General features: G+C 56.4%; 1 protein-coding gene and 1 long non-coding RNA gene across 2 annotated transcripts in view; one reads left to right on the top strand and one right to left on the bottom strand.

The window, feature by feature from the left end:
- LOC117975259 (uncharacterized) overlaps positions 1–2,056 on the top strand; it is a 2,787-nt gene extending 731 nt beyond the window's left edge. The window contains exons 2-3 of the long non-coding RNA XR_004665522.3: positions 197–795; positions 1,229–2,056. This is a non-coding gene — a long non-coding RNA (uncharacterized LOC117975259). The remainder of the gene's footprint in view (positions 1–196; positions 796–1,228) is intronic.
- A 40,795-nt stretch (positions 2,057–42,851) lies between these two features.
- Positions 42,852–68,481, bottom strand: MMP17 (matrix metallopeptidase 17). Its single transcript, XM_034934863.3, has 10 exons — positions 68,220–68,481; positions 57,794–57,926; positions 57,380–57,509; positions 55,387–55,670; positions 54,443–54,619; positions 52,183–52,267; positions 51,079–51,161; positions 50,830–50,982; positions 45,732–45,989; positions 42,852–43,773 (listed from the first exon to the last, which is right to left on the bottom strand). Exons 1-10 carry the CDS (start codon positions 68,376–68,378, stop codon positions 43,421–43,423), a joined length of 1,815 nt encoding a protein of 604 aa, XP_034790754.1. The 5' UTR covers positions 68,379–68,481; the 3' UTR covers positions 42,852–43,420.
- Between the last annotated feature and the right edge of the window lie 811 nt (positions 68,482–69,292).

Genomic DNA, 69,292 nt, shown 5'->3' with positions numbered 1-69,292 from the left:
TACTGTCTGTCGTTTTAAGAAAGCGGTAGGATTGGGATGTGTGTGTGTGTGTGAAACGCCTGTAATGTGTACATGGTCGTTCCTAACTATAATGACAGCTAACTCATCACTTAGGCCAAGCAGCGCACTTTCCAGCGATTAGTGCATCCATTCAATGATTCCACGAGGCACTTGCTGTTATGTCTCTATTTTACAGATGAGGAAATCAAGGCGGAGAAAAGTTGGAGAATGTGTCCAAAGTCACACCGCCGGCAGCCAAAAGAGCCCGGGGGCTCACTCACAGAAGACACAGCCAACAGCGATTGCTCTGGGAGAGAGGACCGGGGAAAAGTTAGTGCTGTTCACCGTACACATTGCGCGCTAGTTGGAATGGCTTTCACCACGTGCAAGCACTGCTTTTGCAAATGCATGATTCTAAACAATGCTCACCAACCCAGCCTTCAGTACAGTCCTAAAGTAACAGCCCAGAAACACACACTTCAGCCAGGACCCTCCATGCTGCCTCCCAGAGCAGCCCAGCAGCTGGACAGCCTGATGTCCTGGGCTGGATCAGCAAGTCCTGGATGCCTTTTACCTGCACCCAGCTCATCCTCCAGGCCGCAGGACACACAGACTCCGGACCCTGGACTGGGGGCCAGAAGCCACCGAGCTGGAAGGGACAAGAGGTCTCCTGGCCCACCATGTTTGTTTTCCCAATAAAGAGGTTCCACAGTGCCCCGTAGTCAGCCATAGCATTCACTCACATCCTGGAGTGCCTGCTGCACACCAGCCTGCCCAGAGAGCACACGCTGCGAGGTAAGTGCTGCAGTTGACACAGTGAGAACAAGACCCGCCTGCAGGAGCTCCCAGCGCTTAGGGGTGGGGGACAAGAAGAGCAAAGATTGCACCACCCGTGGCAAAATTGCAAGAGAAAAATGAGTGAACAGGTGGCTACGTGCTGAGGTGATCAGGGCAGACCGTGAGGGCCGAGATTGCTAGAGATGGCAAAGCCTGTACTCCTGGAAAGTACTCAGGGAACCCCAGCCCAGCCCACCCTGGCCTGGAAAGCCAAGCTAACGGGGTCTTCACCCCAAACTCAAAGAAATACCCAGGAAGAGTTTAGAAGAGGGTGGGATGGCAAGATGGGATTTGCATTTGGAAACCGTTACTAGGCCCACTGAGGAAGGACATGTTTCTTTTTTGTTTTGTGCGGTCTTATTAATTTTTTTATTCTTTTTATAACTTTTAGGTTCAGTGGTGTGTGGACAGGTTTGTTATACAGGTAAATTGTGTTTCACAGGGTTTGATGAATGGATTATTTCATCACCCAGGTAATAAGCAGAGTACCCGATAAGTAGTTTTTTGATCCTCTCTCCCTCCTCCCACCCTCCCACCCTCAAGTGGGACCTGGTGTCTCTTGTTCCCTTCTTTGTGTCCTATTTTCTTTTTTTTTTTTTTGAGACGGAGTCTTGCTCTTTCGCCCAGGCCGGGGTGCAGTGGCGCTATCTTGGCTCACTGCAAGCTCCGCCTCCCAGGTTCACACCTTTCTCCTGCCTCAGCCTCCCGAGTAGCTGGAACTACAGGCGCCCGCCACCACGCCCGGCTAATTTTTTGTATTTTTAGTAGAGATGAGGTTTCACCGTGTTAGCCAGGATGGTCTCGATCTCCTGACCTCATGATCTGCCCGCCTCGGCCTCCCAAAGTGCTGGGATTATAGGTGTGAGCCACAGCGCCCGGCCCGTATATTTTCAATGTTTACCTCCCACTTATAAGTGAGAACATGTAGTGTTTGGTTTTCTGTTCCTGTGTTAGTTCGCTTCGGATGATGGCCTCCAACTCCATCCATGTTGCTGCAGAGGACATGATCTCATTCTTTTTTATGGCTGTGTAGTATTTCATGGTGTATATGTACCACAGCTTCTTTTTTTTGAGACAGGGTCTCACTCTGTCACCCAGGCTGGAGTGCAGTGGCTCAATCGCCACTCACTGCAGCCTTGACTACCTGGGCTTAGGTGATCCTCCTGCCTCACCCTCCCAAGCAGCTGGGATTACAGGTGCATGCCACCACACCCTACTAATTTTTGTATTTTTTGTAGAGATGAGATCTCACTATGTTGCCCAGGCTAGTCTCAAACTCCTGGGCCCAAGTGATCCTCCCGCTTCGGCCTCCCAAAGTGTTAGGATTATAGACGTAAGCCATCGGCCCAGCGTGGTGGCTTACGCCTGTAATCTCAACACTTTGGGAGGCCGAGGCGGGCTGATCACCTGAGGTCAGGAGTTCGAGACCAGCCTTGGCCAACATGGAGAAACCTTGTCTCTACTAAAAATACAAAATTAGCCGGGTGTGGTGGTACATGCCTGTAATCCCAGCTACTCGGGAGGCTGAGGCAGGAGAATCGCTTGAACCCGGGAGGCGGAGGTTGCGGTGAGCCGAGATCGCACCATTGCACTCCAGTCTGGGAGACGAGTGAAACTCCATCTCAAAATAAATAAATAAATAAATAAATAAATAAATAAATAAATAAATAAAATTAAACAACAGACATAAGCCACCACACCCAGCCTCAGAATGTGTTTGTTTTTGTTTTTTTGTTTTTTTTTTTTTGAGGCGGAGTTTCGCTCTTTTCACCCAGGCTGGAGTGCCATGGCGCGATCTTGGCTCATTGCAACCTCCACCTCCTTGGTTCAAGTGATTCTCCTGCCTCAGCCTTCCAAGTAGCTGGAATTACAGGCACACGCCACCACACCTGGCTAATTTTTGTATTTTTAGTAGAGATGGGGTTTCACCATGTTGGTCAGGCTGGTCTTGAACTCCTGACCTCATGATCCACTTGTCTCAGCCTCCCAAAGTGCTGGGACTGCAGGCGTGAGCCACCACGCCCGGCCCATCTTAACCATTTTTAAGTGCACAGTTCAGTGACATTAAGTACAATCACGTTGTGGGCCGGCCGTAGTGGCAAACGCCTGTAATCCCAGCACTTTGGGATGCCGAGGCAGGAGAATTGCTTGAGCCCAGGAGTTGGAGACCAGCCTGGGCAACATGGTGAAACCCTGTCTCTATAAAAACATTGTTGAGGCCGGGCGTGGTGGCTCACGCCTCTAATCCCAACACTTTGGGAGGCCGAGACGGGCGGATCACGAGGTCAGGAGATGGAGACCATCCTGGCTAACACAGTGAAACCCTGTCTCTACTAAAAATACAAAAAATTAGCCGGGCGTGGTGGCGGACACCTGTAGTCCCAGCTACTCAGGAGGCTGAGGCAGGAGAATGGCGTGAACCCGGGAGGTGGAGCTTGCAGTGAGCCAAGATCGCGCCACTGCACTCCAGCCTGGGTGACAGTGAGACTCTGTCTCAAAAAAAAAAAAAAAAAAAATTGTTGTATAACCGTCACCACCATCCAGCTCCAGAACTCATTCAGCTTTCAAAACTGAAACTCTGTCCCCGTTAAAGACTCATTCCTCATTCCCCTCCTTCAGCCCCTGGCACCCACTCTTCTACTTTCTTTTTTGTTTGTTTTTTGTTTTTGTTTTTGTTTTTGTTTTTTGAGACGGAGTCTTGCTCTGTCACCCAGGCTGGAGTGCAGTGGCATGATCTTGGCTCACTGCAACCTCCGACTCCAGGGTTCAAGCAATTCTCCTGCCTCAGCCTCCCAAGTAGCTGGGATTACAGGTGTGTGCCATCACACCCGGCTAATTTTTGTATTTTTAGTAGAGATGGGGTTTCGCTATGTTGGCCAGGCTGGTCTCAAACTCCTGAGCTCAGGTGATCCGCCCGCCTTGGCCTCCCAAAGTGCTGGGATTACAGGCGTGAGCCATGGAGGCCGGCCCTCTCGTCTACTTTTGTCTCTGTGGGTTTGACTCCTTTAGAAACCTCATATAAGTAGAATCCTATAGTATTTGCGCTTTTGTGACTGGCTTCTTTCACTGAGTATGATGTTCTCCAGGTTCATCTATGTTGTAATGTTGGGGCTCAGTAATTGATACCCCAAAATAGGGCACCTTCACACGCTGAACTGAAGAAAGAAACGCTCAAGGTCTCTCCAGCCTCCCCCCACTTCTCCCAAAGTCAAAGCTTCTTTATCTGCCTAAGATCCAGACCCGCCAAGGAGAACAATTGTTTATTCCTTCCCCTCCCTGATAGAGCAAGAATGTGGCTACACCTGAACAGACCCTTTCCCTCAGAGAACCACCTACGAGTTAACCCTTTCCCTTCAGAGAGAACCATCTAGGAGTTACTCTCTCTTCCCAGACACATTCATTCTCCCGGTGTATCCCCTCAACAGAGCTGCCCTTCTCCCCACCTCCCATAACCTGCTTTGCTTCTGACCTCCCTGAGGGTGTGGGCAGTCGCTCTGTGATTCTCCCTGAATGCACATGTTCCATAAACATGCATTCTCCTTCTCACCTGCTTTTTGCGAGTTCATTTTTCCACAGTCCTTCCAGGGCTGAGCTGTGGCCTTTACGGTCCTGTGTGTCAGAACATTCTTCCTTTTCAAGGCAGGATGATACCCATTGTATGGATAGACCACATTCTCTTTCTCCTTTTTCTTTCCCTTTTTTCTTTTTCTTTCTTTCTTTTTTTTTTTTTTTTGAGACAGGATGTCACTCTGTAGCCCAGGCTGGAGTGCAGTGGCAGGAGCACAGCTCACTGCAACCTCCGCCTCCTGGGCTCAGGTGAACCTCCCACCTCTCAGCCTCCCAAGTACCTGGGACGCGCCTTCACACCCAGCTAATTTTTTCATATTTTGTTGAAACAAGGTCTCACTGTGTTGCCCAGGCTGGTCTCCAACTCCTGGGTTCAAGCAATCCACCTGCCTCAGCCTTCCAAAGTGCTAGGATTCCAGGCGTGAGCCTCCTTGAGCTGGACATTTTCTTTGTCCATTTACCCATGGATGGACGCATGGTTATTTCCACCTTTGACTACCGCGAATCACGCCGCTGCGAATGTGGGTACACAGATAACTGTTTGGGTCCCTACCTTCACTTCTTTGGAATATATACCCAGGAGTGGAATTGTTGGATTGTAGGGAATGTTATTTAATTTCTTCAGGAACCTCCACACCATTTTCCACAACGTCCACACCATGTTACCTTCCCAACAGCAGCACCCACGCGTTCCCTTTCTCCACAGCCAACACTTGTTCTTTTCCATTAGTTGCTTTCAACAGTACCCATGGGTGTGAACTGATATCTCACTGTGTGTGTGTTTTTTTTTTTTTGAGACAGAGCTGTGGTCTTGTCGCCAAGGCTGAAGCGCAGTGGCACAATCTCGGCTCACTGCAACCTCTGCCTCCCAGGTTCAAGTGATTCTCCTGCCTCAGCCTCCTGAGTAGCTGGGATTACAGGTGCACGCCATGCCCGGCTAAATTTTTTTTTTTCTTTTTTTTTTTTGAGACAGAGCTTTGCTCTTGTTGCACAGGCTGGAGTGCAATGAAGTGATCTCAGCTCATTGCAACCTCTGCCTCTCGGGTTCAAGCAATTCTCCTGCCTCAGCTTCCCGAGTAGCTGGTACTATAGGTATGCACCACCATGCCCCGCTAATTTTTGTATTTTTAGTAGAGACGGGGTTTCACCGTGTTGGCCACGATGGTCTCTATCTCTTGACCTTGCAATCTGCCTGCCTCGGCCTCCCAAAGTGCTGGGATTACAGGCATGAGCCACCACGTCTGGAGCTAATTTTTGTTTGGTTTTGGCTTTTTTTTTAGAGACTGAGTCTCGCTCTGTCACCCAGGCTGGAGTGCAGTGGCACAATCTCGGCTCACTGCAACCTCTGCCTCCTGGGTTCAAGCAATTCTCCTGCCTCAGCCTCCTGAGTACCTGGGATTACAGGCACAGGCCGCCACGCCCGGCGAATCTTTTTTGTATTTTAGTAGAGACGGGGTTTCACTGTGTTGCCTAGGCTGGTGTTGAACTCCTGAGCTCAAGCAGTCTGCCTACCTTGGCCTCTCAAAGTGCTGGGATTACAAGCGTGAGCCACCATGCCCAGCCTACATTTTTTATTTTTAGTAGAGATGGGGTTTCACAATGTTGGCCAGGCTGGTCTCAGTGATCCTCCTGACCTCAAGTGATCCACCCGCCTTGGCCTCCCAAAGTGCTGGGATTACAGGCATGAGCCACTGAACCCAGCCTGACTGTGGTTTTGATTTGCATTTCTCTAACCACTAGTGATGTTGAACATCTTTGTGAGGACTAAACTCTGATATTTTTTATCTTGCCCAAATTCTTATCTGAGGGGTCTAGAGAGTCATGCCCTACAAACCATAAATTCTCATCAGATGAGTTTTATTTAATCCTATATATTGTGACTTAATTTTTTTTTTTTTTGACAGAGTCTCTCTCCGTCACTCAGGCTGGAGTGGAGTGGCACAATCTCGGCTCACTGTAACCTCTGCCTCCCAGGTTCAAGTGATTCTCCTGCCTCAGCCTCCCAAGTAGCTGGGATTACAGGCACCTGCCACCACACCCAGCTAATTTTTGTATTGTTAGTAGAGACAGGGTTTCTCCATGTTGGTCAGGCTGATCTCAAACTCTCAACCTCAGGTGATCCACCCGCCTCAGCCTCCCAAAGGGCTGGGATTACAGGCATGAGCCACCACGCCCCACCCTATTTGTGTATTTTTAGTAGAGAGGGGGTTTCTCCATGTTGGCCAGGCTGGTCTCGAACTCCTGACCTCAGGTGATCTGCCACCTTGGCCTCCCAAAGTGCTGGGATTACAGGTGTGAGCCACTGCGCTGGTAGCCTTTTTTTTTTTTTTTTTTTTGAGACTGAGTCTCGCTCTGTCACCCAGGCTGCAGTGCAGTGGCGCGATCTCGGCTCACTGCAAGCTCCGCCTCCCAGGTTCACACCATTCTCCTGCCTCAGCCTCCTTAGTAGCTGGGACTACAGGTACCTGCCACCATGCCTGGCTAATTTTTTTTTTTTTGAGATGGAGTCTCGCTCTGTCACCCAGGCTGGAGTGCAGTGGCGCGATCTCAGCTCACTACAAGCTCCGCCTCCCGGGTTCACACCATTCTCCTCCTCAGCCTCCCGAGTAGCTGGGACTACAGGCGCCAGCCACCACACCTGGCTAATTTTTTGTATTTTTTAGTAGAGACAGGGTTTCACCATGTTAGCCAGGATGGTCTCGATCTCCTGACCTCGTGATCCACCCGCCTTGGCCTCCCAAAGTGCTGGGATTGCAGGCGTGAGCAACCGTGCCCGGCCTAGTTAGCCATATTTTGAAGGCTCTGCAAAGCCCTCCTTTGTGGGGGAAAATTTGCATCTGTGAAGAATCTCTATTAACATAGCTAGATCTTTTTCTTTCAGGCCCTCCCAATCCTAAAGAGATTAACTTAAAGTCTAGCATAGGAATTATTTGTCACTTATTGTCTCTCTAAGGGCAGCCATTGTAAGACCTCAAAGGAACTTTGGCTTCCACAATCTTTTCTCTTAACCTGAACATTTCCTTTCTATGGATCCCAGGTTTTTAGACAAACTCAACCAATTGTCAACCAGAAAATGTTTAAATTTACCTATAGCCTGGAGGCCTGCCCACCACCCCTTTGAGTTGTCCCGCCCTTCTGGACCAAACAATGTCTTTCTTTAATGTATTTGATTGATGTCTCCTGTCTCCCTAAAATGTATAAAACCAAGCTGCGCCCCGACCACCTTGGGCATGTGTTCCCGGGACCCCCTGAGGCTGTGTCACAGGTCAGGGTCACTCATGTTTGGCTCAGAATAAATCTCTTCAAATATTTTACAGATTTTGACTCTTTTTGTCAACATTTGCAGGTGCTTACTGGCCACTTGTGTATCTCCTTTGGAGAAATGCCTACTCAAGTGCTTTGCCCATTTTGTAATCTGGTGGCTTGATTTTTTGCTGTTGAGTTGTGGGAGTTGGTTATGTATTCTGAATGTTAACTGCCTGCTTTTGTAAATAAAGTTTTCCTGAAGCCGTGGCCTGCGTTTATTGGTTGTCTCTGCCTTCTTTAGTGCTACTGACATCGCCTTTGTAAAATTATGACTGAGACAGTGAAAGATCTAACTTAACCGACTCCATCTTCCTTCTAACCTCCAAGCTGTCTTTGTTCATTCCTGGGCGTAGGCTGAACTAACTTTGGGAGAAACTTAGCTTGTAGTTTACAGTTTAAACAAAGACGGTAACAGCCCTTTCCCAAAGCAAACCTCCTTCTTGCCTAGCATTAGCCACAGGATTAGAAATTACGGTTTAGGAGCCATGCAGCTGGAGGCTACAAGATTCTGACCCTCCCTAAACTGCTCCTAAGATCAGTGCTTGAGATATTTTGCAGACCCTGCACTTGATGGATCAGCTGGCACCACCCAGATGGATAAACAGGTTCGTCAGATCTTGTGGCCCCCACCCAGGAACTGACTCAGTGCAAGAGGAAAGACAGCTTTGACTTGCTATGATTTCATCTCTGACCAATCAGCATCCTGGCTCACTGGCTTCCCCCCACCAACCAAGTTATCCTTAAAAACTCTACTCCCTTGCAGGGTGCGGGTGGTTCACACCTGTAATCCCAGCACTGCGAGGCCGAAGCAGGTGTATCACGAGGTCAGGAGATCGAGACCATCCTGACTAACACGGTGAAACCCCCTCTCTACTAAAAATACAAAAAATTAGCTGGGCATGGTGGCACATACCTGTAATCCCAGCCACTAGGGAGGCTGAGGCAGGAGAATTGCTTGAACCTGGGAGGTGGGAGTTGCAGTGCTCTGAGATTGTGCCACTGAACTCCAGCCTGGCGACAGAGCTAGAGTCTGTCTCCAAAAAAAAAAAAAAAAAAAAAAAATCGACTTTATTGGGGGGTATAATCCACATACAATTAAAGGTTCACATTCTAAGAGTTCAGTTCAGTGAGTTTTGACAAACGTACAAACCCGTTTATCCACTCCCAATCAACACAGAGCATTTCTATCGCCCAAAAGTTATCTCCTGCTCTTTCCCATTCAAACCCCACCCCATGCCAAAAGTGATCTGATTTCAAGGCTATCAATGAGTTTGCATCTTCTAGAATCCCACAGAAGTGGACTCTGCAGCCGGGTCTCTTCGTTTGCATCTTGGTTTGGGCCCATGTGCGCTCATCTCTCTGGCTGTTTCCCGTGGCTGAGCGCGATCCATCCTTTCCCGTGGCTGAGTGGGGGGACCATCCTCTCCCTTGGCTGAGTGGGATACATCCTTTCCTGTGGCTGAGTGGGGGGCCATCCTTTCCCATGGCTGAGTGGGGGGGGGCATCCTCTCCCGTGGCTGAGTGGGATCCATCCTTTCCCGTGGCTGAGTGGGGGGCCATCCTTTCCCGTGGCTGAGTGGGATCCATCCTTTCCCGTGGCTGAGTGGGGGGGCCATCCTCTCCCTTGGCTGAGTGGGATCCATCCTTTCCTGTGGCTGAGTGGGGGGCCATCCTTTCCCGTGGCTGAGTGGGGGTCATCCTTTCTGTGGCTGAGTGGGGGTCATCCTTTCTGTGGCTGGAGGGCCATCCTTTCCCGTGGCAGAGTGAGGGGCCATCCTTTCCCGTGGCTGAGTGGGGGTCATCCTTTCTGTGGCTGAATGGAGGGCCTTCCTTTCCCATGGCTGAGTAGGGGGGGGCATCCTCTCCCGTGGCTGAATAGGGGGATCCATCCTTTCCTATGACTGAGTGGGGGTCATCCTTTCTGTGGCTGGAGGGCCATCCTTTCCCGTGGCAGAGTGAGGGGCCATCCTTTCCTGTGGCGGAGTGAGGGGACATCCTGTCCCATGGCTGAGCAGGATCCATCCTTCCCGTGGCTGAGTGGGGGTCCATCCTCTCCCGTGGGTGAGCGGGCGACCATCCTCTCCCGTGGCTGAGTGGGGGCCATCCTTTTCCATGGCTGAGTGAGGGCCATCCTTTCATGTGGCTGAGAGGGATCCATCCTTTCCTGTGGCTGAGCGGGATCCATTCTTTCCCGTGGCTGAGTGGAGGCCCATCCTTAGGTACCTCCAGTGAGCAGCCTACATCCTTGGAGGATGGAAAATTGATTTGCCTCTTCACAGACTTCTCTGGTTCTAGCTTTGGGCTATTTATGCGTGAAGCTGCTAAGAACATTTCCCAAATGTGATTTGTATAAATACCTAGGAGTAGGATTCCTAGTGTGAGGTCAGAGTCTGTCTAGCAGCATAAAAACAACCAAAAGGTTTTCTGAGCCTCAGGGCACATGGGTGGGGCCCAGAGAGCACCCAGGACCGAAGCTGCCCAGGACCTCCCTCGAGCGCCCCAGGCTGTCTGTCCCCACTCCCACTGCTAGGAGCCTGCTCCAGGGCCAAGGGTGAGGCCCACCCTGCCTGGTGGCTCCCTCATGCCCCTACAGCACCCCCAGGAGTGAGGGTGGGCTGCCAAGCTTCCCTTCCTCCATTTCCTTCTCTAACATGCCCACCCCTCCTGTTTTTTAAACAAAGAGCCTGGAGGCCCTAGGATCCAGCCTGGTGGCTCCGAGATCTACCTAAAGCGCCCTAGTGGAGGACAAAGATTTTTTCAGGAGATCAGAACTCTGACTTCTGCAGCTCTCTGGGGCTGGGCTGTGGAATGGAAGCAGCTTGGGACAGGAAGCGGGTGTGGCTCCTCCTAAAGGAGCTACACGTTGTTTTGTTCTGTTTTTTGACAGACTCCCTGTGTCACCAGGCTGGAGTGAGTTACATGATCTCGGCTCACTGCAGCCTTGACCTCCCAGACTCCAGCGATCCTCCCACCTCAGCCTCCTGAGCAGCTGGGACTACAGGCGCACACCACTCCAGCTATTTTTTTAAATTTTTGTGGAGATGGGGGTCTCACTATGTTGCCCAGGCTAGTCTGGAACTCCCAAACTCAATGAATCCTCCCGCCTCGGCCTCTTGAAGTGCTGGGATTACAGGCATGAGCCACCAGGCACAGCTAACTTAATCCTCTGAGAGGTCTTTTTTTTTTTTTTTGAGACGGAATCTCACTCTGTCACCCAGGCTGGAGTGTAGTGATGCGATCTCGGCTCACAGCAAGCCCCGCCTCCAGGGTTCACACCATTCTCCTGCTTCAGCCTCCCGAGTAGCTGGGACTAAGGCGCCGACCACCACGCCTGGCTAATTTTTTGTATTTTTAGTAGAGATGGTGTTTCACCGTGTTAGCCAGGATGGTCTCGATCTCCTGACCTCATGATCCGTCCGCCTCAGCCTCCCAAAGTGCTGGGATTATAGATGTGAGCTACCACAGCCGGCCCATCCTCTGAGAGGTCTTCTTATCGTCCCTCCCATTTTCCTGATGGGATAACAGAGGCACAGAGGATCTAGCCGAGGCTCCCTGTGGCACCTGGAGGGGACTCAGGCAAGTTCAAGCTCTCAGCTCTCTGACCTGCCCTAGGATTCAACCCACCCAGGTAGGGGAGAATCCGGGTGGCATCTCCAGGCTTTTGGCTCCTATCTGTAACCACTGTTTGGCAAAATGATCTGGAACATGTGAACAATGATGCGGCTCACACTTGGCTGTCACATGGGAGCCTCATTTACTAGGTCCACCCACGAATTGCTTAATGATCTAGGACAGGCTGGCGTGGTGGTTTACCCGTGTAATCCCAGCATGCTGGGAGGCTGAGGTGGGCAGATTGCTTGAGCCCAGGAATTTGAGACAAGCCTGGGCAACTTAGTAAGACCCCGTCGCTACTAAAAATTAAAAATTAGCCAGGCATGGTGGTGCACACCTGTAGTCCCAACTACTCAGGAGGCTGAGTGGGAGGATCACTTGAGCGTGGGAGGTCAAGGCTGCAGAGAGCCGAGACTGTGGCACTGCACTCCAGCTCAGGAGGCTGAGTGGGAGGATCACCTGAGCTTGGGAGGTCAAGGCTGCAGTGAGCTGTGACTGTGGCACTGCACTCCAGCTTTCATGACAAAGTGAGACCCTGTCTCACTCTGAAAAAAAAAAAAATCTAGGACAAGAGTCAGCAAACAACCGGGCACAATGGCTCACGCCTGTAATCCCAGAACTTTGAGAGGCTGAGGAGGGCAGATCATCTGAGGTCAGGAGTTCAAGAGCAGCCTGGCCAACACGGTGAAACCCTGCCTCTACTAAAAATACAAAAATTAGCTGGGTGTGGTGGTGGGCACCTGTAATCCCAGCTGCTCGGGAGGCCGAGGCAGGAGAATCTTTTGAACCTGAGAGGCAGAGGTTGCAGTGAGCACAGATTGCGGCATTGCACTCCAACCTGGGCAACAGAGCAAAAAAAAAAAAAAGAGTCAGTAAACGTTTTCAGTAAACCTTTCCTGCAAAGGTCCAGGTAGTATACATCTTCAGCTCTGCAGCCACACAGGCTCTATCGCAACTGCTTAACACTCTGCAACGGTAGTGTAACTGCCCAAGGGGTTCACCTTGCCCACTGCTGAAACAAAGCTGATTCGTGGAGACAGGGGAATTGCAATCGAGAAAGAATAATTGGGCTGGGCGCGGTGGCTCATGTCTGTAATCCCAGCACTTTGGGAGGCCGAGGTGGGTGGATCACCTGAGGTCAGGAGTTCAAGACCAGCTTAACTAACATGGCAAAACCCCACCTCTACTGAAAATACAAAAATTAGCCGGTCATGGCGGTGCACACCTGTAGTCCCAGCTACTTTGGAGGCTGAGGCAAGAGAATCACTTGAACCCAGGAGCCGGAGGTGGCAGTGAGCTGAGATCGCACCACTGCACTCCAATCTGGGTGACAGAGCAAGACTGTCTCCAAAAACAACAACAACAACAACAACAACAACACAACGAAAAAGAGTAATTCATGCAGAGCCGGCTGTGTGGGAGACCGGAGTTTTATTATCACTCAAATCAGTTTTCCCAAGCATTTGGGGAGTAGAGTTTTTGTTTTTTCTTGTTGTTTGTTTCACACACAATGTGGGTGAATCTTGAAAACGTGATTCTTGTGAAAGAAGACAGATGCAAAAAGACATATTGAGATAAAGGACTAGCTGGATTTCCTAGGCCGACTAAGAATCCCTAAGCCTAGCTGGGAAGGTGACTGCATCTACATTTAAACATGGGGCTTGCAACTTAGCTCACACCCACCCAGTCAGGTAGTAAAGAGAGCTCACTAAAATGCTAATTAGGCTAAAACAGGAGGTAAAGAAATAGCCAATCATCTAACACCTGAGAGCACAGGGGGAGGGACAATGATTGGGATATAAACCCAGGCATTTGAGCCGGCAACGGCAACCCCCTTTGGGTCCCCTCCCATTTTATGGGAGCTCTGTTTTCACTCTATTAGATCTTGCAACTGCACATTCTTCTGTTCTGTGTTTGTTACGGCTGGAGCTGAGCTTTCGCTTGCCGTCCACCAGTGCTGAATGCCGCCATCGCAGGCTTGCTGCTGACTTCCACCCGTCCAGGTCCGGCAGGGTGTTGGCTGTGCTCCTGATCCAGCGAGGCGCCTATTGCCACCCCCCATCGAGCTAAAGGCTCGCCATTATTCCTGCACGGCTAAGTGCCCAGGTTCATCCTAATCGAGCTAAACACTAGTCGCTGGGTTCCACAGTTCTCTTCCATGACCCACGGCTTCTAAGAGAGCTATAACACTCACAGCATGGCCCAAGATTCCATTCATTGGAATCAGTGAGGCCAAGAACCCCAGGTCAGAGAACAAGAGGCTTGCTGCCATCTTGAGAGTGGATGCCACAATCTTGGGAGGTCTAAGAACAAGGACCCCCCCCCCCAGTAACATTTTGGCGACCATGAAGGGACCTCCAAAATGGTGAGTAATATTGGACCACTTTCGCTTGCTATTCTGTCCTATGCTTCCTTAGAATTGGAGGAAAATACTGGGCACCAGTTGGCCGGTTAAAAACACTGGACTTAAGACTCAGGTGTGAGGCTGTCTGGGAAAGGGCTTTCTAACAACCCCCAACCCTTCTGGGTTGGGAGCGTGGTCTGCCTGGAACCAGCTTCCACTTTCTGGGGAAGCTGAAGGCCAATTAGAGGCAGAAAGCTGTCGTCCTGAACTCCCGTCATTAGCCGGTTGAGATTATGGTGTGGCCAGAAGTCTCTACTCAACAGTTGTCCATGCGTGCACCCCTACCTTTCCTTTTGACCCATACTTCCTGGGTCCTGAGCACGAATTTCTTGAAAGTGTAGCCGCAAAATTCTCCTTACTGCTGAATCTACTTCCTCTGATCCCTGCCTCCTAGATACTAATGCTTCAGACTTTCACTTCCTCTCCCAAGTATTAGAGCAGGTTGTATCTCCAAAGGGATCTAAGGAAGCTCTACGCTGCATCCTTAGGCCCCTAGGCTATGAACCCAGGGAGTCTTGTCCCTGGTGTTCCCCCCAATTTAGGCATACAGCTCTTGACATGGACAGTTAGGTGGGACCCGTTCCTACCACCCTTGCCAGGGCCTTAGAACTGATAACCCAGTATTTTAACAATTGGAATTGGGTCTACAACAACATAATAGATCAGGATATAAGTAAATTGAGTAAATAAAAGGAAGGTACATATTCCTACAGTGGCAAATGGGGGCAACGAGTGAACGTCCTTCCACTGTTTCCAAAAATCCATCTGCAAAGACAGAAAGGAGAACGTAAGAGAGAAAGAAGTAGTAAAGAAAAAACAGTGTACCCTATTTCTTTAAAAGCCAGGGTAAATTTAAAACTTAAATTGATAACTGAAGGTTTTCTCTGTGACCCTATAACACTCCAATACTACTTTGTTGTCATTGTAAATAAGGGTGTAGCCCGAAAGCACTGAGGCCACTGACAACCAGTGGCCTTCCTATCAAAAATCCTTAACCCAGTAACCCCTGGGGGGCCAAATGCATTCAATCTGTAGTGGCAACTGCTTTGCTAACAGAAGAAAGCAGAAAGTTAGCCTTTAGAGGAAACCCCATTGTGAGCACACCTCACCAGTTCAGAACTATCCTAAGTCAAAAAAGCAAAAAGGTAGCTTACTAACTCAAAAATCTTAACATATCGGGCTATTCTGTTAGAGAAAGATAATTTAATGTTAACCACTGAAAATTCCCTTAAGCCAGCAGACTTCCTAACAGGGGATTTAAATCTTATTTGCCATACTAAGGTCCGACCAGACCTAGGAGGAACTCCTTTCAGGACAGGACAATAGACGGTTCCTCCCAAGTGATTGAGAAAAAAACACAATGGGTATTCAGTAATTGAGGGAAACTCTCGTACAAGTAGAGTTAAGAAAATTGCCTAATAATGGGTCTGCTCAAACATGTGAGCTGTTTGCGCTCAGCCAAGCCTGAAAGTACTTACAGAATCAAAAAACTCTATCTCAATCCTGACTCAAAAGGTTACCCGCACCCTCTCTGAAATGAATTTGCATAAGAACTGTTGATTATGGGAGTGCATCTTGGTGGGGTAACTGGGTTATTATGAAATACTCAGGAACCCAGCCCAGCTCCAGAACTCACCCTTGGGCGTAAAGGCAATGTCGGGCACGCTATTAAAGGACCACTAGAATCAATAGCCCGGACCCCTTTCTTTGTGGTCAAGAAAGGTGGGAAAACAGGTGCAGGACCTGCTACGTCGGTGAGTGTAACTAATCCAATAAGCAGAGGTCCGTGGGTGGTTACGCACCCTGGAAAGGAATAAGCATTAGGAACATAGAGGACACTCTAGGACTAATGCTCATCGGAAAATAACTAGGGGTCCTGGCATCCCTATGTTCTTTTTCCAGATAGGAAACGTTCCCCTAAGGCAAAAACGCCCCTAAGATGTATTCTGGAGAATTCAGCCCAGCCAGAGTGTATGTGCCTTTTTCCCTCTCACACTTGAAGCAAATTAAAATAGACCTAGGTAAATTCTCAGATAACCCTGATGGCTATATTGATGTTTTATGAGGGTTAGGACAATCCTTTGATCTGACATGGAGAGATGCAATGTTACTGCTAGATCAGACACTAACCCAAATGAGAGAAGTGCTGCCATTACTGCAGCCCGAGAGCTTGGAGATCTCTGGTGTCTCAGTCAGGTCAATGATAGGATGACAACAGAGGAAAGAGAATGATTCCCCACAGGCCAGCAGGCAGTTCCCAGTGTAGACCCTCATTGGGACACAGAATGAGAACATGGAGATTGGTGCTGCAGACATTTGCTAACTTGTGTGCTAGAAGGACTAAGGAAAACTAGGAAGAAGCCTATGAATTATTCAATGATGTCCACTGTAACACAGGGAAGGGAAGAAAATCCTACTGTCTTTCTGGAGAGACTAAGGGAGGCATTGAGGAAGTATACCTCCCTGTCACCTGACTCTACTGAAGGCTAACTAATCTTAAAGAATAAATTTCTCACTCAGTCAGCTGCAGACATTAGAAAAAAACTTCAAAAGTCTGCCTTAGGCCTGGAGCAAAACTTAGAAACCCTATTGAACTTGGCAACCTCCATTTTTTATAATAGAGATCAGGAGGAGCAGGCGGAACGGGACAAACGAGATAAGAAAAAGGCCACCCCTTTAGTCATGGCCCTCAGGCAAGTGGATTGTGGAGGCTCTGGAATACGGAAAGGCTGGGTAAATCCAATGCCTAATAGGGCTTGCTTCCAGTGCGGTCTCCAAGGACACTTTAAAAAAGACTGTCCGAATAGAAATAAGCCGCCCGCTTGTCCACGCCCCTTATGTCAAGGGAATCACTGGAAGACCCACTGCCCCAGGGGACGAAGGTTCTCTAAGTCAGAAGCCACTAACCAGATGATCCAGCAGCAGGACAGGACTGAGGGTGCCCAGGGCAAGCACCAGCCCATGCCATCACCCTCACAGAGCCCCAGGTATGCTTGATCATTGACGGCCAGGAGGTTAACTGTCTCCTGGACACTGGCGCGGCCTTCTCAGTCTTACTCTCCTGTCCCGGACAACTGTCCTCCAGATCTGTCACTATCCGAGGCGTCCTAGGACAGCCAGTCACTAGATACTTCTCCCAGCCACTAAGTTGTGACTGGGGAGCTTTACTCTTTTCACATGCTTTTCTAATTATGCCTGAAAGCCCCACTCCCTTGTTAGGGAGAGACATTCTATCAAAAGCAGGGGCCATTTTACACTTGAACATAGGAGAAGGAACACACGTTTGTTGTCCCCTGCTTGAGGAAGGAATTAATCCTAAAGTCTAGGCAACAGAAGGACAATATAGATGAGCAAAAAATGCCCGTCCTGTTCAAGTTAAAGGATTCCGCCTCCTTTCCCTGCCAAAGGCAGTACCCCCTTAGACCTGAGGCCAACAAGGACTCCAAAAGATTGTTAAGGACCCAAAAGCCCAAGGCCTAGTAAAAGTATGCAATAGCCCCTGCAATACTCCAATTTTAGGAGTACAGAAACCCAACAGACAGTGGAGGTTAGTGCAAGATCTCAGGATTATCAATGAGGCCGCTGTCCCTCTATACCCAGCTGTACCTAACCCTTATACTCTGTTTTCCTAAATACCAGAAGAAGCAGAGTTGTTTACAGTCCTGGACCTTAAGGATGCCTTTTTCTGCATCCCTGTACATCCTGACTCTCAATTCTTGTTTGCCTTTGAAGATCCTTCAAACCCAACGTCTCAACTCACCTGGACTGTTTTACCCCAAGGGGTCAGGGATAGCCCCCATCTATTTGGACAGACATTAGCCCAACTTGAGCCAGTTCTCATACCTGGACACCGTTGTCCTTCGGTGCTTGGATGATTTACTTTTAGCCACCCTTTCAGAAACCTTGTGCCATCAAGCCACCCAAGCGCTTTTTTTTTTTTTTGAGACGGAGTCTTTCTCTGTCACCCAGGCTGGAGTGCAGTGGCGTGATCTCAGCTCACCGCAAGCACCGCCTCCCGAGTTCACGTCATTCTCCTGCCTCAGCCTCCCAAGTAGCTGGGACTATAGGCACCTGCCACCATGCCTGGCTAATTTTTTTGTATTTTTAGTAGAGACGGGGTTTCACCGTGTTAGCCAGGATGGTCTCAATCTCCTGATCTTGTGATCTGCCTGCCTCAGCCTCCCAAAGTGCTGGGATTACAGGCGTGAGCCACCGCGCCCGGCCCCACCCAAGCGCTCTTAAATTTCTTCACCGCCTGTGGCTACAAGGTTTCCAAACCAAAGACTCAGCTCTGCTCACAGCATGTTAAATACTTAGCGCTAAAATTATCCAAAGGCACCAGGGCCCTCCGTGAGAAACGTATGCAGCCTCTACTGGCTTATCCTCATCCCAAAACACCAAAGCAACTAAGAGGGTTCTTGGCATAACAGGCTTCCACCAAATATGGATTCCCAGGTACAGCGAAATAGCCAGGCCATTATATACACTAAATAAGAAAACTCAGAAAGCCAATACCCATTTAGTAAGATGGACGCCTGAAGCAGAAGCAGCTTTCTGGGCCCTAAAGAAGGCCCTAACCCAAGCCCCAGTGTTAAGCTTGCCAGTAAGCTTATATGTTTCTTTATATGTCACAGAAAAAACAGGAATAGCTCTAGGAGTCCTTACACAGATCCGAGGGACCAGCTTGCAACCCGTGGCATACCTGAGTAAGGAAATTGATGTAGTGGCAAAGGGTTGGCCTCATTGTTTACGGGTAGTGGCAGCAGTAGCAGTCTTAGTATCTGAAGCAGTTAAAATAATACAGGGAAGAGATCTTACTGTGTAGACATCTCATGATGTGAATGGCATACTCACTGCTAAAGGAGACTTATGGCTGTCAGACAACCATTTACTTAAATATCAGGCTCTATTACTTGAAGGGCCAGTGTACGACTGTGCACTTGTGCAACTCTTAACCCAGCCACATTTCTTCCAGACAATGAAGAAAAGATAGAACATAACTGTCAACAAGTAATTGCTCAAACTTGTGCCGCTCGAGGGGACCTTCTAGAGGTTCCCTTGACTGATCCCGACCTCAACTTGTATACAGATGGAAGTTCCTTTGTAGAAAAAGGACTTCAAAAAGCAGGGTATGCAGTGGTCAGTGATAATGGAATACTTAAAAGTAATCCCCTCACTCCAGGAACTAGCGCTCAGCTGGCAGAACTAATAGCCCTCACTCAGGCTCTAGAATTAGGAGAAGGAAAAAGGGTAAATATATATACAGACTCTTAAGTATGCTTACCCAGTCCTCCATGCCCACACAGCAATATGGAGAGAAAGGGAATTCCTAACTTCCGAGGGAATACCTATCAAACATCAGGAAGCCATTAGGAGATCATTATTGGCTGTACAGAAACCTAAAGAGGTAGCAGTCTTACACTGCTGGGGTCATCGGAAAGGAAAGGAAAGGGAAATAGAAGGGAACCACCACGCAGATATTGAAGCCAAAAGAGCCGCAAGGCGGGACCTTCCATTAGAAATGCTTGTAGAAGGACCCCTAGTATGGGGTAATCCCCTCCGGGAAACCAAGCCCTAGTACTCAGCAGGAGAAATACAATGGAGAACCTCAGGAGGACATAATTTCCTCCCCTCAGGATGGCTAGCCACCAAAGAAGGGAAAATACTTTTGCCTGCAGCTAACCAATGGAAATTACTTAAAACCCTTCACCCCACCTTCCACTTAGGCATTGATAGCACCCATCAGATAGCCAAATCATTATTTACTGGACCAGGCCTTTTCAAACCTATCAAGCAGATAGTCAGGGCCTGTGAATTGTGCCAATGAAGTAATCCCCTACATTACAGGCCATACATTTTAATCCCTGTATCTTTAACCTCCTTGTTAAGTTTGTCTCTTCCAGAACTGAAGCTGTAAAACTACAAATCGTTCTTCAAATAGAGCCCCAGGTGCAGTCCATGACTAAGATCCACCACAGACCCCTGGATCGGCCTGCTAGCCCATGCTCCAATGTTGATGACATTGAAGGCACCCCTCCTGAGGAAATCTCAACTGCACAACCCCTACTATGCCCCAGTTCAGCAGGAAGCAGTTACAGTGGTCGTCGGCCAACCTCCCCAACAGCACTTGGGTTTTCCTGTTGAGAGGGGGGACTGAGAGATAGGACTAGCTGGATTTCCTAGGCTGACTAAGAACCCCTAAGCTTAGCTGGGAAGGTGACCGCATCCACCTTTAAACACGGGGCTTGCAACTTAGCTCACACCCACCCCATCAGGTAGTAAAGAGAGCTCACTAAAATGCTAATTAGGCTAAAATAGGAAGTAAAGAAATAGCCAATCATCTATCACCTGAGAGCACAGGGGGAGGGACAATGATCGGGATACAAACCCAGGCATTCGAGCCGGCAACGGCAACTCCCTTTGGGTCCGCTCCCATTTTACGGGAGCTCTGTTTTCACTCTATTAAATCTTGCAACTGCACACTCTTCTGCTCTGTGTTCGTTACAGCTCGAGCTGAGCTTTTGCTTGCCATCCACCACTGCTGTTTGCTGCCATCGCAGACCTGCCGCTGACTTCCACCCCTCTGGATCCGTCAGGGTGTCAGCTGTGCTCCTGATCCAGCGAGGCGCCCATTGCCGCCCCCGATCGGGCTAAAGGCTCGGCATCGTTCCCGCACGGCTAAGTGCCCGGTTCGTCCTAATCGAGCTGAACGCTAGTCACTGGGTTCCACGGTTCTCTTCCGTGACCCACGGCTTCTAAGAGAGCTGTAACACTCACCCCATGGCCCAAGATTCCATTCCTTGGAATCCGTGAGGCCAAGAACCCCAGGTCAGAGAACATGAGGCTTGCCACCCTCTTGGGAGCTCTAAGCACAAGGACCCCAACCCCGCCCCCCCCGTAGCAATATGACGTATGACACCACTTATATGAGATGCCCAAAACAGGCAAATCCACAGAGATAGGAAGTGAGGCCGGGTGTGGTGGCGCATGCCTGTGATCCCTGCACTTTGGGAGGCCAAGGCAGGAGGATCGCTTGAGCTCAGGGGTTTGAGCCTGCAGTGAGCCATGCCTGCACCACTGTGCTCCAGCTTGGGAAAAAAAGTGAGGCCCTGTCTAAAAAAGTAATAATGAAAATTAAAATAAAATAAAGTGGTTGTCAGGGCCTGGGGGGCGGCGCTTAAGGAGTGACTGCGAATGGGTGTGCAATATCCTTTTGGGTGGTGAAACGTTTCGGAGCTGGCGTAAGGAGGTGGTTGCACAGCACTGTGCACTGCGGCTGTGTTGTGCACTTCATAATGTTTGATTTTGTGTCATGTGAGTCTCACTGAAATAAAAAAGTACGTGAGGAGGGGGAAGAAGGGAAAGGGGAGGACAAGAGCACAAAGGGTGCATAGGAAGCTTTTGCTAAAGTCACTTTTCCTGAACACCATTGCCCGGTAGTGTGGGAGTCCCGCCAGCCTCTCCACCAGGCCCGGGTGAGGGTGGGACGGAGGGGGCTGGGAGCTGTGGCCAGTGTGGCCTGAAGACAGTGGGAGACAGGAACTGCTAGGGCCAGGGACCCAAGCTTTATCCAGCATCTTCCCAGCCCAGAGAGCTCCAGCCCTTGAACTTCAGCAGCTCCCAAATGAGGCCCGAGCTGGCCAGGAGCCTGCAGCCGGCCAGACTGGTTCCTGCAGAGGCCCTTAGAGTGCCCCAGGGACTTTGCAGCTTGCCTGTGACTCAGCCTGACACAAGCGGTAGCCGGCCCCATGATGGGACAGACAGGTCACCAGCCTCACAGCACGTCTGGAAGGCAGGCAGAGCTGCCACAGGCAGGAGAATCCCTGCAGGGCTGAGTCAGGGCCGGGGCAGGCTCCTGCTCCCCACGCCTCTGCTCTCCAACGTGGAATCCTCCAACATCCTCAATGCCCTGGTTCCACCAAGTAGGCGGGCAAACCTGCCCTCCCCGAATCCACCCATCTCTGTAAATGGTGCAGTTCTACCCAAGGCCCAACACCCAGGTGAGTCTCCTGAGCTCACGCCCTCCCTCCTCCCCAACATCCAGCCCAAATGCCCATCTCCTTCACCTCCCTTCCCCAGTCCTGCCCTCCTGTCTCCATCCCCCGATCACTGCGTCTGAGCCCCTGTCATCTCTGACCTGCACCAACCCCAGACCCCTAATGGGGGCAGCCCCTTCTTTCCTCCCCATCCCCTGCACCTGGCAGCCGCGGGGCCTTTGCACTGACAGGCTCTTTGCAACTGGAGAACACGCCCTCTCAAGGCTCTCCCTGATGCCCCCTAGTCAAGTGCTGACACCAGGGCTCCATGGACCAAGGTTGGCTGCAAGGTTGGCCACTGGGTGCCTGTGAACGTGCCTGGGGAGTCACCTCTTCCTTTTTGCTAACCTCCAGCAGAAATGTAGCATTTCCTTCACTGATCCTCCCCAGGCATCATCCAAAAAAGGATACCTTGGTAGCACAACCACTGGGTTTTTTTTTTCTTTTTTTTTGAGACGGAGTCTCACTCTGTTGCCCAGGCTGGAGTGCAGTGGTGCAATCTCTGCTCACTGCAACCTCTGCCTCCTGGGTTCACGCCATTCTCCTGCCTCAGCCTCCCGAGTAGCTGGGACTACAGGTGCCCACCACCACGCCCAGCTAATTTTTTGTATTTTAGTAGAGACAGGGTTTCACCATGTTGGCCAGGATGGTCTCGATCTCCTGACCTCGTGATCCGCCTGCCTCAGCCTCCCAAAGTGCTGGGATTACAGGCATGAGCCACCGCACCAGGCCTGTTTAGTTTTTTGATACAGGATTTTTTGTTGTAACAGAAGACTGGCAACAGCTTAATAAAAATTCATTTGGGGAAACTGACTAAATAAATTACGACGTACCCATTCATGGAGTACTACACAGCTATTAAAAAGGAGATAACGGCCGGACGTGCTGGCTCACGTCTGTAATTCCAATGCTTTGGGAGGCCGAGGTGGGCGGATCACGAGGTCAGGAGATCGAGACCATCCTGGCTAACACAGTGAAACCCCGTCTCTACTAAAAAACACAAAAAATTAGCCGGGCGTGGTGGCGGGCACCTGTAGTCCCAGCTACTCGGGAGGCCGAGGCAGGAGAATGGTGTGAACCCGGGAGGCGGAGCTTGCAGTGAGCCGAGATTGCACCACTGCACTCCAGACTGGGCAACAGAGCGAGACTCCATCTCAATAAAAAAAAAAAAAAAAAAAAAAAAAGGAGATAACTGTTTATATGCAGATCTGGAAAGAACTTCAATATACATTGTTAAGTTTTTTTTTTTTTTTTTTTTTTTTGAGACAGAGTCTCACTCTGTCGCCCAGGCTGGAGTGCAGTGGTGTGATCTCGGCTCACTGCAAGCTCCGCCTCCCGGGTTCACGCCATTCTCCTGCCTCGGCCTCCCGAGTAGCTGGGACTACAGGCGCCCGCCACCACGCCCGGCTAATTTTTTGTATTTTTAGTAGACACGGGGTTTCACCGTGTTAGGATGGTCTCGATCTCCTGACCTCGTGATCCACCCATCTCGGCCTCCCAAAGTGCTGGGATTACAGGCATGAGCCACCACGCCTGGCCACATTGTTGGATTTAAAAACCATGGCTGGGCCCAGCGGCTCACATCTGTAACTCCAGCACTTGGGAGGTCGAGACAGGAGGATTGTTTGAGCCCGGGGGTTCAAAATCATCCTGGACAACATAGGGAAACCCCATCTCTACAAATAATTTAAAAATTAGCCTGCTGTGGTGGTGCTTCTGTGGTCCCAGCTACTTGGGAGGCCGAGGCACGAGGATCGCCTGAGCCTGGGAGGTTGAGGTTGCAGTGAGCTGTGATCACACCACTGCATTCCAGTCTGGGTGACAGAGTAAGACCCTGTCAAAAAAAAAATCAATTTATGATGTTCATAGCAGTACTATTCATAATAGTAAAAAACTAGAAAAGAGGCAGGCATAGTGCTGGGCACCTGTAATCCCAGTGCTTTGAGAGGCTGAGGCAGGAGGATTGTTTGAGCCCAGGAGTTTGAGACCAGCCTGGGCAATGTAGTAAGAACCTGTCTCTGCACAAAATAGAGAACTAGCCTGGAATGGTGGGGTGCACCTGTAGTCCTAGCTACTCAGGAGGCTGAGATGGGAGGATCACTTGAGTCTGGGAGGTGGAGGCTGCAGTGAGCTGTGATCCTGCTGCTGCACTCCAGCCTGGGCAACAGACTGAGACCCTGTCTAAAAAAAAAAAAGGTGGAAAGATCCCAATCCTCAGTTATATTTTTCTGCAGTGGAGTATTATGCAGCAGTAAAAAAAATGCATGGGCCAGGTGGAGTGGCTCATGGCCGGGCATGGTGGCTCACGCCTGTAATACCAGCACTTTGGGAGGCGAGGAGGGTGGATCATTTGAGGTCAGGAGTACGAGACCAGCTTGACCAACATGGTGAAACCCTGTCTCTACTAAAAATACAAAAATTAGCCGGGCATGGTGGTGTGTGCCTGTAATCCCAGCTACTCAGGAGGCTGAGGCGGGAGAATTGCTTGAACCCGGGAGGCAGAAGTTGTAGTGAGCTGAGATCACGCCACTGCACTCCAGCCTGGTGACAGAGCGAGACTCCGTCTCTAAATAAATAAATAAATAAATAAATAAATGCATGAATAACAGCTTCCTGCAATCACAGGATGCTTCTGAGGTGACATCATGCTGAGTGGGAAAAAGTGAACCCAGGAGATGGCAGTGGGTGTGACATCCTTTTTACAAAGTTAAAAACAATTAAAAACTAAACATGACACCGTGATGCACCTGTGATGGATACGTGTGGCATGTCCCTAGGGCTAAACCTTCAACACAGGAAGGCAAGGGACGGCAGCACAAATCAAGGACAGTGGCCGCCTGGGGAGGGAGCACGGGTTTAGAAGGCGCAGAGGCAGAGGGCAGCCATGGTTAACATCGAGTGGGCTGCTGAACCCACGGATTTTCATTATGCTACAAATCAAACAAGTCCAGGCAGTGGGGCACGGTGGCTCATGCCTGGAATCTCAGCACTTTGGGAGGCTGAGGCGGGCGGATCACTTGAGGTCAAGAGTTTGAGACCAGCCTGGTCAACATGGTGAAATACTGACTCTACCAAAAATACAAAAATTAGCCGGGTGTGGTAGCCTGTAATCCCAGCTACTCGGGAGTCTGAGGCAGGAGAATCACTTGAACCCGGGAGGTGGAGGTTGCAGTGAGCCGAGATCGCGCCATTGCACCCCAGCCTGGGCGACAGAGCAAGACTTTGTCACACAGAAAAAAAAAAAAAAAGAAAAGCAGCCCAGGCTGATGCTGACAGTGCGCCCAGAACCAGGATTTACATCCATCCAAGGGATGCACCTGAAGTTTGGTTCCAGTGAATTGTTTTTTTCTAAGGAACAATTTGTATAACCATATGGAGACATTTTTGTTTTCTGATACACTGTAGCCTTGGAAAAGGAAGGTCACCGGTCACACATCTTATGGCTGTGTTGACGTGAAATATCTAGAATACCTACATCTATAGAGACAGAAAGATAAGTGGCTGCCAGGGCCTGCGGGGTGACAGTTACCAGGTTTCTTTCTTTCTTTTTTTTTTGAGACGGAGTCTCGCTCTGTTGCCCAGGCTGGAGTGCAGTGGTGCAATCTCGGCTCACTGCAAGCTCCACCTCCCGGATTCACGCCATTCTCCTGCCTCAGCCTCCCGAGTAGCTGGGACTACAGGCGCCCGCCCACCATGCCCAGATAATTTTTTGTATTTTTAGTAGAGACGGGGTTTCACCGTGTTAGCCAGGATGGTCTAGATCTCCTGACCTCGTGATCCGCCCGCCCCGGCCTCCCAAAGTGCTGGGATTACAGGTGTGAGCCACCGCGCCTGGCCGACAGTTACCAGGTTTCTTTTCCGGCGCATTTTGAACTAGATCGAGGTGGTGATCGTGAAACACACTGAATGCGCTCGGTGCCACGGAGTTGGATGCTTAAAATGGGTAATTTTATATTATGTGAATCTCACCTAAAAAAACAGAAGGATTTTGAGGAGGGGTGGGGGATTCTGACTGTGGGCTCTGAGATGGGAGACCTCACTCACTGCTGGGGGGCACAGAGAATGTGCACAGGAAAGGGAGGCTGGGGGGAGCTCACGCGTGGGCCTGGCAGAGCTGGGGTTCCCGGCAGTGGCCCTTGCCCACCTGCTGTGCCGCCCCTGCAGGGACCTGGGATGTGGTCCAGCCTTGGGGAAGGGGGCAGTGGCGGATCCCAGCCTTCTGAGGTGGGGGCGGGGGGACTCCTGCTCCGGGATCGGGCCAGGCTGTGTCTGGGCGGCCACACCCAGCGCACGTGCTCCTCACACCTGTGGGCATCCCGGGCCGGCTCCCCCTGTCTTTCCCACTGTGGGCCGTGAGGCCTGGGCTACTTCCCTTTGCCCTTCTCACACCGCTGCCCTCCTGGTAGATTGGGCCGTGGTACCAGCGTGCATCCAGCCTTCCCACCGCTGGCCTGTGGGTATCCTGCCCTTCCTGCAGGAGCCAGCCTGGCCTCAGCGCCCCGTGGAGGGTGCAGGCGTCCCGGGCTGCAGCTCTGAGCTTGGCCTGTGGCTGCTTGGCCCTGCTGTGGCCCTGCTGAGGGTCAGATGCCCGGGCCCTGGACCCGAATGGGAACCATTCTCAGCTGTACCCCAGTCCGTGCACATGGCCATGGGGCAGGGGACAGACCTGCATGGGGCTGAGTGGCTGCGGCTCCTGGAGACGCTGGAGGGAACCCCATGGGCTGCCTCGAGGATGGAGGATCTGATGCCACAAAGGGCTCAGAGCCAGGCCTGCAGCCTGGCCAGCAAGTGACTCAGCTGCGGCCCTGCCAGCCACAGGCCTGGGTGGGCTCGTGTCCGTTCCCTGGTTCAGCACCCCTGACGTAACTTCTAACCATCCTTCCACGCCCACCACACCTCGGGCCAAGCTCAGTCATGTGAGCTCCCACCTCAGCCCTGCCAGGCTCATACTCCGCTGGAACCGCACAAGGCTGGCGCTCTGTGACTTTAGGATTCAGCCGGATGTCCCCTCCTAAGGGGCTGTCCCTGATCACCTAAAGCAAAGCCACGCCTCCTGGGCCCCTGTACTCCTCATCTTCCCCGGCCCACATGGCTTCAAGCTTCCATCACAGGACTACTGGCCCCGATGTTCACTCACAACGTGGAGGAAATAGGAAGCCACTGTAGATCAAGAGGGTTACACAACTCACGTGGCCCTGGATGGGGTAATCGTTCAAACAAATCCATGTAAAGATATTTTGTGGGGACGGGACACATTTCAATATGGATGGGTCTCACATGACATTACAAAATCATTGTGTGTGGGGATGGGACACATTTCAATATGGATGGGTCTGACACAACATTACAAAATCATTGTGTTTTTGGTGTTTTTTAGATAAGGGGTCTCACTATGTTGCCCAGGTGGTCTTGAACCCTAGGCTCAAGTGATCCTATAGTCTCAGTCTCAGAAAGTGCTGGGATTCCAGGCATGACCCACGGTGCCTGGGCCAGAATTGTTAATTTTGTCAAATGTGATCATGATATTGTTATGTAGGAAAATGTGCACCTTCTTAGAGAGAGAGAGAAAATATTTAGGAGAGACATGGCATGATGTCTGTTTTTATTTCAAAATTGCTATAACAAGCACAAAAATAAATAAAGCAACATCCAAAGCCCTCACAATGCTGGAATCTAGGTGCTGTGCTTATAAAAGGCTGTTCATTCAACTACTTTCTTTTAAAAAAAATTTCTTTTGAGACAGGGTCTCACTCTGTTGCCCCAGGCTAAAGTGCAGTGGAGAGATCATAGCTCACTGCAGCCTCCAACTCCCAGACTCAAGCGATCCTCCTACCTCAGCCTCCCTAGTAGCTGGGACTACCAGTGCACACCACCATGCCCGGCTGATTTTTGAATTTTTTTTACAGTCGGGATTTTGCCATGTTGCCCAGGGTGGTCTTACACTCCAGGGCTCCAGTGATCCACCTGCCTCAGCCTCCCAAAGTGCTGGAATTACAGTCCACTCCTTTTTTTTTTTTCTTTCTGAGACAGAGTCTTGCTCTGTTGCCCAGGCTGGAGTGCAGTGGCGTAATCTCAGTTCACTGCAACCTCCACCTCCCAGGTTCAAGCAATTCTCCTGCCTCAGCCTCCTGAGTAGCTAAGATTACAAGCACCTGCCACCCTGCCTGGCTAATTTTTGTATTTTGGTAGATACGGGGTTTCGCCATGTTGGCCAAGCTGGTCTCGAACTCCTGACCTCAAGTGATCTACCCACCTCAGCCTCCCAAAGTCCTGAGATTACAGGCGTGAGCCACCGCGCCAGGCCCAGTCAACTACTTTCTTTTTTCTTTTTTCTTTTTTTTTTTGAGACAGAGTCTCTCGCTCTGTCACCCAGGCTGGAGTGCAATGGCTTGATCTCGGCTCACTGCAACCTCCACCTCCTGGGTTCAAGCGATTCTCCTGCCTCAGCCTGAGTAGTTGGGATTACAGGTGCCCACCACCACGCTTGGCTAATTTTTGTATTTTTTAGTAGAGATGGGGGTTTCACCATGTTGGCCAGGCTGGTCTCGAACTCCTGACCTCAGGTGATCTGCCCGCCTCGGCCTCCCAAAGTGCTGGGATTACAGGTGTGAGCCACTGCACCCAGCCAAGTCAACTCCTTTCTAAGCTTGGAAATTTTCATGAAGAAGAAATACTGTATATGAGAAAAGAAAAAAGAACATACTGGGAATTCCTGTATGTTTACTTAAATAATCTTCTCAGACCTTTTTCTTTATTGCTATGTAATACATACATAATAATATATGTAGCACATATAAACAGCATAATTAAATAAGGAACACCCTGTAAATCACCACCTCACCCAAAACTAAGAACATCTCCAATTTATTTTTTCTGTTGTTCTGAGACAGGGTCTCGCTCTGTCGCGCAGGCCGGAGTGCAATGGCACGATCTTGGCTCACTGCAGCTTCCACCTCCCTGGCTGAAGTGATTCTCCCATCTCAGCTTCCTGAGTAGCTGGGACTACAGCGTGCACCACTATGACTGGCTATTTTATTTTTATTCTTACTTTTTGTAGAGATTGGGGAGTGGGGGGGGGGTCTCACTAAGTTGCCCAGGCTGGTCTCGAACTCCTGCCTCCAGCGATCCTCCCACCTCAGCTTCTTCAAGTGCTGGGGTTACAGGTGTGACCACTGCGCCCGGCCCAGTCATTTTCATTGTCATCTGTGGTCCTCCCATCCCATCCTCCCAACCTCCCCAACCAGGCTACTCATGCCTGAGTTTTGTGCTTATTATTCCTTTGTTTTTTGTTATTTCTACTGAAGTGTAACCGATTCTCAGTCAAGTGCACTAATATGAAGGGCACAGCCTGATTCATTTTTGCTCACATGCACACCTGTGTCACCACAGCCCCTCAAGATGTAGGGCATCTCAGACCCTAGGAAGCTGGCAGGTGCCCCGTCGTTCCTGACGAGTGAGTCACTGTCCTGATCTCAGCCTCTGGACATTAGCGTGCCCATCCCCAGACTGCACACAAATGGAGTCAGACAGGACTCACCCTGTGTCAGCTGCGAGACTCCCCGCTGACACTGCATCATCTCCTTGCTTCTCACTAAACAGTCTTAGCGCGTATGTGCGCGCGTATACCTAGAAGCTATCTTGGCGCGTATGTGCGTGCGTGTACCTAGAAGCTATCTTAGCGTGTATGTGCGTGTGTATACCTAGAAGCTATCTTTTCCAGCTTTGCTTTTTTTTTTTTTTTTTGAGACAGTCTCACTCTGTCGCCCAGGCTGGAGTGCAGTGGTGGGATCTCGGCTCACTGCAAGCTCTGCCTCCCGGGTTCACGCCATTCTCCTCCCTCAGCCTCCCGAGTAGCTGGGACTACAGGCGCCTGCCACCACGCCTGGCTAATACGGGGTTTCACCATGTTAGCCAGGATGGTCTCGATCTCCTGACCTTGTGATCCACCCGCCTCAGCCTCCCAAAGTGTTGGGATTACAGGCGTGAGCCACTGCACCCAGCCTGCTTGTTTTTAAGCTTTATAAAAATAGCACCATAGTATAGAAAAAAAAAAACCTGTGTTTCACAGGAAAACTATGCATTTTAAATCAGAGCAGGTACTCCAGGGCTGTCAGATTCTAGCCTTGCATTGTCTTTGAGCTGTTGTACATCACGTTGTAGGCTGAGGCAACTGACAGACAGAAATTCTTTCTTATCCACCAGGTTCCATTGTCTTTCCTCCCACCTCTTAGGAAAAAAAAAAACAGATTTTCCTGCATTTACATATTCATTTTAATATTCTGGGTTTTTTTTCTTTTTCTTTCTTTCTTTTTTTTTGTTTTTTTTTTGTTTTTTTTTGAGACAGGGTCTCGCTCCGTCACCCAGGAGGGAGTGCAGTGGTGCAATCACAGCTCACTGTAGCCTTGAACTCCCAAGACTCAAGCCATCCTCCCACTTCCACCTCTCAAAGTGCTGGGATTACAGGCTTCTTGTGTGAATTGCCTGCTCATGTTCCAGCAGGAAGCCGGGATGGAGGAGGAGCCACCCTTGGGGGTCCAGGTTGCTGCCGTGCCCTGTGCCTGGAACAGAGTAGGCGCTCCGCCAATAGCTGTGAGGCCCAGGCATATGCCAGGGGTTGCTGTCAAAGGCATGCAGGTAACAGGCCGGGGCCCCGGGCGCTGAGGTCTCCGACATGGGGTGGAGGACAGCTCATTCGCAGCGGTAAGGGGACTCAACTCCTCGCCGGGGCTGCCCGACAGACAGCCAGGGTGGATTTCTTCACCGTTTCTTCTCAGACACGCTGGTGTTATTTCTGGTTCGTGCATGCTGGGAAAGATGTCCCTGGATTGTCCCCGCCCCTATTTCACCTGCGGCAACAGATGGGGACATGGCACCGTTATGACCCTGTGAAATAAAACAGACATCTGTCCTGGCCGGCTGCTGTGGAAATGCTCTGTTTTCCAAATGCACAAAGCACTCATCTCAGATGCTCCGAGTGGGCCGTCTTGATCTTGCTGACAGGTTAGAAGCTTTGGTGCAGGCGCTGAATCGACCCACCTAAGACGCCAGCCCTGGCAGGGGGTCGCTCGGCCACAGAGCAGCAGGGGCCTGTGCGGTCCTGTGTTCCCCTCTATGCTCTCGGCCCACGTGTCCCCTCCTCAGACCCCAGCCACTCTCATGACCCCCAGGAGCCAGGTGCAGCCCGACCTCACTCCTGAGTCCCTCGCCCAGGCAACCTCTGGACCTATAGGAACACAGGGGTGAGGGTGGGGCCTTTGGAACCCCTTCACCTCCCAGGCCCCCAGACAGCCTACAGGCCTGGGGTCTCACACCCAAGTGCCTTTAGAGAGGAGAGCTTGCGAAATCCCTCCAGCCCCAGGCAAAGGCAGTTCTGTGCATTTATGCTTTTGAGCAACAAAGCCGCCCCCGCAGGCTCGTGGGTAAAAACTCCCCTGCTCCAGCCTAGAGGTCTGGGATCAGCTGGGGAGGCCCAGCCCCTTCACCCCTCCGTGCCCCCTTCACCCTCCCTCCCCTTTCACCCTTCCCTACCCCCTTCACCCCTCCCCCGACCCTTCACCCCTCCCTCCCCTGGCACGACTGCTGAGTCAGCAAAGACAGCCGGGTTTGTGGCAGCCCTAGTCATCATCCTCCAAACCTGGCAGCAACCGGGACGCCCTGCAGTCGGTGAGTGGGTGGGTCAGCGGGGTGCATCCAGACAGTGGGACGCTATTCAATACCAAGAGGAAAAGAGCTTCCAAACTCTGAAGACACAGAAGAAATGACAATGCACGTTACTAAGTGAAAGAAGCCGCCTGCAAAGGCCACAGACGATGATTCCAACTGTCGGACAAGCTGGGAAAGGCCAAACCCTGGAGGCAGGAAAAGAGCAGTGGTTGCCAGCGGGTGGGATGAATAGAGGGGTGAATGGGAGATACGGGGACAGTGAAACTGCCCCATGTGATGGCACCACGGTGATCTGTGTCCTCTTCCATTTGCCCAAACCCACAGCATGCACAGTGCCAAGAGTGAGTCCCAACGTGAACTGCGGACTCCGGGTGATAACGACTGTCAGAGCAGGGCTACCGTGGGTGGCCAGCTGATGGCGGGGGGCTGTGTGTGCGGGAGACACACGGAACTCCCTCTACCTTCTGCTCAATTTTGCAGTGAAACCAAAACTGTTCTAAAAAATATAGTCTTAGCTGGTTGCGGTGGCTCACGCCTGTCATCCCAGCACTTTGGGAGGTTGAGGCAGGAAGAACACTTGAGCCCAGGGGTTTAAGACCAGTCTGGGCAACAGAGGGAGACCCCATCTCTACCAAAATAAAAATAAAAAATTAGCCAGGTGCAGTGGCACAGGCCTGTACAGTCTCAGCTACTCAGGAGGCCAAGGCAGGAGGAGTGCTTGAGCCCAGGAGGTCGGGGCTGCAGTGAGCCATGAGGCTGCCACTGCACTCCAGCCTGGGCAGCAGAGCGAGCCCAGCCCCTGCCTCCAGAGTGCCCCCTGCCCACTGTCACGCTGGCCTCCCCTCCCCACCATCCTCCTGTCGATAACTTGGTGAGGTGCAGGGGGTGTGCCCTGACCCTGGGGACCTGTGGCCTGAGTTTGAATCCTTGCTTTGTCTACTGGAGCTGTGGACCCTGAACTTTGGCCTCTTTTTGTTTCCCCAACCTGAGGCCTTGCACTAGCTGTTCCCTCTGCCCAAGTGCTCACCCCATCATGCAAGTCCTAGCTCAAATGCCACCTCCTCCAGGAAGCCCTCACTGACCACCCAGCTAAAGTGCCCCTACATCCACCTTGACCCCAACTATCTAAGTCTCATGTCAGTTATACCAGAGGTGACTTCCTCACTTGCTCTCTTCTCCCTCCGACTGTCCGATGGCTCCTCAGAGTCCCTGAGATGGCAGGAAAGCCCGGTCCCCTGGCAGCCTTGGATGAGGGGATTCAGAGCCCCTGGCACACCCCAGACCTGTTCTGGGGCACCTAACCGGGTGGGAGATGGAAGTGCAGGGCCCAGCCCACCCAAGCATCATTGCCAGTTCTGGTTCACAAAGCACTCTCCAGCCCCAGCCTGGATGGGTTCTGTGACTCGCTGTGCAGCTGAGCTTCGTAGCAATACTTCTGCTTTCCTTCCAACCTGGGTGCCGTCTACAACACACCCACCATTAACTTGGTTTTTTAGAGGCAGGGTCTTGCTCTGTTGTCCAGGCTGGATCATAGCTCACTGCAGCCTCAATCTCCATGCTCAAGTGATCCTCCCGCCTCAGCCTCCTGAGTAGCTGGGACTACAGGTGCACACCACCACTCCTGGCTAATTTAAATTTTTTAAGGGACAGGGTCTCACCATGTTGCCCAGGCTGGTCTTGAACTCCTGGGCTCAAGTGATCCTCCAGCCTGGGCCTCCCAAAGTGCTGGGATGAGAGGCGTGAGCCTCCACCATTCATGTATGTGCCACTAGGAAGCACACAATGTTGCTAGTTGAACTTCTACTCTCTGTCCATTTTAAGACACATGCTGATTTCACATGAGAAGATGCACATCAGAGACATGGTGAAACACAGTCAGAACGAGCAACTCCCCTGTTGCATCCACTGTGTGCCTGGCGGGGCTCCCCACATGCGTGTGGCTTCCTCCTGCGACCCCACAGACAGGGTAGATGCCACCACACCCAGTTTACAGATCAGAGACACTCGCTGGGCACCACACTGTGAGTTCATGATAGAAATGGGCCTGATGCTCCAAGCGCCTCTAAACAGACCCTGGGAAGGGAGGGATCGCTGGAGGCTGTGGTCAGGGCTGGGCCCCCAGGCAGGGCAGAGTCCAGGCTGACCGGGGCAGGTCATGCTGCAAGACAGCCGTGGATTGCATCAGGGGCCCGGCTGCCACGGTGGCCTGGAGATCCCCAGGGCGTCCTGGGTGATGCAACCAGGGCGAGGCCAGCCTCAGCCTGCCTTGAGGGGTGCAGGAGCCCCAGAGCCGGGCTCATGCATCCCTGCTCCCTCCCTCCCTCTTCCCTCACATCCCAGGTCCTCCCCAGCCGGGAGACCACCTTTCCTCTGCGCGTCCTTTGGTTTCTCTTTGTGCTTGGGAAACGAGTGTTGTGACAACTAAAAGCTGCTGTGTCACCTCTCCCAGAGGCCAGCCCACCGCTCCGCTGCCTTGTTTAGTGCATTATTATTTCAACAAATGGGCTTGGCTGTGTTCCAGGGAAGGTTGATTGATTCATGCAACAGGCTACAGGGATCCTCCTGTGGCCCCAGGACCCAGCTTGGCTGAGACCGATTGGATTAGTTTTGATCTTTCTTTCCTTTCTTTCCTTCTTTTCTTTTGTTTTCTCTTTCTTTTCTTCTCTTTTCTTTTCTTTCTCTCTCTCTTTTCTTTCTTTTTAAATGAGTGATTTTTTTCTTTTCTTTTTTTTTGGAGTCTCGCTGTGTTGCCCAGGCTGGAGTGCAGTGGCGTGATCTCGGCTCACTGCAAGCTCCGCCTCCTGGGTTCACGCCATTCTCTCGCCTCAGCCTCCCATGTAGCTGGGACTACAGGTGCCCGCCACCACGCCCGGCTAATTTTGTTTTTGTACTTTTAGTAGAGACAGGGTTTCACCGTGTTAGCCAGGATGGTCTCCATTTCCTGACCTCGTGATCCACCCACCTCGGCCTCCCAAAGTGCTGGGACTACAGGCGTGAGCCACTGCGCCCGGCCTGTGTTTTATTCTTTTGTTTGAGTCAGAGTCTCTCGCTGACACTCAGGCTGGAGTGCAGTAGCACAATCTCAGCTCACTGCAACCTCCACCTCCTGGGCTCAAGCGATTCCCCTGCCTTAGCTTCCTGAGTAGCTGGGATTACAGGTGCCCGCCACATCCAGCTAGCTTGCGTTTGTTTTGTTTTTTTTTGAGATGGAGTTTCGCTCTTGTTGCCCAGGCTGGAGTGCAGTGGCGCGATCTCGGCTCACTGCAACCTCCGCCTCCCAGGTTCACGCAATTCTCCTGCCTCAGCCTCCCGAGTAGCTGGAATTATAGGCATGCGCCACCACGCCAGGCTAATTTTTGTATTTTTAGTAGAAACAGGGTTTCACCATGTTGGCCAGGCTGGTCTCGAACTCCTGACCTCAAGTGATCCACCTGTCTCAGCCTCCCAAAGTGCTGAGATTACAGGCGTGAGCCACTGTGCCCAGCCTATTCTTTAGTATTTAACAGAATGCAGGACAAGTCACATATCAATGATTCGTTACTTTACACACAGGGAGTCTTCTGTTATACAACTGGTTGTGAACACCCAGAACAAAGCTCTTACAGCCTTTAGATGGCCAAAGAAATTCTCAAAGCCTGGGCATGTCTGAAAAGACTTCAACCACATCTTTTAAAAAACACAGACTCTCAGTAGGGTGCGGTGGCTCTCACCTGCAATCCCAGCACTCTGGGAGGCCGATGCGGGCGGATCACGAGGTCAGGAGTTCGAGAATAGCCTGACCAACACGGTGAAACCCTGTCTCTACTGAAAATACAAAAATTAGCCAGGCTTGGTGGCGCGCAGCTGTAATCCCAGCTACTCGGGAGGCTGAGGCAGGAGAATCGCTTGAACCCGGGAGGCGGAGGTTGCCGTGAGCCGAGATTGTGCCACTGCACCCCAGCCTAGGTGACAGAGCAAGACTCCATCTGAAACAAAACAAAACAAAAATAACATACACTCTCTCCCCGTTTCAGAGGACTGGGTGGAGGCTATGTCCGCCTCCCCTGGAAGCCCTCAAGGACCCACCGAAGTCTGGAGCCTGCCAGTGTGCAGCGGGGGACACAGATCCGCCCTCTGCACCGGGAGCATCATGTGAAGTCTAAGAAAGCCCTGCAGGACCAGCCGTCTCACACTCGTCGTGGAAAATCCCATCAGCACACCTCTGACTCCCATGTGGGAATCACCAGGCCATCACCGTCAAACCGCCCTCCCGCAGGCAAAAACGGCAAACGCAGCCCTCCCATGCTCAGGGGAGGTCTCATCGCTCTGCCATAGTCCTCACAAATCTCCAAATACAACCAAGATGTGTCTCCCTCACAGCCCTCGTCCAAGCCACTGACTCTCCCTGGAAAATCCCAGCCCTGCACCCTCACTGGCCCCACGTCCACCCATTCTCAGGACGGCAGTCAGATGGACCTGCAGAACCTCCGTCTCATCAGGCCCCACTCTGCCCAAAACCCTCCTGTGGCTCCCCTGAGCCCGCACAGTAAACACAGAAATCCCTGACACCCCAGCGTCTCCTCAGACTCTCCAGAGCACCCAGCACATCCCTGAAGCACCCAGGGCCTTCCCAGAGCACTCAGCACCCAGGGCTTCCTCCGAGCACCCAGCACCCAGGGCCTCCCCAGAGCACCCAGCACCTTCCTAGAGTACCCAGCACCTCCCTAGAGCACCCAGCACCTCCCCACAGCACCCAGCACCACCCCAGAGCACCTAGCACCACCGCACAGTACCCAGCACCTCCCCAGAGCACTGTTCCAGAGTACCCAGTACCTTCCTACAGTACCCAGCACCGGGCAGAACACCCAGCATGACCCAGAGCACCCAGGAGCACCTCAGAGTACCCAGCACCTCCCCAGAGCACTCAGAACCTCCCCACAGCACCCAGCATCACCCCCAGAGCACCCAGCACCTCCCCAGAGCACCCAGCACCACCCCAGAGCATCCAGCACCGCCCCAGAGTACCCATCACCTCCCCAGAGCACTGCCTCAGAGTACCCAGCATCTTCCCAGAGCACCCAGAACCGCCCCAGAGTACCCAGCACCAACCCAGAGCACCCACCACTTCCCCAGAGAACTCAGTACCTCTCCAGAGCACCCAGCACCTCCTCACAGCACCCAGCACCACCACAGAGCACCCACCACCACCACAGAGCGCCCACCACTGCCCCAGAGCACCCAGCACACAGCACCTCCCCAGAGCACCCAGTACCTCCCCAGAGTACCTAGCACCTCCCCAGAGCACCCAGCACACAGCACCTCCCCAGAGCACCCAGCACCTCCCAGAGCACCCAGCGATCTCCAGAGCACCCAATACCGCTGGCTGCAGGGCCTGTGCGCAGCCTCCTTCAGCTCCTGCGGGCTCAGCTTCCCTCCCCGACAAACACCGCCCCCCTGCCTCATTTTCCTACCAACATCTGATCACTGCACACTCCACCCACGGGTGACACACTCTCACAGGTACAGCCCCATCTGCTTGGCTCCCTTTTTTCCCCACTGGAATATAGGAAGATTTACAGAAGATTTCACAAGATTAAGGATTTGGCCTGTTTGGTTCAAGGCTGTGGCCCCAGCACCTGGAACAGTGCCCGTGGCTTAATAGGTGTTTGTTGAGCGAATAAAGAGTGACAGAAGGCCGGGCGTGGTGGCTCATACCTGTAATCCCAGCACTTTGGGAGGCCGAGGTGGGTGGATCACTTGAGGTCAGGAGTTCAAGACCAGCCTGGCCAACATGGTGAAAGCTTCTCTACTAAAAATACAAAAATTAGCCAGGCGTGGTGGCCTGTGCCTGTAATCCCGGGTACTCAGGAGGCCGAGGCAGGAAAATGGCTTGAACCCAGGAGGCGGAGGTTGCAGTGAGCCGAGATCACGCCACTGCACTCCAGCCTGGGTGACAGAGCAAGGCTCCGTCCTAAAAAAAAAGAGTGATAGAAATGCAGGCACCCGCAGGGCACCAGCCGAGTGCTGGGAGGAGCCCAGGCCCCATGGAGGCTCCCGCCAGAGCCAGCGCCAACAGCCACGCGGCAGGAGCAAGCCAGGCCCCCGACCATCGTGCAAGTGCAGGGCAGACCAGCGGCGGAGGCCAGGCAACCTCCAGAGAGAGGGAGGGAGACAGAGAGACAGAGAGAGAGACAGGGACAGGGAGATAGACAGAGAGAGACAGATGCAGAGACAGAGACAGGCAGAGACAAGGAGAGACAGAGACAGGGAGACAGAGAGACAGGGAGAGGGACAGAGAGAGAGACAGAGACAGGGAGAGAGACAGAGTGACAGGGAGAGGGACAGAGAGAGAGACAGACAGGGAGAGAGACAGAGTGACAGGGAGAGGGACAGAGAGAGAGACAGAGACAGAGAGACAGGGAGAGGGACAGAGATAAAGACAGAGAGACAGAGAGACAGATGGGGAGACAGAGATATAGAGACAGAGAGGCAGAGACAAGGAGAGACACAGACAGAGAGGCACAGAGAGTCTCAGGGAGAGAGAGATAGAGACAGAGACAGAGACAGGGAGGGAGACAGAGACAGGGACAGGGAGAGAGACGGAGAGACAGAGATATAGAGACAGAGACAGGCAGAGACAAGGAGAGACAGGGAGAGAGACAGAGACAGGGAGAAAGACAGAGACAGATGGAGAGAGGGATATAGAGACAGAGAGGCAGAGATAAGGAGAGACAGAGACAGGGAGAGAGAGACACGGAGAGGGACAGAGATAGAGACAGAGAGACAGAGAGAGGGAGAGAGACAGAGAGAGACAGATGGGGAGACAGAGATATAGAGACAGAGAGGCAGAGACAAGGAGAGACAGACAGGGAGAGAGACAGAGAGACAGAGACAGGGAGAGGGACAGAGATACAGAGAGACAGGGAGAGAGAAAGATAGAGACTGAGATGGACAGACAGAGATACAGGCAGAGACAGAGAAACAGACTGGGGGTGACAGAGCGAGCGAGAAGGCAAGGATCCTGCTGCTGTCAGTGGAGAAGCCATGGGGGTCCTGTCCTGCCGTCACGGTGGAAGGACCCTGACCCGGTGGAGGTGGAGAGTGTGGCCAGCAGTGGCTCTGTCTCCTCGGCTCCTCCCATTTCTCAGCCGCAGCGGGGGTCCTGCCTGCCTGGCCTGGGCTCAGGGGGGCGGGGTGCAGAGCCACCCTGGCCCATCACAGCTTGGGGTGAAGCGGCCCAGAGCCAGCCGCCCCCCTGCAGCCACGGCGCCCTAAAAACGGCCCGGGAGCTGGGAGGGGCGGCCCTGGCTTGCGCTGTAGTCACACCTGTGGGTCCAGCTCGGCTGCCCCGGAGCGGTGTGCTCTGGCATCCTTAGGATTCCCACGAGAGTGTCCTGCCACCTGCGGTCCCTCCGCCTGGGCAAGGGACGTGCTGCTCTCAGCCCGACCTCAGAGTGTGCCTGCTGGCTTCACACTTGGCTCCGCCCCTCCCTGAACGCCTGGGCTCGGACAGCTCTCTGCCCGCTCTGGGCCTCAGTTTCCTCATCTGGGAAACAGAAGTAACCCAGTCCCTCCGCTCAGTGTCGCTGCCAGGATTCAGTGAGTTTGCAGTCGCAGATTGCAGGGCAGGCCCGGCATGTTAGCTGTCACTCATGCTGCTTTGGGGTGATCTGCCTCCCGCCAGAGCCTCCTAAACCCCCACAATCCACTCCCCACAGGGTTTCTGAAGGAGGCCAGGAGGGTGGCAGGGAGGGACAGGTGCGGCTGGGATCTGGGGCCACCCACCCACTGGGCAGCCTTGGCCCATCCACCCTGGATGTTATGCACTGAATGTCTGTGTCTCCTCAAAGACATCTCTCTGTGTGTGTGTGTGTGTGTGTGTGTGTGTGTGTGTGTGTGGTTTTTAAGTTTTTAGTAGAGATGGGGTCTTGCTGTGTTGCCCAGGCTGCTCTTGAACTCCTGGGCTCAAGCGATCCTCCTACTTTGGCCTCCCAAAGTGCTGGAATTACAGGCATAAGCCACCGTGCCCGGCCACCAAAGTCACATTTTGAAACCATGACCGCTAGTGTGATGGTGTTAGGAGGGGGCCTTTGGCAGGCGATTTGGGTTAGATGAGGTCGTGAGGGCGGGGCCCCCACAATGAGATTGGTGCCCTGGTAGGGGGTGAAGGGACCAGCACTTTCTCTCTCGGGCTTGTGAGGACACAGTGAGAAGGTGCTGGCTTTGAACCAGGAAGTGGGCCTCTAAGAACCTGACCCTGCCGGCATCCTGACCTCAGACTCCTGCAGAGTGGTGGGAAAGCAAATGCCTGTGTGGAAGCCGCACAGTCTATAGCAGCCTGTCACGGCAAGCTGAGCTAAGACACCGTGCCTCAATTTCCCTCCCTGTAACACGGCAGCTGGAGAGGGTGTGTCCTGGCCTCAGAGGTCGCCCATGTGGAAGCCGCATGGTCTACAGCAGCCTGTCATGGCAAGCTGAGCTAAGACACCGTGCCTCAGTTTCCCTCCCTGTATCATGGGAGCTGGAGAGGGTGTGTCCTGGCCTCGGAGGTCTCCCATGCAGAGGCGCTGTATAGCACCCATGGGGCTGTGTGTTTTTGGTCAAAAGGCTGGGTCACGCTAAGGGCAGCCAGTGCCTGGGCCCGGCCGTGTGGCTCAAGAGAGACCCTGGGCCCCCAGGCTGACCTCCCCGGGGTGGAGGGAAGAAGGGAAGAGGTCCTTGCCCCTCACTGGGGTGCTGTGGGTCCTCTGACCTCCTTCGGAGGGTTCTGACTGTAGCTGCGGGCTGGCGATGCCCTGCCTCCTGGGCCTGGGGGCACAGCTTCTCCAAGTTGGGCCAGCACAGCCTGAGGTATAAGCAGTGACTCTGAAAATCCAGAACGTCACGTGAAGTCTCCAGGCGTTTAGATGGTGACTCAGGCGAAGATGGAAAACTGCCTGCTGAAGACACAGAACCGAGGTCCCGTCACGAGGAAGGTGCAGGCGGACAGGCCGGGGGCATGGACCACAGAAGGACGGGCCGGCAGCCCTCATAGGTGCGAGGTCACAGGGGTCGGGGAAGGCCCGGGAGCTGCACCAGGCCAAAGGCCGCCCTGGGTGAGGTCTGTCCCTGCAGCATCCTCTGATCTGAGATCCACTGGCTGCGTGTCTTTCCCAACTCTGACCTTGGGAGGACACCTGGGTTCCAGGAGACACAGAAGCGAGCTCAGGGTGGTCAGCGCCTCCCAAAGGATGCAGGACTCTCATGCTGCGGGTGCAGCTTTCTATGAACACGAGATCCTTTCCACAAAACAACACGCCCTGCCCGCGTGTTCCTCATCCGAGACGCGCAGGACCAGAAAAGTGTTCTGGAGCTCAGATTGTTTGGAGTTTGGACACTATATTTGCATTATACTTACAGGTTGAGCATTTCTCTCTGCTTTTCTTTTTTCAAATACTGCCACTTGGCCAGGTGTGTTGGCTCATGCCTGTAATCCTAGCACTTTGGGAGGCTGAGGCGGGTGGATCACCTGAGGTCAGGAGTTCGAGACCAGCCTGACCAACATGCTGAAACCTTGTCTTTACTAAAAATACAAAAATTAGCCAGGCGTGGTGGTGCCTGCCTGTAATCCCAGCTACTCGGGAGGCTGAGGCAGGAGAATCACTTGAACCTGGGTGGCGGAGGTTGCAGTGAGCCGAGATCTCACCATTGCACTCCAGCCTGGGCGACAGGCTCTGTCTCAAAAAAAAAAAAAAAAAAAAAAAAAGGGAAATCCCAAATGTTCTGTGTGCACCCCGAGCCCATCAGTGCTCAAAAGGTCTTGGGTTTTGGGGATTTCCGACTTTGAATGTGGGGTCAGGGTAGCCTCAGCTGCATGTGCATATCAAAAGGTGGGGGCTCATGAAATGCGTCATGGGCTGGCGGGGCTCCAGGCCCTGCCCTGGGACCCAGCACGGCCACCCCACTGCCAGAGGGAGGTGGGCTGCAGCGTGGAGGGGCAAGTTCAGAGCAGCCCCCCTGCCCCGCCTACGGTTCACCTCTTCACCGGAGATAGAACTGGCAGAAGAGGCTTATGACGGAGCGTTTGGACTTCAAAACCGCAGTGAGCCCTGCCAACGTGAGAGCCCGACTCAGCAGACAAGGCCCACAGCCGGCTTTGCACTGGGGCATGACCCAGGACGTGGGGACCACGGGGCTGGGCCAGCTGCACGGGGGGCTTCACCCCACAGGCTGCTGGGCAACAAAGCGTGATGAGGAAACACCACTTGGTGCAGGGCAGAGCCAGTGTCCCCGACGGACAGGAGGGAGGTCGGTCTTTCCACAGACTGGTCTGACAGGCAGGGACTCCTCCTGCTCCAGGGAGCAGATGGTGAACAGGCGGGGGACAGAGGACACGGCTGGGCTCCATGAGGATGTGGCCTCTCTCCACGGGGAGATGGCCCGGCTCCATGAGGCCTGGCCTGGGGCCTGCCTGCCCGGCCCTGGCAGCCTCATCCTGGGATGGGCGCCATCCCTGGGATGGGACAAGGGGGCTGTGGGCTTTGGCTCCTGGGTGCCAGGAAGCCTCACCTGCACCCTGGGTGGCCCCAGCCGCTCCCTATGCTGGGCCTGTGGTCAAGAACTTCCTGCTATGTGGCAGTGAATCCCCCACAGTCCAACGGCCACCTCCTCGTCCTCACTGAGTCACGTTTGAGGGGGCACCCGGGCCCTCCACAGCCCAGGGCAGATGCTGGTGAGCCAGAGCCTGAGGCCCTGAACCTGTGGCCCAGGGTGCGTCTGTGCCGCAGAGACCAGAGGACTGTGCACTGGCGGGAGGACTGGGCCCTGCAGAGTGGCATCGGCTGCACCCTCTGAACAGGAGGGTCCTGCAGGACAGACGTGTCACTCGCCGGCCAGAGTGGGGGCAGGGTGAGGGACCCCGCCGTGGATCTGGAGGCTGGGAGCAAAGGGAACAAGTGACAGAGTGGCTGGAGCTAGAATCAGCCCCATGCAGGGAGCACCCACCCTCCCTCTCGCACAGGGAGCATCTACCCTCCCTCTCGGGCGCACCCAGGTCCTGGTGCTCGGCCGGGCATCATGGTCTAGTGCTGCTGGGCAGACAGCGTCCCAAGTGGCTCACCCAACAACTGATGCCTTTCCTCGGGCACCTCCCACACTCAGATCTCGCTGGGCCAGCTGGCGCCCCGCCCGCCCGTGATGCCCCTGCCTGTAGCACTGAGGCTCATCCCCCGCTGGGCCTCAACTCTCCCATCTGTGACAGGGGCGTGGGGACTCCTCGGGGCCCGAGGACTGGAAGAGACAGCGCGGGAAGGGCTGATGAACAAGGGGGGGATGTGACTGCCGAGACCTCCTGGGAAGCCCCCACCCCAAGTGCAGGTGCGTGGGACCCTGGTCAGGGTCAAGCCCCTTGAGGCCCGAGGGTGCCCACTCCCATGGCCCTGGAGCACCAGGGAGTCCAGCCGAGCCGCTACAAAGCAGGGAGAGGTCATGTTGGTCTGGAACGCATCACAGGGGGACGTGCCGCGGCACCGCGTGGTGGTCTGGAACGCGTCACAGGGGGACGTGCCGCGGCACCGCGTGGTGGTCTGAAACGCGTCACAGGGGGACGTGCCACGGCACCGCGTGGGGGCTCGTCTGTGGGGAGGGCTGCCCCACTGGGGACCTGGGGACGGAGGCCCTGTGGGCCGGCGGGAGCACCAGGCAGCAGTGTGGGTGGGGTTGGTGGCGCCGGCACGGAGAGGGGTGGGCCCCCAGCCCGAGATGCTCCCTCCAGGGCCGGGGGAGGCTGGCGGCGGTGCGGCGGCCTGACTGGGCACCCCTCTGGAGCGGCCACAGTCCCTCACTAGGGGACAGCTCCATCCCTGCCACCTGAGCCTGCCCAGCCCTGGCGGGCAGTGCCCTCTGCTGGCCTTCCAGTGCCAGGGTGGCCCGTCCTCATCTCGCGCCAGCACCTCCCCCAGGGACTCCGGCACAGTCCTTGCCCTCTGTGGCCAGGCTGTCCCACCGCCTCTGTCCTCTCATGGGCTTGCGCTGTGTGTCATAGCATCAGGGCCTGGGCCGCTGTCCACAGGGCGCCTGGTGACAGTGGCGGCAGCAGCAGCAGCAGCATGATGGCAGCCACCAGTGGGCCTGGGGCCCCCGGGGGAGAGGATGCCCCAGAGGTGCACGAGCAGACCTCGTAACCGTCCTCCGAGCGGCTCTGGTCATGTTGTCCTGGAGGGGCGCGGGGCCCCTCCGCCGCGTCCACGCCCGCAGCCACAGATCCGTCGGCCTGTGAGTCTCCACACACCAGCCAGTCCCGGGCCGTGGACTGTGGGTACCCGGGTGCCACCTCCAGCTCGCCATCCAGCACTTTCCAGTACTCCTGGCCACGGAAGAAGTAGGAGGCACCTGAGAAGAGGAGGGAGAGCTGAGCTCAGGGGAGGGCTGCAGCAGGAGGGGCTCCAGCCAGACAGTGAGGAGGGAGCGTTGGGCTCAGGGAGGGCTGCAGCAGAAGGGGCTCGGGTCGGGCCAGACAGCAGGGGGCTTGCGCTAGACTGCAGTGGGGGGTCGGGCCAGACGGCTGGTGGGGGGGCGGCTTGTGCTAGATGGCAGGGGGCGCCCAGATAATATCTGAGATGGGGTCAGCATCTGCTCAGCTGCGGGCAGCTCTGCAGGCATGGTCACAGGCCTGGGAAGCTCCAGAGGAGCCTGCTGGGGCAGGGGATGGACCGGGAGACCCTCAGAGTCTCTTTCCCCTACTGGATATTTATTGAGGGCCCACTCTGTGCAGGGCTGTTCCAGGTGACGAGGATGCAGCGTTGAAAACAAAACAGAGGATGCTGCCGTCTCTGGAGCTGACCCTGTGGGGAGGTTTCTTCTACACTGTGGGACGCGGCAGGGGTGATGCCCAGGAGGGCGTTTGGCAGGGCTGGGGCCGGCAAGGGAGGGGCTGTGTGGACATCTCAGGAAAGTGTGCCCAGACGAGGCATGGCCAGTGCCAAGGCCCTGGGGCAGGAGCGTGGCTGGGGGAGCAGCAGGGGCGAGGGAGTGCTGAGGGCGGGGAGAACAAGGGCAGCTCGTGGGCCAGGCCTTCGGGGAACGACTCGGGGACGCCTGCAGGGTCGGCAGCTCCGGGCGAGGGGCTGGGACCCTCAGAGCCCACACCGACCGGGGCCGTCCTCTCGGGGACGCCTGCAGGGTCAGCAGCTCCGGGCGAGGGGCTGGGACCCTCAGAGCCCACACCGACCGGGGCCGTCCTCTCGGGGACGCCTGCAGGGTCAGCAGCTCCGGGCGAGGGGCTGGGACCCTCAGAGCCCACACCGACCGGGGCCGTCCTCTCGGGGACGCCTGCAGGGTCAGCAGCTCCGGGCGAGGGGCTGGGACCCTCAGAGCCCACACCGACCGGGGCCGTCCTCTCGGGGACGCCTGCAGGGTCAGCAGCTCCGGGCGAGGGGCTGGGACCCTCAGAGCCCACACCGACCGGGGCCGTCCTCTCGGGGACGCCTGCAGGGTCAGCAGCTCCGGGCGAGGGGCTGGGACCCTCAGAGCCCACACCGACCGGGGCCGTCCTCTCGGGGACGCCTGCAGGGTCAGCAGCTCCGGGCGAGGGGCTGGGACCCTCAGAGCCCACACCGACCGGGGCCGTCCTCTCGGGGACGCCTGCAGGGTCAGCAGCTCCGGGCGAGGGGCTGGGACCCTCAGAGCCCACACCGACCGGGGCCGTCCTCTCGGGGACGCCTGCAGGGTCAGCAGCTCCGGGCGAGGGGCTGGGACCCTCAGAGCCCACACCGACCGGGGCCGTCCTCTCGGGGACGCCTGCAGGGTCAGCAGCTCCGGGCGAGGGGCTGGGACCCTCAGAGCCCACACCGACCGGGGCCGTCCTCTCGGGGACGCCTGCAGGGTCAGCAGCTCCGGGCGAGGGGCTGGGACCCTCAGAGCCCACACCGACCGGGGCCGTCCTCTCGGGGACGCCTGCAGGGTCAGCAGCTCCGGGCGAGGGGCTGGGACCCTCAGAGCCCACACCGACCGGGGCCGTCCTCTCGGGGACGCCTGCAGGGTCAGCAGCTCCGGGCGAGGGGCTGGGACCCTCAGAGCCCACACCGACCGGGGCCGTCCTCTCGGGGACGCCTGCAGGGTCAGCAGCTCCGGGCGAGGGGCTGGGACCCTCAGAGCCCACACCGACCGGGGCCGTCCTCTCGGGGACGCCTGCAGGGTCAGCAGCTCCGGGCGAGGGGCTGGGACCCTCAGAGCCCACACCGACCGGGGCCGTCCTCCTTTCAGGGAACCTCTTGGCTGCCCTGTTGTGATGCCCCTCTCCTGGTGGGGAAACCGAGGCCGCATGGCCCGTCCCCCCAGCTGGCACTCACCGTCGGACCAGCGCATGGCGTCGTCCAGCGTGCTGGGGACACCCCTCCACAGGGGGCTCTGGGCGGGGTAGCCGGGGTCCATGCGCCTCGTGTGGTCATCGTAGCGCCAGTACAGCTGGTCCTTAAAGAAATAAGTCCTGTCATTGTGGGCCCAGGAGAAGGCAGCGTCGATGCCGCCAGGCGGGAGGCTGAAGTCGGAGACGGGGCGCGGGTATCCTTCCTCTACGTTATTGTCCTTGAACACCCAGTACCTGTCTCCTGGGGGCGAGAGAAACAGCTGTGGGCCGGGGCTCGGCCCCACCCCGAAGGGCAGGGGGCTCCTGCCTTTCCTTCTCCTGTGTCAGCCGCTCTTGCCCTGGCCCCTCACCTGGGCCTGATGGGACAGCGGCCACAGTGCAATCACCCCACATCACAGGGGCCACGTGGACACTTAGTGAGCACCTACTGTGCCCAGTCCGGGCCGTCCCATCCAGCCTGCGGACGTTGCCGGCCACCCCTTTACCGATGGAAACAACAACTCGGGCTAAACCGAGGCCCACGACATGCCATTCTATTATTATTATTATTATTTTTTGAGACGGAGTCTTGCTGTGTCACCCAGGCTGGAGTGCAGTGACTTGATCTCGGTTCACTGCAACCTCCGCCCCTGGGTTTAAGCGATTCTCGTGCCTCAGCCTCCCAGGTAGCTGGGATTACAGGCATGTGCCACCATACCCAGCTAATTTTTGTATTTTTAGTAGAGATGGGGTTTCACCATGTTGGCCAGGCTGGTGTTGAACTCTTGACCTCAGGTGATCCGCCCACCTCGGCCTCCCAAAGTGCTGGGATTACAGGTGTGAGCCACCGCGCCCGGCCATTTTTTTTTTTTTTTTTTTTTAATAATCTTGTCACATTGCCCAGGCTGGTCTGAAACTCCTGGGCTCAAACAATTCTCCCTTCTCAGCCTCCCAAAGTGCTGGGATCACTGGAGTGAGCCACTGCGCCTGGCCGACCACTGTTTCTGCACAAGGGGTTAGAACAACTTCATGGCAAAGACGGGAAAGGACCTCCCTCAAGGCCTGTGTGAGTCTTTTTTTTTTTTTTTTTCTTTGAGACGGGCTTGCTCTTGTCTCCCAGGCTGGAGTGCAATGGTGTGATCTTGGCTCACTGCAACCTCCGCCTCCTGGGTTCAAGCCATTCTCCTGCCTCAGCCTCCTGAGCAGCTGTGACTACAGATGCCCGCCACCACACCCAGCTAATTTTTGTATTTTTAGTAGAGACGGGGTTTCACCATGTTGGCCAGGCTCGTCTTGAACTCCTGACCTCAGGTGATTTGCCCGTCCTGGCCTCCCAAAGTGCTGGGATTACAGGCGTGAGCCACCGTGCCCTGCGTTAAATACACTTTTCTCCCAAGAAATATAGATGGCATTGAGCACTTGAAGATGGTCAACGTCACTAGAAACGCCCTCAAAACCACAATGAGACGCCCCCTCACCCCCACTGTCAAGAACATGGAAAGTCACCCGTGTCAGGAGGATATGGGGATGGCGGAGCTGGGCGCTGCCGGGGAGGGGGTATGAAATTGTGCAGCCGCTGCGGGAGACAGAACGTAGGCTCCCCAAAACGTCAAAAATAGAATTACCACGTGATCCAGCATTCCCGCTTCTGGGTATAAATCCAAAAGAACTGAAAGCAGGGTCTTGGAGAGACGTTTGCACACTCACGCTCATAGCAGCGTCCTTCACAGGAGCCCAGAGTAGAGGAAACCCAAGTGAGCAGGCGAACGAGGTGCAGTCCGTCCGTGCCATGGAATGCCGCTCAGCCTCAGCCAGGAAGGAAATCCTGCCACGTGCCCCGCGTGTAAGAGCTCCGAGGACCTTCCGCTGAGTGACACGAGCCAGGCACAGAGGGGCAGATCCTGTCTGTCCCACTGACATGGGGTCCCTGGAGCACTCAGAGCCATGGGGACAGCAAGTGGAGCGGGGGTGCCCAGGGGAGGGGCGGGGCTGCCCAGGGGCGGGGCGGGGCATCCGTGTTTCACGGGGGCAGCGTTTCCGTTTGGGAAGGTGGAAATCTTCTGGAGGCGGACGCAGGTGACAGCTGCACAGCAGCGTGAACGTGCTTCATGCCACTGAGCTGTGGCTTCAAAATGGCTGAAATAGTGAAGTGTGCTCACCACGCCCACAATTTAAAACGACCAAAAAACCAGACCGGGAGTGGTGGCTCATGCCTGTAATCCCAGCACTTTGGGAGGCCAAGGTGGGTGGATCACCTGAGGTCGGGAGTTTGAGATCAGCCTGACCAACACGGTGAACCCTGTCTCTACCAAAAATACAAAAAATTTGCCAGGCACGGTGGTGAGTGCCTGTAGTCTCAGCTACTCAGGAGCCTAAGGCAGGAGAACTGCTTGAACCTGGGAGGTTGAGGCCGCAGTGAGCCGAGATCACACCACTGCGCTGCAGCCTGGGTGATAGAGTGAGACTCTGTCTCAAAAAAATACAGTAAAATAAAATTAAAAATAAAAATAATATAAAAAGACCAGAAAAAGTCCTTTGCTGGAGACTGGAAAGGGCTGTGATGTCTGCAAATAGGGGGAGGGATTAAGATGATGGGAGGACCAATGGGCCCTGCCCTGCTATGGCTGAGCAGGAACCAGGACAGATGCGCCTGGTAGGAAACCAGGCAGGGGCAGGCGACACAGGGGACAGAGGGGGAGCAGGGGTGAGACGGCCTGTGGCAAGAGACCTGCATGTTCTCAAGTCTCTCCTGGCAGGTGACCGACCCCTCACACCCAGAAATGGGGCTTTATGGTAGCAAAACCTGCAGACACACCTCATCCAGGTGACCACAGCGAACATCACTAGGCAGGGCGGCTCGGGGCTCAGAACACCTGCCCTCGGTGGCATTCCTGCCAGATGTGCAAAACCAGAACCTGATCTGGAGGAGATGCCAGACGGGTCCACCTGGGGGAAGCGGCCTGAACACTTCTAATGTGTGCAAGGCAAGGGAGCCGCACGTCATGGGATCCTGCTCGGGGAGGCTCTACAGGGCACCCTGGGGCCTTTGGCAAGGTGGCCTAGGGGAGGTTAGGAGCAATTGGTCATGAGGTTTGCAAGTAATTTTTTTTTCTTTTTTGGTCCAGGTACTGTCTTTGGGGATTTTTTTTTTTTTTGAGACGGAGCCTCGCTCTGTCACCCAGGCTGGAGTCCAGTGGTGTGATCTCACCTCGCTGCAAACTCCGCCTCCCGGGTTCACGCCATTCTCCTGCCTCAGCCTCCCGAGTAGCTGGAACAACAGGTGCCCACCACCACGCCCGGCAAATTTTTTGTATTTTGTAGTAGAGACGGGGTTTCACCATGTTAACCAGGATGGTCTCGATTTCCTGACCTTGTAATCTGCCCGCCTCGGCCTCCCAAAATGCTGGGATTACAGGCGTGAGCCACCGCGCCTGACATTTTGGTTTTTTTTTTTTAGACAAGGTCTTGCTCTGTCGCCCAGGCTGGAGTGCAGTGCACGATCATGGTGCAGTGCAGCCTTGACCTTCTGGCTCAGGCGGTCCTCCTGCCTCAGCCTCCCAGGTAGCTGCAGCCTCTGTCCCTTCAGGAGGGATCAGGCCTCCGGGAACAGTCACCGGAGGGCTCCCAAGTGATGGGGGTGACGGAGTCAAACGCTGAGGGCCGGGCAGGCGATGGAGTTACAGGAAGTGGTTCCCCTGACAGACACGCAGAACACCCTTTACCTCGGCAAGGAAACAGGGTCCCGCCCGTGACTGTGGGTGTGGCTGCCACATTGGATTGAATGATGTCCTCCAAACTCACATCCACCCAGAATCTCAGGACGTGACCTTACTTGGAAAGAGGGTCTTTGCAGATGCGTTAGTTAAGATAGGATGGGATTAGGCAGGCCGGGTGCAGTGGCTCACATCTGTAATCTTGGCACTTTGGGACACCAAGGCGGGTGGATCACCTGAAGTCAGGAGTTCGAGACCAGCCTGGCCAACGTGGTGAAACCCTGTCTCCACTAAAAATACAAAAATTAGCCAGGAGTGGTGGCGGGCACCTTGTAATCCCAGCTACTAGGGAGGCTGAGGGAGGAGAATTGCCACCCGGGAGGTGAAGGTTGCAGTGAGCTGAGATCACACCATTGCATTCCAGCCTGGGCAACAGAGTGAGACTCTGTCTCAAAAAAACAAAAAACAAAAACAAATAGGACTAGGGGACCTGAATCAAGGCCCGGCTTCCTTATAAGAGAAGACGCGGAGATGGAGGAGGAGACGGCCTGGTGAAGACAGAGGCGGTGGCAGGAGGGATGTGGCTGAGGGTGACACTGGATGTGGGAGAGGCCTGGGACAGCCTCCAGAGGGGACCCACCCTGCCTACCCCTTGATTTCGGACTTGTGGCCTCCAGACTGTGAGGGAAACTCCAGGTGTTTCAGCCCAGCATGGGGGTCTCTGTCCTGCAGCCCTGCCACCCCCACCTGCCCCTGCTACTGTCTCCCTTTCCTGCCCTTCACGGAGACTTGGAGGCAAAAGGAGTGCATCCTGTAACACTGCCACGAGGTGGTTCCTGGAACGGTGGGCACAGGGGCCGACCGGGGAAAGGCAGGCCGGCCCTAGCAGCCACGGCCCCTCACGCTTCTGTCCCGAGCCTCCTCCAGGCCCCTGGTGCTCCAGCTGCAGCCCCTTTGATGTTTTTGGGACTCGGCAGGGCTGCTCCTGCCTCGCATGGCCGTTCCCTGGGCTGGAACACTGTTCCCTAGTTTCTGCTTGTACAGCATCTCCCTAAGGAGACCTCTCTCCATTGTCCTTCATTTCTGACCACACCGAATGGCACTGGCATCAGCTCCTCCTGACTTGCGGGTGGACTGTGGCCCAACTAGAACGAGGGCAGGGCTTTCCATCGTTTTGCCCTCTGTGTGCCTGCAGCGGCTGCCTCAGGATGGGGCATACAGTAGGTGCTCAGAGTGCATCTGCTGAGTGCACAAGCAAACCAGCTGCTCTGTGCTCGACCGGCCTCTGGGCAGACGTAGGGCTTACACGCAGGCTGGACCCCCTCCGTCCCTCCATGAGGCGGACAGAGGGCCCGGGAAGCCCGGAGTGCAACGGGGAGGCCCACCCACCTTTAAAGAAGACGATCTTGTGGTCGCTGGTGCGCTCGTACACGGCGTCCACGCTGTCCAGGTGCAGCGGCAGGCCCCGCCAGAAGCGGTGCATCTGTGCCGGCTGCAGGGACACCAGGTGCCGGTCCCGCGTCAGCCGCCAGAAGTACTTGCCTGGGGGCACAGAGGGGAGGGCCGGGCTGCAGAGAGGGTCTGCACCCAGCATGGGCCATGCCCCTCAGCCAACCGCCACGGGAACCCTGGAGGTACCTTTGAAGAAGAAAGCTTCACCCCGGATCTGGGCCACCGCGTCAAAGTGAGTGCTGCATCTGTGGGGCACGTCCTTCCTGGGCCTGCAGGGAGAGAGCCAGGTGGGCTGGGAGGCGGGGCCTGAGCAGCGCGGGACTGGGCATCCTGCGGCAGAGCCCCTGACCTGAGCAGCATGGGACAGGCATCCTCGTGGGGAGCCCCTATCCTTGCCTAGGGGTCTGCTAAAGGCAAATTAAAACGGGGGTGCCTGTCCACCGCTTCAGCGGGCGGGGGCCAAGATCTACGCTCTGAGCATACAGAGCGCCAGGGAGCTGCGGGGAGGGCAGGAGCTCAGGGGTGGAGACTGGTGTAGCACCCTGGGCCTGGCTGGGTGCCAAACACCCACGCCACGGGACCCCAAGCCCAGGCCTAGAATTCGGTCCTACAAGAAGCGTGTTCACAGCGACGTGGCTGTAGCGACAGAAGGTCAGGGACAAGGTGCATGTCCACCGAGAGACGACTCGACACAGAGCGTGGCTCCTTCGCAGCTTTAACCGGGAGGGTTACACGTACGGTCCTGTGACATCTGAGGCTGGGTGACACAAGGTCACAGCTTCTACCGGCCTCTGGCAATACCAGCTCTCAAGACAACTTCACTTGGAATCCAGTTGCTGTGGGAGGGTCATGCCTCATGGAGCAGCCCCAATGGCCGTCCCAGTTGGGCCCAGCCCTGGCACCAGATGTGGGCCCAGGCAGTGAACATCCCTCCCGCTGGGGGCACAGGCCAGACACTCGCAGGCCCTGTCTGACTTCCTGATGCTGGGAATCCATGGGCTTGATGAAACATTCATCAAGCTGGGCTGCTTGTCACGTGGCAGTAGCTGACAGGGACGAGGGGGAGAGGAAACCTTGTCTGAAGTTCTCATTTCTGTGCAGGACCCCTGGCAGGGGAGGGCCGGTATTAGATGGGGTTTAAGAAAAGACAAAATGTCACTGGGGGCTCAGTCGGCCACACAGCTGTGCGTTTCCCAGGACTCTGAGCCACGATTTGGGGCAAATGTTGCGTGGGACAGGGATGAGGATGGACAGACCCCAGCGGGTGGTGACCGTGGGCCCAGGGCTTACGGGGCGCTGGACCGGTTGTCTGGGGGCTCCGGCAGCAGGGGAGGCTCCTCGGGCTGCGCCGTGGGAGACACAGACTCCCGCACACCTGCGGGAGACAAGGAGGACGGCCTCAAACCCCCGCCGCCCGCCTCCCCCCACATCCCACCAGCCCTTCTGAATCCCAGGGATGAAACCGAGGCCACTCAGCAGACAGGCTCTGTGGGGGCGCAGCTGCGATCAGTGAGACTGCTGCCCCCAGAGCTGACGTCGAGGTGGGAGTCAGACCCCTCGCCGAGTTAAACACTCACTGCCCTGCAATTCCACCCCGGGGTACACCCTAAAGAGCTGAAGACAGGCGTTCCCACAGGAGCTCGTACACCAGCCTTCACAGCACTGTTCACCGCAGCCAACAGGGGTGACCCAGTGCCTGCTATAGGCTGCATGATGACAAAACTATTCAGCCATGAGAATAAATCCAGGTCAAATCTGTGCTACCACGGGGTGAACGTGGAACACGCTATGCTCAGTGGAAGAAGCCGGGCGGGGAACAGTGGTTCGTGCCTGTATTCCCAGCACTTTCAGAGGCCAGGGCAAGAGAACTGCTTGAGCCCAGGAGTTTGAGACCAGCCTGGGCAACAAGGTGAGACCCCATTTCTACAAAAAATCTAAAAATTAACCAGGTGTGGTAGTGCATGCCTGTAGTCCCAGCTGTTCAGGAGGCTGAGTCAGGAGAATCACTTGAGCCCAGGAGTTTTGAGACAAGCCTCGGCCACATAGTGAGACCCCCATCTCTAAAAAACAAACAAAAAAAAGAGGCCGGGCGTGGTGGCTCACGCCTATAATCCCAGCACTTTGGGAGGCCGAGGTGGGTGGATCACGAGGTCAGGAGATCGAGACCATCCTGGCTAACAGTGAAACCCCGTCTCTACTAAAAAACAAATACAAAAAATTAGCCGGGCATGGTGGTGGTCACCTGTAGTCCCAGCTACTCGGGAGGCTGAGGTTGCAGTGAGCCGAGATCGCGCCACTGCACTCCAGCCTGGGTGACAGAGTGAGACTCCATCTCAAAAAAAAAGAGCCAGACACAAAAGGTTGCATGGCTGCATTAGAGGCCCATCTATGAAGAAAGGAGGTGAGGGGTTGCCAGGGGCTGGGGGGATGGGATGGGTGTCGGGTCTCCTTCGGTGGTAGTGGGTGATGAAAAAGTTCTGGAACCAGATAGAGGTGGCCTCTGCACAACCTTGTGAATGTCCTGAACGCATAGAAGTACACACCTTGAAATTGCGAATTTCTTTCTTTTTTTTTTTTTTTGAGGCAGTCTCACTCTGCCACCCAGGCTGGAGTGCAGTGGTGCGATCTCAGCTCACTGCAACCTCTGCCTCCTGGGTTCAAGTGATTCTCCTGCCTCAGCCTCCTGAGTAGCTGGGATTACAGGCACCTGCTACCATATCCGGCTAATTTTGTATTTTTAGTAGAGACAGGGTTTCACCATGTTGGCCAGGCTGGTCTCAAACTCCTGACCTCAAGTGATCCACCCGCCTCGGCCTCCCAAAGTGCTGGGATTACAGGTATGAGCCACTGCATCTGGCCAAAAAGGTGAATTGCATGGGATGTGAATTTTACTACAGTGGAAACAATGCATGGATGTCAGAGCATGTGAAGCGGCAAGGACGATGCTGAGGCCGGGAGGGTCCGGGCGGCAGGGGCAGCACTACTGCAGGGTGTGGTGGGCGGTGTGGAGGGCAGCTGGGGCTGGGTATAAGTGAGGTGACCGAGTTGGCCTCTGATGCACGTGTGCTGTCTCCCCGGGGCACCAGCTCCCAGGACAGGGGCTCTGCCTCACTTCCTGATGTGAACCCAGCAGAGGGGTCCCTGGTGCCTGACTTGGCTACTCTTGGGTTTCCCAGGCAATCTACATACCTCTGGGTGCCTCAGTTTTCTCATCTGTAAAGTGGGGACAGTAGTCCTACCTTATATGGCCACAAAGATCAGATGATTTAAGACATGCAATGTGATTTGCACAGGCCTGGGACACCATCAACCCTGCCTATCGTAACTCCACCAGTGTCTGGGGCACAGAGGTGGAATTCTGATCTAGGGGCTCTGGGGACGTCAGGGGTGGGCTCTGTGGACAGGCCAGAGCGTCCCAGCTGGCACAGCACCATCCGTGGAGGGAACAGCGGGGAGAGCAAACCCTCCCGGGGGGGCTCTGCTCAGGGGTGCCTGGGGTTTCTGACCCCTCTTCCAGGGGCCCTGTGTCTGGCTTCGGGGAGACACTCACCGTACAGCTGCCAGACGCGCACCTTGTCCTCGTAGGGGAGCCCGTAGCGCAGTGGGTCACCCACCGGGCCCTGGTAGTATGGCCGCATGATGGAGTGTGCAGCGGCCACATGGCTCAACCCAATGGCGTGGCCAAACTCGTGGACAGCCACTGCAAACAGGTCCATCCCGTGGGCATCTGGGGACACAGGGAGCCATGTGAACCAAGGGCAAGAAGGGCCCTGTCCCCGCAGGTAGGGACCGGCAGGCCCCCACCATGCTCTGGGGTGACCATGGGGATGCCTCGATGCCGGCTACGCCAGAGGGATTCTGCAGGGTTACTGGGAATTAACGCGATTCCCCTGGGGGCTCTGTGGGGCCTGCTGGGCTTCCCAGGCCTGGGGTCTTTGTACCATTCATGGAGCGGCTGATAACCTTTTCTGCATAAGGCCACACAGATAACACCTTGTGCCTGGGGCCTGGGTTACATGGGGCCAGGTGTCGGTCGGATGACCTGAGGCCCAATGCTGTGGGCACTGCCCCCTGGCCCCACAAGACGGGCCTGGGCTCCCAGGACTGCATGGTTCCCAAGGCCACAGTCCAGAGGTCGGAACAGCCTCTGCAGAGCTGAGACTTCTGCAGACAACGGGACTTAGCGGGAGTGACACTGAGCCGGGGCCACAGAGGCCTCGCAGGCGTCCTGCTCTGTCAGGTGCTAAGAACGTGATGAGGACAAGCTTGGCTCAGCCAGTGGTGTCCCCGCCCGACAGGCCAGCACCCAGCGAGGTCAGCCAGGCCAAGCACAGATGCTGTGAGATGGGCCTAGTGGGAAATGCCCAGCCGTGCTCAGGAGCAGCCGCGTGTGTTTTCAGACGCAGGGTTGGGGATGGGGGGGCCATGGCTGCTCCTCAGCCTCACAGGCCGCTGGGGCTCCTGACTCTACCCTGAGGGCTTCCCCAGACGTACCCGAGGAGCGGAAGGTCCAGGCTTCGTCATCGTCAAAGTGGGTGTCCCCGGCGGTGTGGTGGTCGCCGGGGAAGAAGGCGTGGGCCACGGTGCCGCCGGGGCCGTCGAAGGGGTAGCCATCGTTATGGTCGGCCTTGGAGAAGTCGATCTGGATGTCGGCGGCGCTGCCTGCCACCTCGTGGAAGTTCAGGGGCGCAATGTCGCTCCAGACCTTGAGGGCGTAGTACATGAGTGCACGCACCGTGTCGTGCCCCAGTGGTGAGTCCCGTGGGAACGTCCGGACCCTGCAGGCAGGGGTCAGCCCAGAGTGAGTCATGGAGAACAGGCCACGTGCCCCAGGCCGAAGTTCCCTGAACGCCCCTCCTCAGCCCGGGGGTGCCCCTATGAGGGTCTCCCCCATCTTCCGCCTTTCTCCCCACGCCAGGAGTCGTCCGATGCACTCACGGCGGTGCCAGTAGTTCACTGGGATAGATGACGGAGGGAGGGAAATGAGAGCCCAGGCAGGCTGAGACCCCCAGGCCACAGGCAAACGTCAGCTCCCGCGTGGAGCCATCAGCCCCAGGGCCCTCAACGATGCGTCCCGTCTGCCCCATCCCCCTGCTCCCCACTGAAGGGGCTCTCTCGGTTCACCAGCCCTCACACTAGCCAGGGCCCATCTGAGATAGTTTTGACTCCGGGGGACAGCAGAAGGTGTGTGGGTCCCATAGTGTCCCGCCAAATTCACGTCCATCCAGAACCTTAGAATATGACCTGGTTTGGAAATAGGGTTGGCTGGGTGTGGTGGCTCGCACTGGTAACCCCAGCACTTTGGGAGGCCAGGGTGGGCAGATTGCTCGAGCTCAAGAGTTCAAGACCAGCCTGGTCAACATGGCAAAACCCTGTCTTTACTATTTTATTTTTATTTTTTTTGAGACAGAGTCTCACTATGTTTCCTAGGCTGGAGTGCCATGGCACAATCTTGGCTTACTGCAGCCTCCGCCTCCCAGGTTCAAGTGATTCTCCTGCCTCAGCCTCCCGAATAGCTGGGATTACAGGCACACATCACCACACCCAGCTAATTTTTGTATTTTAGTAGAGACGGGGTCTCACCATGTTGGCCAGGCTGGTCTCGAACTCCTGACCTCAAATGATCCGCCCGCCTTGGCCTCCCAAAGTGCCATGATTACAGGCGTGAGCCACCATGCCCAGCCCTGTCTCTAGTAAAAATACAAAAAATTAGTTGGGCCTGGTGGCTCGTGCCTGTAATCCCACCTACTTGGGAGGCTGAGGCAGGAGAATTGCTTGAACCCAGGAGACAGAGGTTGTAGTGAGCCAAGATTGCAACACCGCCCCCCAGCCTGGGTGAAAGAGACTCTGTGTCAAAAAAAAGAAAAAAATTAGCTGGGTGTGGTCATATGCACCTGCAGTCCCAGCTACTCGGGAGGCGGAGGCAGGAGGATTGCTTGAGCCCAGGATGTCAGGGCCACAGTGAGCTGTGACTGCGCCACTGCACTCCAGCCTGGGTGACAAAGTGAGACCCTGTCTCAAAAAAAAAAAAAAAGAAATAGGGTCTTTGTGGATGTCATGAGGGGTTGACATGAGGTCACACTGGATCAGGGCGGGCCCTAAATCCGAGGAGCATCCTGGAGACACGGGAGAAGAGGCTGCGTGCGGACAGGGCAGGGTGGAGGCAGAGGCTGGTGATTCCATCGAGGGCTGCCAGCAACTGCACAGCTGGATAGAACCCTGGACAGATGCTCCCTCTACCTCCCCAAGGCACCATCCAGCCTACTCCTTTGCAGGGATTCCTGGCCTCCAGAGTGGGGAGAGAGCTCCTGCTGCTGTCTGAAGTACCCTGGTTTGTGGATATCTACGGCAGGCCCAGACACAGAGGCATGGGGGCCCCGCTCCTCACCCTGGCCACGCACCCGCCTCCACGGAGACCCCGTTCCCCACCCTGGCCACACGCCCACCTCCGTGGAGGCCCCGCTCCTCGCCCTGGCCACGCACCCACCTCCACGACAGGTTCCTCTTGTTCCACTTGGTGGGGGCTGGAGCCTGGCGTCTCCTGCGAGCCTGGGTCAGGACAGGGAGGTCTGGCAGGGAGCAGCGCGGGGTTTTCATCAGGGCCAGGGTGGCCTCATCTGCAGGGAAAGCATGGAGCTCAGAGCCTAGCCCAGCTCGCTCCCCACCCTAGGATCCCGAGCATCCCCAAGGGTGGGAGCTCTGACTCTGGCACCAGCCTCCGAGCTGCCCCCTCCTCCCACGTCATCTTTGGGGGACCAGCCCCAGGCTCTGAGCTACACCAGGCCAGGACCCAGGTTCATTCAAGCATAAGGCAGGACTGTGCCTGATCAGAGGGGGCATGGCTGACGGTCGCAGACCTGACGGGGGCCACGGCGCTCCCGCTGCCCCCTGGAGAACTGACCCAGGATGCCGGTGGCCTCCAGGCCGCCAAACTGCTGCATGGCTGTGATGGCCTTAGACAGCTCCTCTTGCGTCTGCAGCTGCCCTGTTGTGGGGTCGGCCGGGGGCAGGTAACCGAACCTGCTTAGCCACTCCTGAGGGCAGAGAGCAGGGTGAGGGGGTGCAACAGAGGGCCTGGTCCTACCCAATGAGAAGCCTGCCACGGGCCACCACTGCTTCCGGGCAGGCCCCCTCCCAGCCCCCTATCTGCCCACAAGGCACCTCTTGTCTCTTCCCTGGGCAGCTGCCGGAAAAGTGTCTTAATAAACCTGATGTCCCTGGCCGGGTGCTGTGGCTCACGCCTGTAATCCCAGCAGTTTGGGAGGCCGAGGCAGGCGGATCACGAGGTCAGGAGATGGAGACCATCCTAGCTAACATGGTGAAACCCTGTCTCTACTAAAAATACAAAAAATTAGCCGGGTGTAGTGGCAGGTGCCTTGTAGTCCCAGCTACTCGGGAGGCTGAGGCAGGAGAGTGGTGGGAACCCAGGAGGCGGAGCTTGCAGTGAGCCGAGATCGCGCCACTGCACTCCAGCCTGGGTGACAGAGCAAGACTCCGTCTAAAAAATGAATAAATAAATAAATCTGATGTCCCTTAGATGGTGTGAGCTTGTGCCGTGCACGACCTGTACAACCACTCATGGCAACCCTGCCCCACCCCACGCCTCCTGAGACCGCAAAATGCTAGGGAACCCTCAAAAGGCTCTTAAATGTGGCCAGTGTCAAATGCAGGCTCTCAGCTGACTTGTGACAGGGAAGTCTAGCACCCAAGGTCTGGGACCCCAGCTGAGAAAGGCTGTGGCTCAGACACCAGTTTAAGGAATTGGGCCATGCTGTACATTCATGGGGGAGATAAGAGCCCAGGCTTGGCCGGTGCTGTGGCTCATGCCTGAGATCCCAGCACTTTGGGAGGCTGAGGCGGGAGGATCGTTTGAGCACAGGAGTTGAAGGCTGTGTCTGCAACAGAGCGAGACCCTGTCTCAGAAACAAAAGCCAGGTTCCAGCCAGGCTGCCTAGGTTCAAATCCCACTCAGCCACCTCCCCGCTGTGTGCCTGGGGCAAGGCAGTCCACCCCTCTGGGCTCCTTCCTCAGAGTCCTTGGCAGGCTGGTGATGAGGACATGAGCCAGGATGTGGAAAATGTTCACACCAGCACCTGGCGCAGGGGACAGCTCTGCTCTGAAGGGCCTATTGGGGTGGGTGCGAGGCTACCCACACCGGAGCTGAGTAGGAGCAGGAATGAGGGCAGCCCTTCAACCTGGGCATAAATCAAGCCCTGGCCCCATGCCCCAGTCATCTCTGCTACCCTGGAGGGGCCCTGGGGACAGGGGGGCCTGGATGCCATCTGTGGGGACCTGGGTGCCATCGTGGGGACCTGGGGATGGCGGGCCTGGGTGCCATCTGTGGGGGCTACCTCCACCCCTAGCTTCAGTTTCTTCAACCGCCAAATGGCGCCTGTGCCCACTTGCAGGCTGCCATGAAGCTGCTGCTCTGCCCTGTGGATACTCGCCAGCCCAGGGAATCACAGCAGGGGTGAGGTGGGCTCCAGAAAGGTACAAGCCAGGGGTGATGTGCTGGGGGCTCTGCCCTGCCTGCAAACCTGTCTTTTTTTTTTCCTCTGGACATTTAGAAAATGCTTGTGAATCGCTATTATTTACCACCTCTCATGTATTCATTGGCCAAATCATATGAAAGTGCCCATTTTTGACCATTTCTGATTTAAAATAAATACTAGTAGTTTCATGTGGCTTAACCTAAAAAAATGCATAAATGAAAAAAACATAACTTTTTAAAGAAATCCTAAAAAAAAAAAAGAAAAAGAAAAAAGAAAATGCTTGTGACTCATTTATGCCACCTGCTGGGCCCCCAGGTTCTGGTCTGCAGGAGCTGGTGATGGGGTGGTCCTGGCCAACCCTCCTGCCCACCAGCAGGCAGTGCTCAGAGGAATGAGGCACCACCATCCTGGAAGTCCCAGGGGCATCAGCAACAGGCCGTGCTGGCCAGGAGGGGCCTCACAAGACACTACATGGGATCTGCACACCCCGAGATCCCCCTTCCAGGAAGCACTGAGTCCTTCCCGGGGCCCCCCTCTGTGCCTTTACCCCCTTTCCAAACCCTACTGACCCAGCCCAGCCCCTCAGCCCCTTGGGGAAGCCAAGAGTGTGTACAGAACTGATGGCCCCTCCAAAGCTATAGGCACGACAGGACGTCAAAGTGGACATTCATGACTGGGGTGGGCAGCTTCTCTGGAGGGGCCTTGGGGGTGACAGCCTTGGCCTTGACAAGCTGGCCTCCCACTTCCGCCCTGACCTCCAGGGTGTGGGGATCTTTGGCCCTGAGTGTCCGGCCCCACACTACCATGCACCCGCAGGGTTTACTGACAGGGTGTGGGGATCTTTCGCCCCGAGCATCCGGCCCCACACTACCGTGCACCCGCAGGGTTTACTGACAGGGTGTGGGGATCTTTCGCCCCGAGCATCCGGCCCCACACTACCGTGCACCTGCAGGGTTTACTGACAGGGTGTGGGGATCTTTCGCCCCGAGCGTCTGGCCCCACACTACCATGCACCTGCAGGGTTTACTGAGGGTGTCCCATGACCAGTCACCGCTGTAGGTGCTGGAGATGCCCATCAGCACATTCTGCACGTTTTAGTCCTTTGTTAAGATCAGAGCTCAACAGGGCCACTGTGCCTCATGGTTACAATAGCCTGTCACCTCCTCCAGGAAGCACTCTGGAGTTTCCTCACATCATCTATGATATTGGATCATGACCCCCTGCCCCCTCACCAGGGAAGGGTCCACACAGGCAGGCGCCTTTCCCACCCAGGCCAGCTGCTGCCTGGGTTGGGCCAGCAGGTGCTGAGAGCCCTTGGGAGGACAACCCACCCCCCAGCCTTCCCGTCTATAAGCTGAGGTCATGGCTGGTAGCTGCACTGAGTGGCCCATTTACTCCTCTGTGGGGTTCACAGTGGCGGTTTGGGGCACCCCTACACTCTGGTCCCTGGGGAGCTGGGCAGCCTGGCCACGGGGCCACATGCATTTCAGGAAAGTGGAGCCAGGCCTGGCAGGCAGCACTCCCAGTGGCTGTGGAATGTTGCCCAATGTTTGGAAGCAGGTGGTTTAGTTGCAGGTGTGAGCGGCCAGTCTGCTTCAACTCATAGAACCAGGGCCCCGGCACCAGCCCGGGACAGGCAGCCCCGCCCATGATAAACAGGCACTGTCACCTGTGGCCCCAGAGGCACTGGAATTTGAGCATAGAATGGCATCGAATCTTGGGGGGTGGCGGGTCTGTGGGGCAGGGCTGGTGGGTGCCTCCTACCTAACACGAGTTTGTGCTCAGGGGGCTGTGCCCCAAATCTCAGGCTAGGCATCCTGGGAGGGGCCGTCTTGGGGGCCGGAGTGAGAGGGTGGGAACCACTTCCTAGTTTGCCAGGGACACCCCGACAGAACAAGCCTTGCAGGTTTGGGAGCCACCAGCCTTCGGGTGGACACAGGTAGAAGTGGCCACCTGCCCCAGGGGGCGTCCTGAGCCCACGAGGTGCCCTCGCCCAGCCCTGACCTGTCCTGTGCTCCCAGTGTGGGCGGAGGCACAGCTGTGGGGAGGCCTGAGCCTGCAGGGAAGAGGCGGCAAGCAGCTCACCAGGCAGCTCAGGTCCATCTGGGAGGGGGCGGCTGATTCCTGGCTAGGGCTTGGAAATGTTGACCCAGGCTAATGGGGTGGCGGTGGCGGCAAGGTGGGCTTGTTAGCCAAGGGGAGTAGGGGTTAACCAGGCCTGGAGCACAGTCCTGGGGCAAAGCCCCCCACCGCAGCCAGCAGCTCAGGGCAAATGTGGCGGCCCCTCCCCACCCCTCCTCTCCCGCCAGGCCTCTACCCTGACCCACTCCCACCCACAGTGGGTAGGGGGATGCCTGCTGTAGGATGGCCGCTGGGGTGGGGGCCCAGACTCCCCGCTCCAGGTGTCCCCCTCCCTGCCCCCTGCCCCCAGTACCTACAGAGCCTGTGGATCCCACGCAGGCAGGGGGGCGTCTGATCCTGGGAACCTGCTACCTGCCCCCCTCCACGCCCACCCGCCGCCTGGTCCTCCCTCTGCTGTCGCCACGGAGACCGCTGTCTCCAGGGCAACAGAGGCTGTGGCGGGAGGGTGCTGCAGCAGCAGGGTGAACCTTCCAGAAGGCAACTGGGGAGGGGGAGGGGCTGCCAGGAGGAGGGAGGAGGCGGGAGGGGGCTGCCAGGAGCTCCAGGGAGCCCCAACCCACGGCAGCCACCCCCTGGCTGATGCTAATTTCTGGAGCCGCCTAGGAGAGGCGGCCGCTCTCCTGCTCCTCCCATGGGCTGGGCCATTACCAAAGATGGGGACACAGAGGCCAGAGGCAGAGCCCTGCCCCGGGGGGCACAGGCAGGAAGTGGGCACCCACAGCCCCTGATTCTGACGCAGATGCAGGCAGCTGCCCAGGCCCACTCTGGATTCACCGTTCAGCCATGCTTGTTGTCTGACACAATGCGTATCTGTTTCCAGCCTTAAGAGGGCGTAATGCACACAGCACAGAATTCCCTTTGACGGTTTTTAGGGAATTTATGGTTTTTAAGGAGTTTATGGAGTGCAGGCCCCGTCCCCGGGCTTTGGGTTGCACTGATTGGTTGTAACGGCGCCTCCCGCCCAGGGCACCCTGGCTGGCGGGTGCATGTGTGGCCCTGCTGTGCCACGGTGGTGGCGCCTGGGCCTGGCCCCTGCAGATGAATGAGGGCCCGACCCCCATACTCATCTGTGACCCAACCTGCATGGGGCCTGGGGGCAGGGAGAGCAGGTGTCATCAGCCCCATTTTACAGATGAGAAAACTAAGGCTCAGAGACTGTGGATAACCTGTCCACGGTCACACAGCACACGGTCAGTGATGGAGCCGTGGTGTGGTCCCAGCAACCACGTCTGACCCACTCAGCCATGCGGGGTTCCCCTGCACCGGCCTCCTCTGGGGGCTGACCCTCGGTTGGAGTGACCCCCTTGCTCCAGCCTCTTCCGCAGGGACACTGCCAGATCCCCTGAATCCGTTTGTCTGAGCAACTGGGGAGAGACTGAGGCCACGGGACCCCATCCCACTGCCCACAGAGAGGACGGGATTGTGAGGAAGATAAATAGCAAACACCTGAACACATACACGCGTCTCAGGCCGTCATTATGTCCCGAACAGTAATAACTGCTCTATTCGATCCTAACAGCCAACAGTTATATCCAGCACTACCCAACCATGCCCACGTCATTCGTGCCCATGTCCCTCAGGCACTGCAAGGCTGGGGGTGGTCCCTGCTGGAGGGTGCCTGGCACAAAGCAGGTGCTCACAGGCAACTGAGGGTTAACCTTATGAAGTGGGTGTTCTTATTACTCCCAGTTTACAGATGAGAACACGGAGGCACAGGGAGTTCGGACATGTATCCTCAGCTCAGCCCAGGCTGTTGGCTTCCGGGTCTCCGCCTGTGACCACTGTGCTGTGTGGGGGTGAGGGACGGGCTGGAGGACTGATGAAATGGGTGCTCAGGGAACATCCTGGGGGACACGGAAGGAGCTGTCCAGGTGATGCGTGGGGCGGTGCTCACATGCTCACGGTGGTGGGGACAGCAAGTGCAAAGGCCCTTTGGCAGGGAAAACACACAGCGCAGAGGAGCCGGTGGGACAGAGTCAGGGGGCGGGACGGAGAAGGAGGTGGGCCAGATTGTGTGCAGCCCTTGGGGCCAACATGAGGAGGGGACTTGCTTATTACTGCAGGGTCCACAGGGGAAGTCAGGCTCCACACCCCGTCCTGTCCCTGCCGTCCTGTCCCACTCAGACGGTGCCCAGGAGGGCCCGAATCCCAGAGGCGGGTGCCCAGGAGGCTCCCACCCACTGCGTGACAGAAACGCCACCCTGCATGCGTCTGACACCTGCCCTGCGTCCACAGCCAGGGCAAGCGTCCCACCGGATCTGCTGCCAACAAGGAGGCAAACTCACGCATGCGCAAAGTGCCCCTGGAACCCCCAGGAAGACACTGTGTCAGGGAACACCCTGCCGTGCCCCCAGATCCTCTCCAGCCTTCCCCCTTCCCGTCACCCCCCAGATCCTCTCCAGCCTTCCCCCTTCCCGTCCCCCCCAGATCCTCTCCAGCCTTCCCCCTTCCCTTCCCCCCCAGATCCTCTCCAGCCTTCCCCCTTCCCGTCCCCCCCAGATCCTCTCCAGCCTTCCCCCTTCCCTTCCCCCCCAGATCCTCTCCAGCCTTCCCCCTTCCCATCCCTCCCCATCCTCTCCAGCCTTCCCCCTTCCCTTCCCCCCCAGATCCTCTCCAGCCTTCCCCCTTCCCGTCCCCCCCAGATCCTCTCCAGCCTTCCCCCTTCCCGTCTCCCCCAGATCCTCTCCAGCCTTCCCCCTTCCCTTCTCCCCCCAGATCCTCTCCAGCCTTCCCCCTTCCCATCCCTCCCAGATCCTCTCCAGCCTTCCCCCTTCCCTTCCCCCCCCAGATCCTCTCCAGCCTTCCCCCTTCCCGTCCACCCCCAGATTCTCTCCAGCCTTCCCCCTTCCCTTCCCCCCCCAGATCCTCTCCAGCCTTCCCCCTTCCCGTCCCTCCCCATCCTCTCCAGTCTTCCCCCTTCCCGTCACCCCCCAGATCCTCTCCAGCCTTCCCCCTTCCCGTCCCCCCCCCAGATCCTCTCCAGCCTTCCCCCTTCCGGTCCCCCCCACCGATCCTCTCCAGCCTTCCCCCTTCCCGTCACCCCCCAGATCCTCTCCAGCCTTCCCCCTTCCCGTCCCCCTCCCGGATCCTCTCCAGCCTTCCCCCTTCCCGTCCCCCCCCCAGATCCTCTCCAGCCTTCCCCCTTCCCTTCCCCCCCAGATCCTCTCCAGCCTTCCCCCTTCCCTTCCCCCCCAGATCCTCTCCAGCCTTCCCCCTTCCCGTCCCCCCCAGATCCTCTCCAGCCTTCCCCCTTCCGGTCCCCCCCACCCATCCTCTCCAGCCTTCCCCCTTCCTGTCACCCCCCAGATCCTCTCCAGCCTTCCCCCTTCCCGTCACCCCCCAGATCCTCTCCAGCCTTCCCCCTTCCCGTCACCCCCAGATCCTCTCCAGCCTTCCCCCTTCCCATCTCCCCCCAGATTCTCTCCAGCCTTCCCCCTTCCGGTCCCCCCCACCGATCCTCTCCAGCCTTCCCCCTTCCCGTCCCCCCCAGATCCTCTCCAGCCTTCCCCCTTCCCATCTCCCCCCAGATCCTCTCCAGCCTTCCCCCTTCCTGTCCCTGAACCATCGGAAACACCTCCGCTGATCGCACGGCAGCCTGCCCTCACTGGCCCCAATGCGCAGACAGGGAGACTGAGGCCCGGCACTTAGTTGGGTCGCAAAGCCCACGTCCAAGGGAAACAACATCCCCGGAGCCATGAAGACGGCTGTCAGAAGGGGACCGCGGAGCAAGGGACAGTCAGACGTCTCTCACAGCGAAATCAGGCCATGGTCTAACCCTCCTGCCTGTCTTGGTTTTGGCTGGGGGTGCTCGCCTGAAGCTCTGGGAGCAGCTGCAGGGTGAGAGGGGACACCCTGGCCCCAGCCAGGGCGATGACAAGGTCCTGAGGGCCAGGAACCCAGAGGCCACCGGCAGAAGCCAGGACATGGAGGGCGGCTGCCACCTGGCACCATCTGGCCCAGCATCCCACAACCTCAGCAATACCCCCCACCTGCCCCGCCCCACTCCACCTCCTACAGAAGATCAAGGGAGCTGCCACTGTGCCGTGGGCGCGGTGATGACAGCCACAGGCTGTGCTGCCGAGAGGAGAAATGGAGCAGAAACTTTAGAGCAGTTTGTCAAAATCTGCCACCACACAACTGCCACCCAGGACCCAGATCCCGAGACACTCTCGCCGCGAGTCCGGGAAGTTCTGGCCAGAAGCAGGCTGCAGGCCGAGCCTGGCTTAACCAGGTGAATGGACGGGCGGCTCCGGCACAGACACTCCAGATAGCGTGCGAAGCTGCAATCGCACGGCCCACGGTGCCACCGTGCAAAAATAAGGCACCGAGAGCCGCGTCCCATCCGTGCCCAGGAACCAGGGGCGGGAGGGAGGCGGACGCCTGTGGAGACCCTGGGCTGCTCGCTGTATGTCGTACTCAAAACACAGGAAGACAAAAAACTCAGGCCCACAAGGACAAGCAGCCCTGCCAAGGACCCCCGGGGGGACAGTGCGCTCTTTTGTCCCCGCCGAGGGCTCCTGAAAGCCCGGCTCCGCAGCCCAGCAGCCTGAATCCCGGCCTTGTTCACGTGCATATGGGGGGCGCTCCGGGGCGGGCCCTCCCCTCCAGCCCCGGCTCCAGCCCTGCTGGGTGCAGCTCTGTCTGCAGCTCTGAGACAAAGGAGCCCTTCTCGTCCCTGGCGCCCAGACCTGAATATCAGTCCGCTCCGGGAGCGCCTCTGGAGAGCGGGCGGAGGAGGAGTCCCCGCTCCCGCCCAGATCCCGGCCTCCTCGTCCCTCCCCGCGGGGAAGCCGCCCGCCCCTGGGCCTGAGCTCGGCCCGCGGTTCCCCCGAGGGCCAGCAGAGGACGCCCCGCACCGCCAGTGTGAGCAGGAAGCCGCGGCAGGACGGAGGCTCCACGCCAGGCCGGGCCCGACACGGAGCGGGGCTCCAGGCAGGGGGCTGCCCGCAGCGTCCTCCCTCTCCGGCTGGACACCGGGGCCCCACTCACTGCCCCCGGCCAGGCTGGGGAGCCACATCCTCCGCTCGGTGCTGTCGCAGGGCGCGGGGCGGGTGACCCCCGGGGTGCCAGGAGAGACCGAGGCGCAGGTACCAGCCGAGAGGAGGGCGCCTGACCCACTCTCTCCGGGCAGGGGGGCAGGTGGGTGGCGAGAAACTTCCAAACCGCACTGGGTCTGATCAGCCAACATGGCTCGGCCGGGGGTCCATCCTCCTGAGTGTGTGGGCCCCACCTTGAGTCCTCCCCTGGCATTGCCCCGGCCCCTTCTGCGGCACCCTCGGACCTGGAAGGCGGGCCTGGGTTCACCTCCCTCCAGAGCTGGAGACCCCAGGCCCCCAGGCCCCCAGGGCGTGATTCTCAGTGGGGGATCCGGGAGATCCGCAGCTACAAAAGGGTCTTGAGGAGGTGGAGGGGGGCACCCCAAGTTCACAGGCTGCCTGGCTGGAAGGAAGCCACTGTGGGGACCTGCAGGCACCTGGACGCGGGCAGCAGGGACAGTGGCCAGCAACCTCCCAGATGGCTTCGGGGCCTGGGGCAAACGGTGGCCAAATCGGCTTCCCATCCAGACCCCCTGGCCAAGTCCTGCCAACCACAGGGGCTGCCGGTGCCACCCAAGTGGCCCCTCCATATGCCTCGACTGCCTGAAATACACCTGCGCTGACTTGCTTGGACCCCAAGGTTTTGGAGCTCCCGAATGTCCACTGCGCTGGGCGAGGGGCCCTGCCAGGACCCCACTGCGAGACTGTCCGCGGACGAGGGCCAGGCCGAGTACTTGTGCGGGGCGGGGAGGCCTCGGCTCCTGGCCCGACTCCCTGGGTAGGAGTCCACTGAAGGCAGCGGTGGGGCAGGAGCCTCAGAAGGAACCAACAAACCCAGCCGGAGTTCACCCGGCCGCCCCAGCGGGGGGGCGCTGACCCCACGACGTGTGCTCTAAATCTTCCGGGTCCACAGGAGACGCGAGTCCCGGCTGCGGAACAGGGGAGGGGGCTGTAGGAAGAGGCCACGTCGCTGCCCCCAGGCAGGGTTTCTAAGAGTGAGGAAGGCTCTCCCCGCGCCCCCGGCTCAGCACTGTACCAGGGCAAGGCAGGGCCAGCCTGGCCGACCTGGGGTGGAGGGGAAGGAGGCTGAGGGCCAGGTCCTTGTCCAGTGGGGAGCTGGGAGCCAGCATCCCTGTGCCCCCAACACCCTCAACCAAGCAAACTCGGGGGCTCAAGGCTTTCGGGGTGCCCCCACTCCGTAGCCCCTGCCCTTCCTCGCTTTGTGGGTGCGTGCTCCTGCCCCCGCCACTCCCACCCGGAACGCACGCAGCGCGCAGGGCTCGGGGCGGCCGCGATGCCTGCTCTCGCCCAGCCCGGCTGCTCCGGGGCTGCTGCAAGCCGGCGACCCGGGCTCCGGGTGGGCGACCCCCTCACAACTCCACGGGGTCCTGCGGCTGCGGCGCGCTCCCAGCGCACGGAGCCGGGACGGCAGCCGGCGCCTCCCCAGGACTCGCGTGCGCTCGCCCGGCCGCTCAGCCCGCGTCCCTGCCTCAGTCTCCCCACCCAGGAAATGGGTCCAGGGCGCCAGGGCTCCCGCGCGACGCCGACGCGCACTGCTGGGGTCTTCCCGGTCCCCGCCACCCGGCCCGCGGAGACCCCCGGCTCCGGCCCAGGAGCTCCGCGCCCGTCCCGCCCGCGCCCTCGGCCGCGCGCTCACCACTCCCAGGCTGAGGTCCTCGGCGCGCGGCGCGGGTGCGGGCGCGGCGCAGCCCCCGCGGGTCCCCAGCGCCAGCAACAGCAGCAGCGGCAGCGGCAGCCGCGAGAGTCCGGGCCCTGGGGGCGGCGGGCCGGGTCCCCGGGCTGCGCGGCGCCGCATGGCGCTCACATGGGCCCGCGGGCGGCGTGCAGGGTCCCGCGCCCTCCGCTTCGCGTTCCGCAGCCCGGCGCCCTGCGCGCTCCGCGGCGCCCCCGCCGGACTGAGCCCCGCGCGGCAGCCTCAAGCGGCGGGGCGGGGCCATGCAAATGTATGCTAACGAGGCCGGCCGCCTTAAAGGGCCCGCGCCGCCTCGGACGCTGCCACCCCCGGCCCGCCCCGCCGTGTCCGCGACGGGACTGGGTCCGCGGCATCACCGGGAAGGCGTTTGCCCGGGTGTCTTAGGACGCTCTTGGGGCGGCGGGGACGCGCGGGATAGGCGCGGAGGCGGGGGTCGGGGCGCCTGCGGGGAGCTGACCCTGACTCCCCTCTCCGGCCGCGCTCCCGGGTCCACCCCCTACGGCGCCGAGGCCTGGGTTCAGACCCGGGTTCAGGTCCCGGAGCCGCCGCCGCAGCGCAGCAGGTGGGCGCTTGGTGGAGCCCGCGGACCGCGGGAGAGGGAGGGTGGGGCTTGGGGGGCGCGGGGGACTGGAGGGCGAGGGCGGGTGTTGGGGGGGCTGGGGTCCTCGGCGGAGGCTCTGCAGTCCCTGCGGGCCTGGGAGCGAGAATGTTAACTTGTAATGTTTGTTGGAGCGCAGCGTGTGCCTGGCACATGCCCAGGAGTTACATAAATAATTTCATTTACTTACAACATTTATGAGATGAAAACTATGATTTCCATTTCGCAGACAAAGAAACTGAGGCCCAAAGAAATGAAGTAACTTGGAGCGGACAAGCGGCAGAGCCAGGGTCAGAGCCCGAGCAGGCGCTTGTGTGGATTGAACTCGTGCAAGTTGCGTACAGGCTGCCCCCCGAGTGGGAGATCTTGGGAGAGGGCAGGGGGTGAGGTTCAAGGGTAACCCTTGCCTTTATTCAGC

The sequence above is a fragment of the Pan paniscus genome, chromosome 10 (genome assembly GCF_029289425.2).
Source record: "Pan paniscus chromosome 10, NHGRI_mPanPan1-v2.0_pri, whole genome shotgun sequence".
Classification (NCBI taxonomy): domain Eukaryota; kingdom Metazoa; phylum Chordata; class Mammalia; order Primates; family Hominidae; genus Pan; species Pan paniscus.
This window is presented reverse-complemented; position numbering and strand designations above follow the sequence as displayed.

What these genes read in the sequence shown, in the direction of transcription:
- MMP17 (XM_034934863.3), bottom strand. Translation starts at nt 68,378, where the DNA reads ATGCGGCGCCGCGCAGCCCGGGGACCCGGCCCGCCGCCCCCAGGGCCC. An exon ending in GACAACCGGTCCAGCGCCCC is followed by an intron (nt 51,162 to 52,182) that starts GTAAGCCCTGGG and finishes CTCTCCCTGCAG; the next exon opens with GCCCAGGAAGGACGTGCCCC. An exon ending in TGAAGCTTTCTTCTTCAAAG is followed by an intron (nt 50,983 to 51,078) that starts GTACCTCCAGGG and finishes CTGTGCCCCCAG; the next exon opens with GCAAGTACTTCTGGCGGCTG.